This window comes from Schistocerca gregaria, chromosome 7, assembly GCF_023897955.1.
Source record: "Schistocerca gregaria isolate iqSchGreg1 chromosome 7, iqSchGreg1.2, whole genome shotgun sequence".
In the NCBI taxonomy this organism is placed as follows: Eukaryota; Metazoa; Arthropoda; class Insecta; order Orthoptera; family Acrididae; genus Schistocerca; species Schistocerca gregaria.
In genome coordinates this window covers 263,308,713-263,380,801 of record NC_064926.1, presented here as the reverse complement: position 1 = coordinate 263,380,801, position 72,089 = coordinate 263,308,713, and the positions used below count along the sequence as shown (strand labels likewise).

Genomic DNA, 72,089 nt, shown 5'->3' with positions numbered 1-72,089 from the left:
TGTGGACCCCATGGAGTAGGATCCTCCTGCTTCTCTGCCCTGTAGTAGCACAGCAGTTGCCAAAGTTACACCCCCACGGCTCTTTCTCATGACGCTCCTCCAATGGAACATTCACAGCCTTCGGTCCCACAAAGAGGATTTGCGGCTGCTTCTAGCGTCGCAGCGTCCCCTTGTACTCTGCCTTCAGGAAACAAAATTGCGCCCTCACGACTGCTTTGAGCTTTCACATTTCTTACCGATTCATTTTGACCTCCCCCCTGAGGTCGGCATTCCCTCTCATGAGGGCGTCATGCTGCTCATACGGGATAACATTCATAGTCAACCCATCTCGCTGACTATCAATCTTCAAGCTTTGGCAGTTCGCCTTTTCCTTCCCCACCTTTTGCCCTCTGTACTATATATGTCCCTCCATCATTCGCTGTCACCAGGGCAGACTTCCTTCAACTTATAGGGCAGCTGCCTCCCCCATTTTTGCTACTCGGTAACTTTAATGCACATCATCCCCTTTGGGGTTCTCCCAGGACCTGTCAGCGAGGTGCCCTCTTGGCTGACCTTCTTATCCAATTTAAACTCTTGTGCCTTAACACTGGAGCACCCAATTTCCTTTCCAACTCGTCGCCCACCTATTCCCAATTGGACCTCTCCTTGCGCACTGCCCAGCTTGCCCATCGTCTTCATTGGTCCGTTCTTTCTGACACCTACTCGGGCGACCATTTCCCGTGTGCTATCCGTTTGCTGACCGCTACCCCGCGTGCACGCCTAAATGGCAGCTTCCTAGGACTGACTGGCAGCTTTACTCCTTCCACCTTAAGAACAAGCTTTTCCCACTTGTGATTTCCAGATCAAATATCTCGCAAACGTTATCCTCACTGCTGCAGAACGTTCCATCCCCCGCACTTCCGCTTTACCATGTCGTGTCCCATTCCCTTGGTGGACTGAGGCATGCCGCTACGAAATTCGCTCACATAGATGTGCTCTCCGCGTTTTTTTAACCGCCCCCCGGCGCTGGAAAACTGCGTTCATTATAAACAGTTGCGTACAAAGTGTCATCGCGTTCTTCGGGATTGCAAAAGAGCTAGCTGAATTTCATTCACTAATTCTTTTAACAATTCCACTCCTTCCTCTGTCGTGTGGGCCAACCTCCGACGGCTCTCTGGGACCAAGATCCATTCCCCAGTTTCCAGCTTGACAGTCGCTGTCGATGTCATTGTGGACCCTATTGCTATCTCCAACAACTTGGGCCGCCATTCTGCGGAAATTTCGAGCTCTTCCCACTATCACCCTGCCTTCCTCCATCGGAAACGAGCGGATACCCTTCTCTTCTCCGAATCGTGAGTGCTGCAATGCCGTCTTCATTATGAGGGAGCTCGATCATACTCTCAGTTCATCCCAGTCCTCCGTCCCAGGGCCAGATGCTATCCACATTCAGTTGTTTCAGCACCTTTCTCTTGCGAGCAAGCACTTTCTATTTAACGTGTACAACCGCATTTTGGCAGCGCGCACATTTCTCGGACGCTGGCGTGAAGACACCGTCATACCTATACCTATACCTAAGGACAAAAATCTTCCTTCTAGCTACCGCCCCATCTCTCTTACCAGCTGCTTGTACAAGGTGGTGGAACATATGATTCATGCCCAGCTGGTATGGTGGCTCGAGTCTCGACATTTACTAACGAATGCGCAGTGTGGATTTCGAGTGCGGCGTTCTGCAGTGGCCCACTCATTAATTTGTCCACCCATGTCATGAATGGTCTTCTGCGGAAATCCCAGACTGTGGTCGTGTTTTTCGATTTAGAGAAGGCCTACGACACCTGCTGGAGAACTGATATCTTCTGTACTCTTTACAGGTGGGGCTTCCATGGACGCCAACCCTGTTATCTTTGGGCATTTTTGCAAGACCGAGTTTTCAAGGTGCGTGTGGGTTCTGCCTTGTTGGACACCTTGATCCAGGAAAATGGTGTGCCTCAGGTTTCCGCCCTGAGCGTCGTCGTCTTTGCTGTCGCCATTAACCCTACAATGACCTGTCTCCTGCTGGGCATCTCCAGCTCTCTTCTTGTTGACGATTTTGCTATATATTGCAGTTCTCCACGGACCTGTCTTACTGAGCGGCGTCTTCAGCGCTGTCGTGATCGTCTTTACTCCTGGAGCATCGACAATAGCTTTCGCTTTTTCCCTCACAAAACCGTCTGTGTGAATTTCTGACGGCGCAAATGGTTTCTCCCAGCGTCTCTACATCTTAGGCTGTGGCCCTTCCGTTCGTTGAAACTACGAAATTTCTGGGCCTCATGTTGGATAGGACTGTTCAACTGTGTGTGAAATCTTATGGGACTTAACTGCTAAGGTCATCAGTCCCTAAGCTTACACACTACGTAACGTACATTATCCTAAGGACAAACACACACACTTATGTCCGAGGGAGGACTCGAACCTCCGCCGGGACCAGCCGCTCGCTAGGAAACTCTCTTGGTTCTCCCATGTATCTTACCTGGCAGCCTGGTCTACGCCGTCCCGCAATCTCTTACGTGTCCTCTTTGGTACTTCCTGGGGTGACAATCGAACCACTCTCCTTCGTTTGTGCCGGCCCCTTGTCCATTCGAAACTCGACTATGGATGCTTTATTTATGCGTCTGCACGCCCATCCCTCTTACGCCATCTCAACACTATCCACCATCATGGCATCTGTTCAGCCACGGGCGCCTTTTACACCAGCCCAGTTGAGAGTCTGTATGCTGAAGCTGCTGAACTACCGCTGTCCTACCGCCGTGACTTTCTCCTCAGCAGGTATGCATGCCATTTGTCTGCCATGCGTGGCCACCCCTCCTATGCCTCCTTCTTTGACGATTCCTCTAGTTGTCAGTCTGGGGCTCGTTCCTCTTCTCTGTTACCTCCTGGAGTCTGCTTTCGCCACTCGCTACAGCGGCTTAACTTCACACTATCTGCAACTTTCCCGGTGGGTGTGAACTCTTCACCACCTTGGCTTCGTGAAGCGGCCCATGTTAACCTTGGCCATCATTCGCTTCCTAAGGACACTGCTCCAGCCTCAGTCCGTTGCCTCCAGTTTCACGACCTTCACATGGTACTTCGCGATAGTACCTTTGTCTACACTGATAGCTCTCGGACTGACCATGGACTCGGGTGTACCTTCGTCATTGGCACCCATGTCTTTCGATATCGACTTGCAGTCACACTCCTTATTATTTACAGCCGAGCTTTTCGCCTTGTATTAGGTCACAGATAAATGCAGCGACACAGCCTTTCTAGTTGTGTCCTCCGCTCAGACTCAATCAGTGCCCTCCTAAGTCTATGTGCGCTATATACTGCTCATCCCTTAGCGCAGCAAGTCCGGGAAAACGGGTACTTGCTCACTCTTCGTGAAGCCAGTGTCATGTTTCTGTGGGTCACTGACGCTGCTATCAAGGCTACAGTCCTCGTATTTTAGACCGCGAGTACCTATATTCCCTTTGATGATCTCTGCGTTGCCGTCTGTCAGGAGGTGCTGTTCCTTTGGGATCGCCAATGGTCCTCCCTTCAAGGGAATAAGAGTCGGCTCATTAAGCCTCTCCCAGCGCCTTCGACGACCTCCTCTCGGCCCTCCCGCTGGGAGGAGATTACTTCAACTGCGTTTTTAGCCATAGTCGTTTGCTAAGTGGCGATACCTCACCACTTCCTACACGTTGTTGTTGTTGTTTTTGTTGTTGTGGTCTTCTGTCCTGAGGCTGGTTTGATGCAGCTCTCCATGCCATACAGTAAAGCTGCATGCCCTCAGGAAAAATTACGGCTGTAGTTTCCCCTTGCTTTCAGCCGTTCGCAGTACCACAGCAGCAAGGCCGTCTTGGTTAGTGTTACAGGGCCAGATCAGTCAATCATCCTGACTGTTGCCCCTGCAACTATTGAAAAGGCTGCTGCCCCTCTTCAGGAACCACACGTTTGTCTGGCCTCTCAACAGATACCCCTTCTTTGTGGTTCACCTACGGTACGGCTATCTGTATCGTTGAGGCACGCAAGCCTCCCCACCAACGGCAAGGCCCATGGTTCATGAGGGGGGACTTCCTACACATTGCGCCCAAATTTTAACTGTCCACCACTTCCTGCTTAAATGCCTTTTTCTTTAACAATTTACGTTCCAGCTTGTGTTTGCCGTTTGATTTATCAGCGCGAATGACGCGCGGGCTGTCGACCGCGTTTTACTTTTTATCCGCCGAAGCAATATGGCGAAGGCTATTTGATTTTTAGCTTTTGGACCATTTCTGCATGGTGGTATTTAGTCCTTTATCCACGTGCCTGTTTTTAGCTGTCTCCTAATCTGTCCATTAGGACTGACGTATAGTCGTTTAACTTTTCTCTGTGTTCGTGTTCTATAGTTTTGACTTGGCCACGTACGACCCCAGTTGTTTTTGCGCCCTAAAGCAAAACAAAACCCAAACAGTACAGTAGCCCTGTGGGCAGCCGTGTGTTTGTTTTCTCTGGAAACTTCCATCCGATCTTATCAGTAATCGCAAAAGGGACGAGAGCAAATGAAGTCAAAGCATCCACATTTGCCAGTTAGCAGAGCATGTTAATATAATTGGAAAATCAACAAAATAAATGAAACATTATAGTAGCGAATACGAAATCACACAAAAAATTTAAACTTAAACGCAAAATTAATACGTTCCCCAAAGTTTTCGAACTTCCGGTACAGGTATCTTACCATCGTAATTGCCCGGTTTTTTAACTGATCTTTAATTTCCTCCAGGAAAGGAGAGGTCGGACTCTTTTAGTTCTTTTGAGCCACGTCAGCCTACCCGGAATTGGGGCAAGGGGAACCCAATTCAAAATAATAACTTTTTTCAAGGCACGAATGTTCGAAATTGTACAAGAGTGTAGTCGCAGCAACAAGAGCTTCACTTGGACCCACAGTGAATGCCGACGTATAGTCTTCAGTGGTTCATGTATTCTACAGTTCGTACCTTGTGAGAGTGGGCTTCATCAGTCACCTCATTACATATGTGCCGACGCCGCCCTGAAGTGAAGGGTTTGCGGCCCGGCGGTACTAGCAAGTTTGTACACCGCTGGTTTAGAGTCAATTGCCAGTTTTCGCACCTTACATACATAAATCATTTTTTAGTTCGTTCTGATCTTTTGATGATTTTACTAGACGACAAACGACAGCATTATCAGCGAACAATCTAAAAGGGCTGCTCAGTTTCTCTCTTAGATTAAGAACACAAAAGGGCCTCTAACACTTCCTTGGCGAACCTCAGCTATCGTTTCGGTTTCACTAGATACTTCATATCAGTTAGTAACTCGTTAATTCGTGTGAAAAAAGAGCCAGTTGTGTTTCCCAAGAACGATATTTTCTGAATTCGTGCTAGTCAATAAACCTTTTTCTTAGATACATTTCATAATGTTTCAGTATCCTGTTGCAGATCGGTGTGAATGTTATGGATCTACAATTCAGCGGATTACATCCTTTTTTTCCTTTCTTGTGTATAGGTGTGAGCTGTTCAACTTCCCTGTCTTTAGATACAGAATTTTCGATTAGGCATCGGTTGTATACGATTGCTACAAGTAGCGTCATTTCCTCATCATTCTGCGAAAGGTAAATACGTTCATATTCAGTATCGTAAGAGTATGTGCGACTGTTCTGAAGACAACCCACCAGCTGGAATGGAGCACGTTATCCTAGACGGAGGTCTGAGTGTCACCCATAGAGACAGAAATAATTCAATACGTCCCCTATGCACTATGATAGTGCCTTACTGTTGTCATTTACAGGCCTTTGTCCCACGTAATGTGTTTATCTATGGGAGAGAGCTATCCGACATAGAATTTAGTAGTTAAAACAAGATGTTGGCAAGAGATTGTCCTATTATGAAGACTAATACTTAACCCTAAACGAAGATAAGTAACGTCTGTCTACAGTAACCTTCAAGCATACCATTAATGAATCAGCTGAAGTCAATGTTTTCGTAAAATGTGTTTGGGAATAGAAATTTGTGAGGATATGAAACGGAACTATCACATCAGTCCAGTCGTGGCTAAAGCAAATGGGCTACGATTCGTTGGTGAAATATTAAGAAATCGCTTCATGTTTGCCGTAGAAACTGTTTATTATGTGTTCATACAACTTGTAATTAAATGCTCAAAATACACACCGTATTTCACAACTTCTAGGGGTTGTGTAGCTGACTTAGTAGATCAAGTTTTGATAAGGAATCTGTGTACCGTTTGGATGTAAAATAAGTTTGAAGATCGGATCACTGTCAAATCTCCCGCTTCACGGTACGCACACAAATTTAGAAGAGGGCGCCGTCATCAGTCCCTGTTGTAATTATACCGTAATTACCATTTTCAACCGATTGCAACAACGGTTGCGAGAAACTGGCACGTTCGCAGCTAGGAGGATTGACTGTGGTGCTCCAAGGACACGACACATTCTCTAGTTTGAAGGGGACGTCCTACATCAGGTCAGGTAGAGGAGAACCCGACGACGAGCACTCGTAACACTGCCCATGCCATGGACTCCTGCAGCGCACACATGTTGGAGCTCGTTGTCTCCGCCGTGTGCGTACCGTGAAGTGGGAGACTTGAAAGTGATCCGACCTTCAAATGTACTTTACATCCGAACGGTACATTTCGGGCCAGGGGTTCCTTATCAAAACTTTATCTACTAAGTCCCCTCCATAACCCCTAGAAGCCTATAACAGGAATTGCGAAACCCTAGCATATCACAAAACCATCAAAACACGTACAGGAAAGGATACGTAAATAGTTGTAGGCCTGTTAGGCTAGCGGAAGCTTCAGTTGTGCTGGAAGACAACTGGTCCACGCTTAAGAAACCATGTCTAATATCTAAAGTCTCACGAAAGTCTACTTCGAAAATCCCTTGGAGCAGTGTCCCAGGAGTAATGTGCACTTCATTCCTCTAGCGTACGACTGCTTTGGGGATAGTATAGGTAAACTTGACGAACAATAACTCGTAGTTTTATGAGCAGTCATTCTTCCTAAGCGCCATCGGTGAATAACAGGAACACCTTTTAATTCACTGCACAGTCTACCACGCACTCTGAAGTGATTTTCGTAAGAGCGTAGATGCAGCAATCTAAATGGCTCGCGGAGTACGATAATTCCTCCGTATTTTTTTCCCGACTACTTGATCTGATTCATCCATAATGAGGCTGTGTACCACAGTACTCTCTGTTGTTAAAAATGTCGGGGCTTTTGGCGCAGTGTGAGCAAATGTTTCACGGTTTTTTCGCTGTTAATCTCCAAAGACAAATTAAGGGCAAACAGTGTGTGGATATTTTAAGTGGTCAAGTACATCATTAGCACAGACCTTTCCTCCCCTCTCCACTTTCCTGTTACGACATAGACTATGATGACAATATCCCCTTTTGTCAAAGGATTGGCGCTAGATATGATCTGACCATCACCTGAATGAATCGTTACTCCTTATCTGATACCTCTAGTCACCCGACTTAAATTATCGAGCATCTGTAGCCGGCCTTGGAGCAGAAAACTGCAAAAAATTCCCCGAAAACAGTTCACGAATTGTGTACGTCTATCCCTGCGAAGAATCGCAAAGATACGGTAGAATAAGTGCGAGTCAGGTTTGCATTACGCATTTTATATTATTTATTACACTGATAATGGTTTGTGATTGCACATGTAATCTTAAAGTTTGACTGTTTCTATTTATCAGTTTCACTAATTGTTCGGACTAACCTTCGGCGCTCAGTTAGGTTCACCTGTGATCTAGAGTTTCCGGAAGAGTTTTGCATCGATTTCTAATCGAAAGAATTTGTGATCTTCGACGTCGTTCATTGCTTGCCTATCATTTCTGAATATAAAGATAATGTTCTGACTGACTGACTCATCATGCCAAGTCCAAACCGCTAAGGATAGAAACTTGACGTTTGGAGAGGGTGTGGATCTTATACTGCAGGCATTTAGGAAGGGATGGTCCGAATTTCCACTCATGGCGGGGGTGAAATAGGGGACGGAAGGCTTTTTAAAAGTATGCCGTTATTAAGGGAATTTTGAAGCTAGAACTACGAAAACTGGTATTTGGTTTCTGAGTCAGAGAATAAAAAATACGTGTTTCAGCATTTTTGGAAATTCAAACACTGATGGGGTAAAATGATGGGTAAAAGTTCTTTTGACAATAAATAGTTACGAAAGGATTTTTAAGGCCACATCTATGACAATTGGTATTTGACTTCTTGATTGGAAATTTAAAAAACATGTGTTTCAGCGTTTCTGGAAATTCAGCTTCTAAGGGAGTGCAATAGGGGATGAAATTTTTTTAAATGCTTCGTTACATTAAAAAATTTTAAAGCTACATCTATAAAGTTGGTATTTCACTTCTCGGTTAGATATAAATAAATATTTGTTAGGGAATAAAAATCGCTAAGGAAATATTCCATGAACCCAAAACACATGATTAACGTAAACTTTGGACTCTAACTACCAGAATCGCTTTTTGCTCAGAAGTACATTCGAAAAAGATCATGTTATATGATCTTAATTAGCGTGAAAAGCTTAGAAGGTGTTGCAGTTTGTGAACAATATACACTTCTATTAAATAAAAATTTAAAATACCATACAGTCTAAGCGAGCGAAGCAACGGCCGCTAAGCTAAAATAAGAAAACACTTCCTTCTTAACTGAACTATGGGTCAAAATTGCTGCAAGCAATATGCCCCGTTTTGTGAATGATCTACAATACATTAAAGTGTCTCTGTTATGTTTGAGTACTCTGGGAACGAAATGTTTCTTAATTACGTGGAACGTGGGTCATAACAGACATCATTCAATAAATTTACCGTTCACTAGTCTCATCAGTTTCGGGAGACGTAATAACCAAATTTCCATTGTAAATAACGCAGCACCAAGCAACATTTGCACACACTATCTACACATGTGCTGCGTAAAGTTAACGGTTCAGTGTGTTTGCAGAGGGGGCGATTTTGAAATTCTGTCCTTCAAGATTTCACGAGTAGCGCGTACAAACAGAGCAAGATAAGAACTGCGTGAAGAGCAAAACTGGAAGATGTGCCCAAAACACAAATCACGCAATGCAGAGCTATTAAAGTTGATTGTCTTACAGAAAGCAACAACCTCAAAGCCTCGGACGTCAAACTAGTTGCGCCATGTCGATAATTTTTGGCAGTGACAGCGTCGATTAGCATCGCCAAAACAAGGGTCTAGAAAAAAGTGGTGTGTAACAACGCATAACTAGATTATTTGTTGTGCGTATTAAATACTGAGTAGTCCGGCCAAGTACCGAAAAGCTAGCTTTAGAGTGATGGAGGCTTACCACTACCTTTCTGTACGTGAAAATACATGGTGACAATTATTGAACTACACTCCTGGAAATTGAAATAAGAACACCTTGAATTCATTGTCCCAAGAAGGAGAAACTTTATTGACACATTCCTGGGGTTAGATACATCACATGATCACACTGACAGAACCACAGGCACATACACACAGGCAACAGAGCATGCACAATGTCGGCACTACTACAGTGTATATCCACCTTTCGCAGCAATGCAGGCTGCTATTCTCCCATGGAAACGATCGTAGAGATGCTGGATGTAGTCCTGTGGAACGGCTTGCCACGCCATTTCCACCTGGCGCCTCAGTTGGACCAGCGTTCGTGCTGGACGTGCAGACCGCGTGAGACGACGCTTCATCCAGTCCCAAACATGCTCAATGGGGGACAGATCCGGAGATCTTGGTGGCCAGGGTAGTTGACTTACACCTTCTACAGCACGTTGGGTGGCACGGGATACATGCGGACGTGCATTGTCCTGTTGGAACAGCAAGTTCCCTTGCCCGTCTAGGAATGGTAGAACGATGGGTTCGATGACGGTTTGGATGTACCGTGCACTATTCAGTGTCCCCTCGACGATCACCAGAGGTGTACGGCCAGTGTAGGAGATCGCTCCCCACACCATGATACCGGGTGTTGGCCCTGTGTGCCCCGGTCGTATGCAGTCCTGATTGTGGCGCTCACCTGCACGGCACCAAACACGCATACGACCATCATTGGCACCAAGGCAGAAGCGACTCTCATCGCTGAAGACGACACGTCTCCATTCGTCCCTCCATTCACGCCTGTCGCGACACCACTGGAGGCGGGCTGCACGATGTTGGGGCGTGAGCGGAAGACGGCCTAACGGTGTGCGGGACTGTAGCCCAGCTTCATGGAGACGGTTGCGAATGGTCCTCGCCGATACCCCAGGAGCAACAGTGTCCCTAATTTGCTGGGAAGTGGCGGTGCGGTCCCCTACGGCACTGCGTAGGATCCTACGGTCTTGGCGTGCATCCGTGCGTCGCTGCGGTCCGGTCCCAGGTCGACGGGCACGTGCACCTTCCGCCGACCACTGGCGACAACATCGATGTACTGTGGAGACCTCACGCCCCACGTGTTGAGCAATTCGGCGGTTACGTCCACCCGGCCTCCCGCATGCCCACTATACGCCCTCGCTCAAAGTCCGTCAACTGCACATACGGTTCACGTCCACGCTGTCGCGGCATGCTACCAGTGTTAAAGACTGCGATGGATCTCCGTATGCCACGCAAACTGGCTGACACTGACGGCGGCGGTGCACAAATGCTGCGCAGCTAGCGCCATTCGACGGCCAACACCGCGGTTCCTGGTGTGTCCGCTGTGCCGTGCGTGTGATCATTGCTTGTACAGCCCTCTCGCAGTGTCCGGAGCAAGTATGGTGGGTCTGACACACCGGTGTCAATGTGTTCTTTTTTCCATTTCCAGGAGTGTACATGAAAAAAATTTAAATTAGTTACAAACTACGGCGTGCATAGACTTTATTCGACATGTGAATGTCACTATAGATATTCGGATTTAGGTTATGACATGTTCGATATGCCTGCCATCGTTGGCGAAGATGTTGCGCAAACGAGTAGCGAAATTCTGCATGCCCTGCTGAAGTGTCGGAACATCGATGCTGTCGATGACCTCCTGAATAGCTGTTTTCAGCTCAGCAATGGTTTTGGGGTTATTGCTATACACCTTGCCTTTAATATAGCCCCACAAAAAGTAGTCGCATGTGTTCACATCCGGAGAATATGGCGGCCAATGTAAGTGGCCTCTGGACATCTCGATGCCAAAATGCGCTTCCCAAAGTGCTCCTTTAGGGCATCAGACTCTCTCAGACTTCGATGGGGCACAGCTCCGTCTTGTATGAACCACACCTTGTCAAAATCAGAGTCATTTTCGATAATGGGGATGAAGTCCTCTTCCAAAACCTTCACGCACCGTGCCATCAAGAAATATCGCACCGATTATTTCGTGACTGGACACTGCACACCACACAGTCACCCGTTGAGGGTGAAGAGACTTCTCGATCGAGAAATGCGGATTTTCAGTCCCCCAAATGCGTCAGTTTTGCTTGTTAACGAATCCATCCAAATGAAAGTGGATACACATACTAATTCCCATCACGCCCCGCGGCCAACCGTGCAGTTTGGACGTCCTAACGCAAACCGTTCAGAATTTATTACGATTTTATTTCATATCGTTGAATAATTGTTACTCTGTAAGTGCCAAACGTTTAATTTCACTGTATGATTGGTGAAAGCTCGTATGAGGGATGTTCAAAAGAAAAAGTGCAAAACAGCACTGTAGGTGTAACTGAAATCTGTATTCAAAAGCAATCACTAGAAGCCTAAGTTCCACTATACCACTGTTTCACAAATTAAAGGAGTCCTTGTTCCCAGGATTCCTGTGGCTGTGAAAGGAGCCAGTCCTGCACTGTGTCCTTTAGTTTGTCGCCCGATTTGAAATACTTCCTTTGTTTCAGCGAACCAGACACATGGAAGTCTCAGGGCGACATGTTCGATCTGTAGAGCGGATGCTCAGGCTGTTCCGACTTGTATTTGGCCGTTACGCTTTGTGTGACCTTAGAGACGTGTGGACGTGCGTTACGTGTAGCAGGAGCACTCCCTCCATGAGCAGACCAGGCCGTTTACTCTTGATGGACTTCGGTAGGCTACGGAGTGTCTCACAGTATACGACACTGTTACCTGTTTATCTGTGCTCCAGGAATTCCATGATAATCGGACCTCGGGCGTTGAGAAAGGCTGTGAACTTCACCTTGTCTGCTGAGGGCACAGCTGTGAATTTTTTTAAGGGGAGGTGACGACGTAACATCCGCGGCCCTAGACGTCTCACTACATTACATCAAAGTGGCATAAGCAGATTTCAACCCGTTTGCTTGTTACAACGTTTCGTACCTTCTCATTCGACCACTCCTTATAAACAGGATAAGCGGTTGGTATTTAATGTCCCGTCCACGTCGTTGTCGTCTGAGGCAGAGTACTAAGACCGGATTGGATAAGGATGGTGCGATGAATCCGTCCACGGTCTTTTTGAAGAAACCGTCTTGGCGTTCGCCTGACGTGTTTTACGGAAACCCCGGGCTCTTACTCGGCATGCCCCAAACACACGTTCAGTGCTCTAACTTGGGATCCCCCAGGCATACGTTCCGTATCACTCTGCCGCGTGACTCGAAAATAGCAAAAGTACACCCAAAAACCATCGGGCTAGGATCGACTTTGAGTGCCAGATCATTGAACTTCAATAGAAAAATTTAGGGTTGTCATGTATAAATTTTAGAAAAGAATGGAAAGAAAAGCACTTAGTCTGCTACTCCAAAAGAACATCGGCGGTGTAGCTGAGTTCAACGTCCCTATTCGCCAAATACCTCACAATTATGGATTCCTGTGCCCCCCATTGTATTCGCATGTGGAATTTAAGTAGTCACTTGCGGACAGTTTGGAGATCAAGAATGGTATTTTGCGCACTTCTCCTGCAGCCAACTAAATCGTGACATGAAAACTACTTCCACCACCATCAACGTCCGGCTGGCTGTTCATTCCATTAAATGTGCTTCAGGTAGATTGAAATAAAGATGGGTGCAAATTAAGTATCAAGTTATTAAACAGGAGGTCTAAAGCAGGTCTTCTCTTTCGCCTGAGCATGAGACACCAATGACAGATGAGATTTTATAGTCGAAGCACACGGAACGAAATAGCGCAGTGGTTAGCACACAGGACTCGCATTCGGGAGGACGACGGTTCAAACACGCGTCCGGCCATTCTGGTTTAGGTTTTCCGTGATTTCCCTGAATCGTTTAAGACAAATGCCGGCTTGGTTCCTTCGAAAAGCCACAGCCGACTTCCTCCTCCGTCCTTCCCTAACCCGAGCTTGTGCTCCGTCTCTAATGACCCCGTTGTCGACGAAACGTTAAAAAAAAAAAGAAAGAAAAAAAGAAACGCGCTAGTCGAAGAATTCTAACAACTAAAAAAAAGGAAGAAAGCTCCTGTTGAATATCAACGAAAGCTATCACCTATAGGTGCCACATGAATACATTTCGAAGTGGAGAAACAGGGAAGACACTTTAAGAAACTATTATGCAACTTTGATGCCATCTACATCACTGCTTGTTTACAAACCTCCACATCTGATCACATTAATGTATTTTCCACATTGTTTTCACGGCACCGTTTCTTTTATTTAAATGTTGATCGGCACAGTAAAGCTGAACAAAATGCGTTTTGAATGATGCGTTTTTTTGGATTGGCTAGGTGACGTACAGCCTAGGACCGATATACGATTCTCAGGCTGACGGGCATAATGACCTTCTATAATTTAACAGCCTATGCCTGAACCAAAGCTTTCCTCGTTCCTCCAATCTCTCATATTGTTGTGGATCCATGTCAACTGGACTGCAGAATTCACAGCTCTATGACTACATGTGGCACTGTTATACATCTCATAGGGTTAAGATTGACACAGTTCCCAGTATGGACATCGTTGGAAACTTGAAATTATTCTTATTTTTCCTTTCTTCTAGTTATTTTTGTTTTCCGACTGATGAATTTGAACCTCAACCTTAAGTTTGGTTGTACACACCTACACGGTCGTGTTCTTCACAGTCTACTACAGTAGCTCTGACGTGTAAAGCTGACGTTAAAATTAGCAAACCATCACGCGTCTTCCCCGATCGTTCACAGAAAACTGGATGTCACACATACTGTGAGGTCAACGTGACTATAGCATCCCACAACACGAGTCAATGGAAGGAACGGAAAAAGACTGTTGTCAATTAGCAAGCAGTTCACAGAGCACTGAGGTGGTGTTCTTCGTTACAACATAGCTCGGAGGCATTTGGATGATTTCACTCGGGAAGAATCATCGGGAAACTGAAAGAAAGACGAAGTGTTACAGATGGAGCGGATGGGAGCAGATTCAGTCTGAGTAGTGATTCAGGACGTACCCTCATATGGTGAAAGGTGGCAATACGTAATGTATACAGGATCACTGTCGCACATTATCGCTTTGGTGGTGCTAGTGTTATGGTGTGCGGAGACATAGACCTAATGTTGCATGAGCGTACTAGCCTCCAAATCTTTGACCACGGTACGCTTACTCGTAAACGTCACTGTGACACTGTACTCCTACCCCACACGCGTATTTTCAGGGATGCATACGGCCCTGACTTCATTTTTACGGGTGGCAATGCGCGACCGCATAGATCAGCGGAGGTAATAGAGCTCTTGGGACGAGAGGATATTCGCCAAATGGACTGGCATGTCCGTTTCCCCGTCTTAAAGCTCATCAAGCTTGTGTGAGCGGTGTTAGGAAGACGTATTGCAGCACTTCTTCGTGCAGTCGTCAACTGCGCTGGTGGATGAGTGGAACGCCCTACCACAAGAACATCCTAACGAAGATGCGGCCAGCAAGGGGGCACGTTGCAGAAGATGCATTTCCGTTCGTGATGATCACACACGATAAGACCCGAGTCCAGCCTTTTGTAATGTTCAGGCGACCATCATTAATCGCGGTGACTTCACTGTAAGTTGTTGCCTGTGTATAAAAGTATATTTCAGTTCGTCTTACTGGGTATTTTTTTCAGTTACCTTCTGCACTATACTACAGCAGTTCTTTCTAAATATGGTCCACGCTTTATCGAGCTATATTACTAGCCAGTGTCACTATGCTAAAGTTACTTTCGTCCTCAAGTTTTGCACACCAGTATGTTGTTGTTGTGGTCTTCAGTTCTGAGACTGGTTCGATGCAACTCTCCATGCTACCCTATCCTGTGCAAGCTCCTTCATCTCCCAGTACTTACTGCAACCTACATCCTTCTGAATCTGCTTAGTGTATTCATCTCTTGGTTTCCCTCTACGATTTTTACCCTCCGCGCTGCCCCCCTATGCTAAATTTGTAATCCCTTGATGACTCAGAACATGTCCTACAAACCGGACCCGTCTTCTTGTCAAGTTGTGCACAAACTCCTCCCTAATTCTATTCAACACCTCGTCATAAGTTATGTGATCTACCCATCTAATCTACAGCATTCTTCTGTAGCACCACGTTTCGAAAGCTTCTATTCTCTTCTTGTCCAAACTATTTATCGTCTATGTTTCATTTCCATACATGGCTACACTCCATACAAATACTTTCAGAAAGGACTTCCCGACACTTAAATCTATACTCGCTGTTAACAAATTTCTCTTCTTCAGAAACGCTTTCCTTGCCATTGCCAGTCGCCGTTTTATATCCTCTCTACTTCGACCATCATCAGTTATTTTGCTCCCCAAATAGCAAAACTCCTTTACTACTTTAAGCATCTCATTTCCTAATTTAATTCCCTCAGCACCACCCGATTTAATTGGACTCCATTCCATTATCCTCGTCTTGCTTTTGTTGATGTTCATCCTATAAGCTTTCTCTAAGTCTACAAATGCTAGAAACATAGGTTTGCCTTTCCTTAATCTTTCTTCTAAGATAAGTCGTAAGGTCAGTATTGCCTCACGTGTTCCAATATTTCTACGGAACTGATCTTCCCCGAGGTCGGCTTCTACCAGTTTTTCCATACACCAGTATATCATGGTGGAAATCCGAGCGCCACGATGTTGGAGCGGTCTTTGTTACAGTTCGAAAAGAGCTGTCGAGGAAGAGATAAAGTGGCACTGAAATCGCCGCCGCACAAAGGAATCTGCACAACTTCCCCGTATACAGCATGAAAAAAGGGAAGATAAAGTGATTTAGAAGTCTCAGTATTTCTAGTCTCGCTCGACAATGTTAAATCTGCAGTTTCGTGCAGTTGCAGACAAACATAGCTAGACAATTGTGATAACTGTGTAACGAATGAAAATCCTGTACCAAAATTACTTGAGAAGCAATGATCTTGAACTGAATTATCTCCCTTTAAGCTGCGATTCCTCTGTTGTATACAGAGAACTAAAGAGTTGCTAAGAAATAATGCAACGACCAACTCCTACTCAGTCTTAGCCAGCTGAACTGATACATTGTATAGTGATCTAATTGTGACCGAGACGCTCAATCTTCCTTTCTTCCAACAACCTGAACACCAGTCAGTCTGTGAGGTATTCGATCTAAATTGGACGGACGTTCATTGGTGATGGTAGGCAGAGTGAAATATTCTATGGTTAAGATATTGGACTATTTCTGGAAAAGCAGGTTTCGAAGCTTTATCCAGCCATCATGAAAAACGTTCTCTATATAACTTTGTTTCTTTCAATAAGATTATTGCCATATTTTACAAAACTGTGCAGCGATAATGACTCAATCAGTCCTTGTCTGACAGCAGAAGTCTTCCATGTCTTTTTGGAGCGTCTTCGAGTACGATAAAGCTGAAGATCGAGATCCTAATTTATAAGAGCACTGATGTGACTCGCATTTGTGCTTTTCTCCGTTTTTTTGGAATTTTCCCTCGTGATCGCAGTCGCTTCATTTACCAGACGTCACTTCCGGCGTTTATTTCGCAAAAGATTTATGCTTAAGTAGACTTATTGGAATGTGCAGTTCATACTAGTACATCAGATTATTGCAACTAATAATCCTTTAGGTTTGCCTTTAGGCATACAACCCCTCCCATGATGGTTTGCCTGGCTTTCAACCTCGCTCTCCACAGGCACATAGCAGACGGAGGCATTGAGCGACATGCGGACCTATATTTCATAATACAATACGAATTTTTTTTTCTCCTTTTGTATTCGAAAGGAACGTTGGAGGGACTGATTAATAGTTGCATGTATCCCCCGCCCATAAGGAACCGTACGGTGGCGTTCAAAGTGTATTTGCAAATGTAGATTTCAATATATTCAATTTCCCGAAAGGTTCTAGTGTCAATGTAAATAGTGACTGTATTCTTAAACCACATAATATCTATGGTGCGTATGTATGTAGGTATTCACCATAGATGACATTTACTCCAGATACGATTATGTCATCATGTTCAAGTAAATATAGGAAGAGATATATAGTTTAATCTCTGAAAAACAGAGTGAATGGAAAAACATTTCGCTTTCAAACAATTGCTCATTTATGTGTTTGCATGTCTTATTAGAAATTAATTCAGGCTGAGTTAGTACGAAGCATAATATTTGAAGTGATTCCGGTCTATTATCCGACGACGAATATCATTACCAGATATACATGAAAAGCATACATAAGCCAACGACCGACACTTTTTCTGTCGTACACTCTATCTTGAAGTTGAGGTTTCACATAGCTTTTACTGATTTCGCTTTGGCCTTGAGAAGTTAAGCACTTGTCACTTGACGGATACCTCAACATCAGCCTTATCTCGCACTTACAGCTATCACTTGATCTGCAAACACAACTCGTCATTGTCCCTCAACGTAGTGACAGTCCATTGCACGCATCAGCTCGCATTGTTACAAGAAACCCCATGCATGGCAACGTCCGATTAATCTTACGAGAACGTAAGCCTCATAGATACGAGAACGTAACATGAATGTCCAAAACAGAACTATTTTGTTATTGCTGGACAGACACACAACAGCAAGACAACTGCTCCACACAGAACCAAGTAGCTACAAGAGCGCACAGCCACGACCTCTGCTGGCAACATTCTGTACATCACGATAACAGAAGGCGGAGCCTTGACCACACCACTGCGCGTCGACCAATGAAGGCAAGCTACGTCACGCTGACGCGCCGTTCCTTTTTCCCCTCGCACCACAGCAGTCTGCGCTCCTTTGTGACGGAAGCAACAAAACCAGTAGTACGCGCGTGAGAGACGGTAGTCCCGTGCAAGCAGGCAGCTGGGGACATACATACATACATACTAGTTTGGCAGCTGGCGTAATACACAACTCCCTGGGTAGACAGCAAACAAGACGCACGGGGTCTTAGTGTTTAGCAGCACCATGGCTTCGGCTTCGAAAATGAATTTGTCGTTTGCTGGCTGCGGCTTCCTTGGAATATATCATATCGGAGTCGCCGTGTGTTTTAAGAAGTTCGTACCTCACGTGCTGTTGAACAAGATTTCTGGAGCGTCTGCTGGAGCCATCGCTGCCTGTGCTCTCCTCTGCGAGTTGCCAATTGGTGAGTAACAGCTTGCTTTATTTCCACATAAAATAGTATATGATACTGACAATATGCATCAGTTTACAGTTTAATCAGAAAATTTGAATCATTGCAGAGCAACAGTGGAAGCCCTCAACAAACATATCGCCTTTTGAAACTATTAGTTTGCTTTCTTGTGTACCTAGCTGCGAAATTTGTTTGTTGTTATGCAGTGAACCTTGCGCGCAATTTCGTTAGTGCTTAATGACAGTTACTTAGTTTTACACTACGATTTTACTAGAAAACTTGTTAATTCAACACAACGAACAATAGCCAACGGTGTCATATTTATCAGTGCAGCTTTGTTTACAGTAGGCCGTATAATTATTATATGATGGCCTATGATGCCGTTCAGAAAGAAGAGAGTGTAGAAAGCGAAATAAAGACAGCATTGTAGATAGGTGATTATTTTTTCTTAGACTCCCTATTGTGAATTTTCTCCGCAAACAACCGCAGCTGGTGGAAAGCAAGAGATTGCTGTTGACATGTTCGCTATCATATTACTATTTCACGAGAGCGTAATGCATAAACGCTGTTGAGTGAAATGAACGCGCTGATTCGAGAGAGCTCTTCAGTTTGCTTTTTGTGTAAGATTGCAACTACTAACATATTGTTCATGGCTATCGTGACTGTTTCCCCAATGACAGTTATATTTCAAAGGTATTGTAAAACAAACGAGTACTATCTATTACTGACAGGGCATACCATGAGAATTCTGTCACAGCCGTATTTGCAGGAAAACTGAGTAAATTTGAATGGAAAAAAGATAAGGCCTACCTGACAAATTTTAGGTCATCTGTGCAGCCACGATTAAAAGGTTTGCTAGCGCGCAACCCATACGAAAGGTGTTGTAGAAACTTACAACCGATAAACTCCAATAAGCTTGGACAGAAAAGTGTTATGGCACCATTACTGAAAGCAAGAACTCTTGATAAGTCTTACATTTGGGAAACTTCAATAGCAAAAGACTGAAATTGGCGATAATGGAAGATGTATTTCCTGTATTCCTGCTCTGGGGAGATACTATAGAACACATCAAAAATTTAACTATGAGATTTCTAGGTATAACATTTCAGTTAGTGTCTTAATTTAAAAATATGTGGGGAATGGATTTTATTTATATGGAATTTATTAACGTCCTGTTCACGAAAAGATACTACTCGTAGCTTTATTCCGCCTGCAGTTCAGTACATAAAATAATTATTAAATGGGTTATGACTGAAAGTCTAGTTTAACGTGCATTCAAATAATCATTTCTGCAGTAGTAATTGCCCAAAACAGCTTCCCAGTGTTTCAAAATATTTTGCTAAAATCAAATCAAGGAATTTTGCGGTAGCACCACATCCTTCTTAACCGACAATGTGGTTACGCCGTGTGCTCCTGTCATCTCCAATTTTGACCATTAATGCTTTTAAATCCGGATAATATAAAATGGTTCTCCAACCGAATGTATTTTGTCGGTGTTTTGTCTTAGAGATGCTTCAGAGGTATTAAGAGTGAAATACCACAGTTTACCAAATAATTGTCAACTTCTTATACCGATATCGAACTTAAACGGCTCTATTGTGGACGCCTGTATTGCAGCAGATGTCAGACTGAAATTGTTTATCGTACTAACATTTGTATGAAACCATGTGTCATGGTGGAAACTGTTAGGACTCTGTCATTGAATTATGAGAAGTTACCTCTTTGCATTAGGTCTGTGATGAGAGTTCCAATGGCTGTGGGTCGGCATCTTTCATCTCTAAATCTTCTACGGGAATAAGTACAGCCCATATTTATTGAGGATTATGAATCTGTCACGTGCTTCAGTATTTCTGCAGATGCTCTCAACGTTCGTACATTAAAATTTCAAAAATACCGAGGAAGACAAAACGCATTGGCTTTCCTCGCACAACCTTTCACGTTTGTGGTGCATTGTTAAGAGGAATGAAACTGAAATAGGCAGACGAATATTAGTCTGTTCACTATAAATTTATGATTGAATTTACGCGTTAGATCAGTAATTAGAGCACTGTGCACTCAGTGTTGTTTATTCTATCACCCATTTCATTGTATACTGCAAGTAAAGTAAACACATTTAATTAATTCGAAAGGGCATTTACTTACTGTGTTCTAGATCAGTAGCTGCACGAGTAGTTGTGTTCGAGTTGCTATCGTGCTTGCGCGTCGCCCGCTGCTGCTTCAGCTGCTCAGCTGATGTTACGATACAGCCGCCTGATGCGGTGACGTCATTTCTCCCGGCCGGACCACGTGTAACTGTCGTTCCGCCATGTAGGTCATATAAGTTTTCAATGTCAGGCGCACTTGACAGAGCATCTTAAAACTTCGCAGCAAGAGCGCGTGCGCCGTGAGTTCAGTATCACGCGACCGGCGAGGTGTCATCTCAGATCACTCCTTACCCCGTCGGTATAAGATCACGTAACCGGCTCAGCGAAACTTTACCAAATAAAAGCATCCATGTCGATGAACTGGATTCTGGATTATCAAGTGTTGCGCAACCAATAACGGAAGCTCCTGTTTAACTTACGATGGAGGTGGAAATAACTAAGCTTAAAACAAAAATACGGTTCAAAACCTAGTTACGGATATTCTTTCACAAAGCTCACCCCACATCTCTTCCACCAAGCAAGGTACAATCGACGAAACAATTGCATATAAGGTACAAAGGAGTATGTGCCTAATTAATACATTTTCGGGTGAGATTTACACCATCGCATTAGTTAATACTGTTGTAATAGTAGGCGTCTGTCAGTAGCTATAAAGGAAGTTAAAATGTGGTCAAAATCAGCTGTAGCGTAGGTTTGTAACAGTCTTCATCATTCTGACACAGCGAAAGTTTGCGCAATGGTTAAAATAATGAACTCTCATCCGAGGGAGCCTGTTCGAAATTCCCGTCCAACCATCTAAATTTAGGCCTATATAAGTCACTTTAGGCAAATACTGACATGATACCTTCGAATAAGGCCAGACTGTACTCCCTCCCCAATCTGTTTTTGTGCATCATGTAACTCGTCTACGATACGTTAAGCCATAGTTTTCGTTCCTTCCATAATTCTGCAAGTTGGGACATTAATAAATAAGATTGATTAATGAGATGACTCTTCCACCTACATTCACCGTTTCGCACATGGAACCATTGCTTAAAACCCACGCCTTGGACGGTGTAACTTTTTAGTTCTCGATCGCCCGAAAGGTTACGAGTGGGATGCTTCGTGAAATTTGGTTTATGCCTTGAAAAATAAAATTATATACACAATGATTCAGTTGCTCCTACTGATATCGTTTCATGCAACCTGCAATGTTAACGGGCCTCCAAAATCCGGGATTTTAATATTCTCTCTCTGAACGGGACCTTTGTAGGAAATTTAATTTAGTTAAACTTTGTATCGGGACAAGTTTTGGCTAGAGACCGTAGTTAAAGAAAAAACGTACTAAAGTGACGGAACGCACCCCGATTCCCACTCTCAACTTCCACCGGTCAAGATTTCTAGTATGTTATTTATCGCGTCAATGTACAAAAATTTGCGACTGCACGAATCATTTCCCACATTTGGCTGTGTTTGGTCTTTATTGCCTGCCCTTGTTATGCCACCGGCTTAGTCGAGCACTTAAAAATTGTAAAACTGACGTTTGTGTACATTTTACTTAACTATTTTGAGAATTTTAACAGCATAAAATAATCAGTTACATGGTTGTATTTGTCAGGCCTTCTGACTCGCTGTTTTAACTACTGCGGTGTGGTGCACAAGTCGACCTGGGCGGGGTCTTCAACGAAATATTACACACAAACCATTAATATACAGAGGAGTCCAAAAAATGTATCCACTGTTTAAAAGTCCATAACTGGCAAACTAACTGACGGAGTTGTCTCATTTTTGGTAGTGTAATAGTTTGTAGTTCCGGCAATCGCCACAAGCATTGTATTGCGTTGTTTTGTTTTGTCAGATGACAGTCGCCAGATAGTCAGTGTTTTGTTCTTAGTTGCACCTAGTTACTCGAGTAAGCATGGCTGGCGCAAGGCTTACAATCGATGAGCTTCAGGAGCTTCGGACATCCATTTTACCTGCCATCCGAGACTTGTATGGAGACGCAAGAGTTTACCTTCAACAAGATGGTGCCCCATCCCACTACCAAAATCGTGTTAGGGGGTATCTCGACGAAAATCTACCAGGAAGATAGATAGGCCGTGGAGGTGCTGTGGAGTATCCACCGTGTTCCCTGGACATAACTCCTCTGGGCTTTTACCTGTGGGGAACACTAAAGGTCGTCGTTTATTGACAAAAGCCACGCACATTGGATGAACTTCGAGTATCCATCGTACATTCGTGTGCAAATGATCAACTGAACACGTTGCAGTCAGCAGTTCGTGCGACAGTTCGGCGGTATCGTTTGTGTATAGATGTAGTTTGATTTTAAGCGACACTTTAACCAAAAAATGAGACAACTCCATCTGTTTACAAGTTATGGACTTTTAAACAGTGGATACATTTTTTGGACCCCTCTGTATAAAACATATTTTTCACGAATCGCATATATAGCCTGTTGACATTCTGAAATAACGTAGTTTCATACTATCAGAAATTACAGTGCAGAACCTAGTGCAAATCCACTATTAGCTAAGCAATTTCATCTGTAGGTTATGTTGTGACAGTTGATTGTCGCATGTGAATGAGTGATGGCTAACAGACGACGCGTGTTGTTTTATGTGCCGAAAACTGGCAGGTTCTGGCGCACCTTTCTATCAACTCACATTGTGTCGTTGATGTAGTTCCACGGAACTTCTTACTATTGTGCCACAGAGGAATATAGCCCAGGTATTCTCTCCTACAGCAGTTAATAGGGAATATCATTGGGCAAACAATAAAAGACAAACACCGTCAGAACAAGTCTTGAAGGCCCAACGGTCCGACCGGCCGCCGTGTCATCCTCAGCCTTCAGCCGTCACCAGTTGCGGATACAGAGGGTCATGTGGTCAGCGCACCGTTCTCCTGGCCGTTGTCATTTTTCGTGACAGGTGTCGCTACTGCTTAATCAAACAGCTTCTCAACTGACCACATAAGGGCTGAGTGCACTCCGCTTCCCAACAGCCCTCGGCAGACGCGCACAAGTGCAATCCAAGTCCAACAGCGCTTAACTTCGGTGATCTGAGGGGAAGCAGTAGTACCACTGCGGCAAGGCCGTAAATAGTACACAAAAATATAGAATAGTCTGGCTGAAAGCAGTATCAGCAACTAGTGTGAATAAATCATGTTGTTGTTATTGTTGTCTTCAGTCCTGAGACTGGTTTGAAGCAGCTCTCCATGCTACTCTATCCTGTGCAAGCTTCTTCATCTCCCAGTACCCACTGCAAGCTACATCCTTCTGCATCTGCTTAGTTTATTCATCTCCTAAACTCCCTCTAAGATTTTTACCCTCCACGCTGCCCTCCAATACTAAATTCGTGATCCCTTGATTCCTGCCGGCCGCGGTGGTCTCGCGGTTCTAGGCGCGCAGTCTGGAACCGTGCGACTGCTACGGTCGCAGGTTCGAATCCTGCCTCGGGCATGGATGTGTGTGATGTTCTTAGGTTAGTTAGGTTTAAGTAGTTCTAAGTGCTAGGGGACAGCAGTTGAGTCCCATAGTGTCTGACATTTGAACCATTTTTTTATTTTTTTTTATTTCTAAGAACGTGTCCTACCAACGGTACCCTTCTTCTATTAAAGTTGTACCACAAGCTCCTCTTCTCCCCAATTCTATTCAGTACCTCCTCATTAGTCATGTGATCTACCCATCTAATTTTCAGCATTCTTCTGTAGCACCACATTTAGAAAGCTTCTATTCTCTTCTTGTCCAAACTATTTATCGTCAATGTTTCACTTCCATACATGGCCACACTCCATACAAATACTTTCAGAAACGACTTCCTGACACTTCAATCTATACTCGATGTTAACAAATTTCTCTTCTTCGGAAACGCTTTCCTTGCCATTGCCAGTCTACATTTTATATCCTCTCTACTTCGACCATAATCACTTATTTTGCTCCCCAAATAGCAAAACTCCTTTACTACTTTAAGTGTCTCATTACCTAATCTAATACCCTCAGCATCACCCGACTTAATTCGACTACATTCCATTATCCTCGTCTTGCTTTTGTTGATGTTCATCTTATATCCTCCTTTCAAGACACTGTCAATCCCGTTCAACTGCTCTTCCAAATCCTTTGCTGTCGCTGACAGAGTTACAATGTCATCAAAGTTTTTATTTCTTCTCCATGGATTTTAATACCTACTCCGAATTTTTCTTTTTGTTTCCTGTACTGCTTGCTCAATATACAGATTGAATAACATCGGGTATATGCTACAACCCTATCCCACTCCCTTCCCAAACACTGCTTCCCTTTCATGCCTCTCGACTCTTATAACTGCCATCTAGTTTCTGTACAAATTGTAAATTGCCTTTCGCTCTCTGTATTTTACCCCTGCCACCTTTAGAATTCGAAAAAGAGTATTCCAGTCAACATTGTCAAAAGCTTTCTCTAAGTCTACAAATGCTAGAAACGTAGATTTTCCTTAATCTTTCTTCTAAGATAAGTAGTAGGGTCAGTATTGCCTCACGTGTTCCAAAATTTCTACGGAATCAAAACTGATCTTCCCCGAGGTCGGCTTCTGCCAGTTTTTCCATTCGTCTGTAAAGAATTTGCATTAGTATTTTGCAGCTGTGACTTATTAAACTGATAGTTCGGTAATTTGCATATCTGTCAACACCTCCTTTCTTTGGCTACTACGGTTTAAATGAAACTATAATATTGTATTAAACAGCGAAATTTCAATAGCAACCTATTTGGAAACTAACAACAACGTACGTGCGCGTGCTAGCTGTCTAAACGCCGGTTACGATAATTCTATTACGTTGTGTTAATGTTATAGGTGTCTTTGCACGATACTGTCATTGACGACAGAAAATAACCAAGGAACGAAGGTGAAATTATATTATTGTCGGATAACATTTAGGCCAAGCATTGCAGCATCACTCTCGGAGAGAGCTGCTCGAGTATTATTCACCGTGACATCACTGCAGTGCAGAGAAACCAGTAGCCGCGGCCAAGGTTACCCTCTGTTACATAGCAGGAAGCTCTTCGAGCGTCCCATCTGCGCCAACCCACTGCGTAGCGCAATTGACGCGCCACTGTCCTTATGGAAAAACTTTGCTATTCTCTGTCTCGGCGGTTTTCTAACAAAATGCAAAAACTTTGTGTTCAAAGTCAGCAAAGAACTAGGCTGAGCCATTACTTAAGACAGAGAACAGTAGACTTTGGCCGCATTAGTTCCCCAGTCCACGCTTTCGGTCGGTTCCTTATGACTTAATCGTCGACTAAAGAACCTTCCTTCCTGCCTTGTTTTTCCAGTAGACGTTGGAGCGCAGAACCGCCACTACAACAGGCAAAGGTCTGTCCGTAACTGTCTCTCTCTGTAAACATTTAGGTAAAATTTAGGGAGCATTCTTAAACCTAGTTTCCACAGTATCAGGACACAACTTTGTTTTTCCTCGCAAGTTTTGTGCTTTTTGATAATCGCTAAGTAACTCGATAAAATGATGGTATCCTTCTCTTCGACTTAACATTCTTCTTTATACCAAGACTCTAACAAGACTGCAGCACCGTTACAGACGTATCTTTTAAGTAGCACGTTTAGAGAAATTTTTTAGTTTGAGATTCAAGGCTTCGTTAGGAACAACCTCGCGTACCTCCGTCGTACTGAAAGACGGAAAATACAATAAATCGTTTTGACCGTCTGTTTTCATTTTATGATAAATGATCCAGACGAAAAACGTACGAAATAATTCAGGGGTGTTTCATGCAGCTATTCCTTTCAAAAAATCGTACGCATAATAAAATTTCGATAGCAAAAGCTCCTAAAGTCATAGCAACAACTGTACGCGCCTTTGGCTAGACATTATAATTATCTGAATGTACCATTAGAACTGTTTTGACTACAAAAATAATTCAGCAATGTATAGTAAAAATGAAACAACTAAAGCAAATGTCTAGAATGCAGCTAGATAGGCATACCAAACTTCGTGCAGAACTTAGAGTATTATTAAAGTAAGAAAACGGTCTTAGCTGGGGTTTTGTAAAACACGATGTATGCGACTAGTCATTGCGTAAGCTCAAATGTACAGCTAGCAGGTCAGTAGCTGAAACAAGGAAATCTCACATACATTTTGAACAGCCACGTGAGATGAAAAACAGTAGCGCCTGTTAATGAAACTAGCCACAGTTGGAACTGTACTTCCCACTGAGTAGATTACTACTGCATTGTCAAGCTGTTGCCTGGGTCCTGTGACCCATGACATTCGCTTAGGATCGTCTCTCAGAAACAAAATGCACCTATGATGGAAATACAGCTCGTTGGGTGCATTAATTCCGACTGGGAAAAAGAATTTTGTTTCTTAACAGTAAATCTAGAACAGGGAAACGATTACCTAGAATGTAATCAGATGTTCAACTTGGTGTGTAAATTAGCCAGTAAGCACGCGAATGTAACATAGATAATGAAAGCCCAAGAGGGCTAGTAAACGGCTAACCTTCTTAAATTTTGTCAGTACTGGTGCCAACAGGGGCAAACTAACGAACAGAATTACTGAACAGGGCGACAAAATTTTAAAGGAAAATTAACGTCCCATCGAGAAGAAAGACCGCCTAAGTTGAACGAGGAGAGGAAAGGAGATGGACATGTGAATGCTGGAATGTTACCTTCGAAAAGGATAGGCCTATTTTCTTCCCCACTCTTATTCAAATACCGAGTTTGTACTAAGTGTCCAAGGACCTACGCTGATATGAGTCTGTAGACGCTTGTCAACCCTTCTTAACCTGTTGTTGTTGCACTCCCCCCCCCCCCCCCCCCCCCCCCCAAGCGATGCTTATACACATATCAAAAAAAGTTTTGTATCATCTCGGTTCCGATACCCAGTAGCACGTCCTCTTGTATCGATGCATGCCTGTATTCGTCGTGGTATAGTATCCACAAGCTCATCAAGGCATTTTTGGTCCAGATTATACCACTCGTCAACGGCGATTCGGCGTAGATCCCTCAGTGGTAGGTGGGTCACGTCGTCCATAAACTGCCCTTTTCAATCTATACCAGGCATGTTCGTAAGGGATTATGTGTGGAGAACTCGCTGGCCACTCTAGTCGAGCGATGTCGTTATCCTGAAGGAAGTCATTCACAAGACGTGCACGATGGAGGCGCGAATTGTCGTCCATGAAGACGAACGCCTCGCCAATATGCTGCCGATATGGTTGCACTGTCGGTCGGAGGATGGCATTCACGTATCGTACAGCCGTTAGCGCACCTTCCATGACCACCAGCGGCGTACGTCGTCCCCACGTAATGCCACCCAAAAATATTAGGGAACGTCCACCATGCTGCACTCGCTGGACAACGTGTCTAAGGCTTTCAGCCTGACCGGGTTGCCTCCAACCACGTCTCCGACGATTGTATAGTTAAAGGCATATGCGACACTCATCGTTGAAGAGAACTTGATGCCAATTCTGAGCGGTCCGTTCTGCATTTTGTTTGGCCCAACTGCACCGCGCTGCATGGTGTCGTGGTTGCGTAGATGGTCCTCGCCATGAACGTCGGGAGTGAAGTTGCGCAACATGCAGCCTGTTGCGCACATTTTGAGTCGTTGTAACACGACGTCATGTGGCTGCACGGAAAGCATTATTCAACATGGTGGCGTTGCTGTCAGGGTTCCTCCGAGCCATAATGCGAAGGTATCGGTCATCCTCTGGAATACTAGCCCTTCGGCGGTCTGATCGGGGCATGTCATCGACGGTTCCTGTCTCTCCTCCATGTCCGAACAACATCGCTTTGGTTCACACAGAGACGCTTGGACACTTCGCTTGTTGAGAGCCCTTCCTGGCACAAAGTAACAGTGCGGACGCGATCGAACCTTGATATTGACCGTCTAGGCATGGTTGAACTACAGACAACACTAGCTGATGGAATAACTGGAACTGATCTGCTGTCGAACCCCCTCCGTGTAATAGGCGCTACTCATGTATAGTTGTTTACATCTTTGAACAGTCAAATGGGCTGTGTCTGTGATACAATACCCACAGTCAACGTCTATCGTCAGGAGTTCTGGGAACTGGGGTGATGCAAAACTTTTTCGATGTGTGTATCTTTCGATAATGCGCCTAGCCACAGAACTCTCCGAACACACATGGAATACATAATGGGCGTCCCACTTTAAGAGGTCAACCCTAATAGGCCACAAACGGTGCAGAAAGACACGAATATTTTGCAGCTATGGTTTTCTGTTAATGTAGTTACATGTGTATTTCAATAGCATTTCATAGATCTTGAAAAGAGGAATGCAATGGTATATCGATATTTCACCTCGCTGGCACACAAACGTTGCACGATATGGCAAATAATTTGTGGCGTCTGCAGATTTAGAGTTCAAATTTAGCACTTCACACCTGACACCAGCGCACCAGGAAAACTACGACGAAATATTAATGCTTTATGAGATATCAGCCTCTTCCTACTGGTGCACAGTTGGCTAACTCGCTTAAGGACATAACTTACTAGAAAATGGATATAAAATCCTACAAAACTGTTGTATTTTGATTCTTTCGGTCGCTGGTTAGGAATCCGATGTCGGAACTACGAAATTCAAAATGGCGAATTCAGTATTGTGGATCAACAATTACATATTTAGCGCATAAGTCTAAATTGCCGTGTTGAAAAGTTTTATTCGATATTTTACATTTTTCAGTCGAGATTTTAGTCACATTTGTTACGTGTAATTATTGACTGCCTTCAAAAAGGTTGCAATCAGGTTGAGTGAGCACCGGGAGAAGGCCCGAAAAGCACATATTTTACCTCAGGTAGTATGTTTTCTTCAGTTGTTATTTTCTGGACTCTGGAGTGGATGGGTCCGAAGATGTCAGAAGGCGATGGAATAAGACATCCATCGTTTTCACACTGGAGTATTTTCGTGTAAAATCTTCTCGGTAATGCTGTGTATGCTTATTATGAGCTCACTGCTCATACCCAGATAGCAGACCAATCGGCAACGAAGGAGCTTTCATTATGGTATATCCGTCCATCTATGTAGGCTGATGTCGGCATTGGGCATTATTACAGAATATTGTGAGTGAAATTCACGTTTATTTCAGTTCGTGTTAGATACATTTAGTTAGTTTTGTTAGGTATATTTAGTTCTAGAGTTCTCTGTACAAAATTTGAAAAGTTCAGCATTACGGGAAAAAGAGACAAATTACTCGCAGAAATTTTAATCTTGAAAAAAAAAATGGCTATTTGCGAAAATAAATCACAATTCCGAATAGCTCCCCAAAAATTTTATTGAAAACCCTGATGACATTTTTGTGCACGTAATAGTTTGAGATAGTTGCAGTAATAAAGGAACACACATTTACCATGTACACTGCCGCACCCGCGAAAAATCACAGCCCACTAAAAACGTGCAAATATATGCATGCTAATACATTCGAACTCTTCAGCTGTACTATTAATGTACTACGAAAGCCATTTACAAAAGTGAAGCAACGCAGAGGAAATTTGGTAGCCAACTATTTCGGATAATATCGGTAGTTTAGTTTTAAGGTGATTTGTCATTACACCGGTTGAAAATGACAAACAAACCTTTCGGTGTGCTGCCCGTCGTATTTTATACTGACAACTGAGCAGGATCGCTGTCTTATATTAAACAGGTCACACAAACAGTAAACTGAGAAAATATATCGTCCAACTCACTTTTTATCGACAACTGTAGCGTATCGACTTGCGACAGCAACGACACGGCAGTATTGGGCAAGTCTGCACCAGTACACAAAATTTCACTGGTCTAAAGTCAGAACGCAGTCCTTTTTTTTTCTATTCTATCCTGGATTAGAAGCGAGTTAGCCCGTTGTGCAGTGTCGTCTCGTTGCTCCAGATGCAGTATCATTTAACTGCCTATAGGAGTGCTATTAAAGGGATTCTACTTAATAAGGATCCATTCATACACCTTTGCTTACCACACAGCAGAAGACAAGCATTTAAGAAATACATTCACTGGCGAAAGAACTTTGACATATTACTCAGAAAAATGCAACAGCTTAATTTCTCTGATAGTGCAATGAGATGGTTTGAAAGCTACTTAAAAGACAGACAGCAATGTGTTGTCTGCGCAAATGAAAAATCTTCCTGGAAACATGTTTCTTCGGGAGTGCCACAAGGATCAGTCTTAGGACCACTTTTGTTTTCTTTATATGTCAACGATATTTCGTCGGTTTTGTCCTCCTGTAAACATCATTTCTATGCCGACGACCTCCAGCTCTATCTCAGCGTCAGACCTGAAGACGTAAACACTGCAATCGCTCTGATGAATGATGATCTGTCTTCAGTAGTGACATGGGCGAAAAACCTGGGGCTTAAATTAAATGAAAAAAAGACGCAAGTAATCTTAATAGCCCATCAGAAATTAATAAGTTCAGATTTCCGCGAACGGCTACCTCCTATTCTGCTCGAAGGTACTCCAATACCATATCAGAAAACAGTGAAGAACTTGGGTGTAACTTTGGACGAGCATCTCAACTGGGCGGAGAATACAGTCGCAGTGTGCCGAAAAACGTCTGCTTGTCTCTATGCTCTCAAAAAGTTTCGGAACATATTCCCACAGGACTTGAAACGCCAGCTCGTGCAAGCACTCGTTCTACCGAACCTCCACTATTGTGATGTGATTCAACAAGGCATGAGTAGCGAAAACAAAAGACGGCTAGAGCTAACCATGAATGCCTGTGTGCGTTACACCTGCAACATTCGCCGATATGATCATGTTAGTGCTTCATACTCCGAGCTAGGGTGGCTGCGGCCGGACAAACTGCGTGACTACCACACTCTATGTCTACTTCACCGACTCCTCATCGCGCAAGCACCCCAGTACCTAGCTTCAGAGATTAAAATCCTGTCATACCATCATAATCGAAACACGAGGTCACTCTTATCTGGTATCCTAACTGTGCCCACTCACAAAACAAAAACTTTTGCAAACTCCTTCTCAGTTGCCGCTGTCCGCCTCTGGAACAAACTGCCCCTTACCTTGAGGAAAATTCAATCTCCTGTTGCTTTTAAGAAGAAGTTGAAGCATTTCCTACTATCATCCGCATAAAATTCTCCACAAAATTAATGTGCAAGGCAAATCCTCTCATCTGTCAAATAGCAAAGCTAGTGTCTCCTATCTTGCTCCTGAGATGCCTTCCTCTTCATCTATCTCTATTAGACACGCAGTCTCCTTTTCCTTTATATTTTCCTTAATTATGTTTCATCATGTCTCTCTATTCTTCTCCTCGCTTCACCATGAGTCTCCCTCATACTCCCTGCTGCCAGCACTCCTATCTTAAATCTTTCTCTTCAATAATGTATTTTTCGAGGTGTACCTTTCTAATTGTTTATCTCACTTTTGTATTAGATGTAGTTTAACATGCCTACTGAAACATATGACTGTAAAATAAGTAGAATGCCTGGTTAGATGTAAGAGAGGGCCTGATGGCCCTAATCTTGCCAGGTTAAATAAATAAATAAATAAATAAAATAAATAAATAAATACTCAACTCTCGCCGTACATACCGAGCACATGCTACGGTTAATATTTTTTAGACTGAACGCCATTAGCTCAGGTCTGACAAAAGGCAACAGAAGAGAAATATTTTTACTCATTCAGTCGTGTGTATACGCGCTATTGAAAAAAAAAAAAAAAAAAAACTTTGGTCAGCTCTCCAGCTTTACCGTTTACCTATTCGAAACTGTCTTTATCCCTTTCCGAAATACAAAGACGCCGCTACCGAACGTGTTTCGTAGTAAACCCCAGATTATGATTTGAGACGTGTTAGTCCTCGTAGAAATTTACAAACCAGGTGCAATTCGGACGTTGTTGATCTGATCGGGAGGTTTGGCCTGGTGTTAAAAGTTGTCATTTTCTTTGTCACCTAAAGATAATTTTATTCACCCCTCCCCGATTCGACTCTTAACACGGGAAATGCAGCAGTTCTTGTAAACGCTTTCGCATAAAAAAGACGATAGAAATTGATCTCCGAAAGTATGAAACAACGAGGATAAAACTAGTGGATTCCCCTGGGCCTGTTCTCAGAGTGGCGTTATTCATATTTTTGTTATCACCGCTTACTCAAATGTTGGCTACAACATCTTCAAAGTTTCGGCACAACGCAGTTGGCCGAACATTATGTTGGCGTTGTTCATTTCAGTAGTTAGCAGTTGAAGCGTTAAGATAGTGATATCAGTCACTTGCTGCATAGTGAATAACTCACCAGACCACTGAACAGTTATACATTTGGTCACAAACAAGCGTACACGTGGTATTGACGTTCTGCGCAGCAGACTGCGAACAACGCTCGCGACCTGCTGGTCTGTCAGTGTCCAGCTATTTTTGGAGACAAACCAACATGTCAATCGATAACCCTAGCATGTGTGTTTGCGCAGCGATTCGATGGCCTCGTTTACCATTCTCGTGGATTCGTTCATAACAGCTGTAGGTCAGCAACTGATGTTTCGAAGGTCCTAAAGCTTTTTCATCTAAGAAAACAATGCGAATTATAGCTTTTAAAGTAAAGTTTGGTGGTCCCTAGGCGTGAGTAGTAGTTCAGCCAGTAACATCAGAAACCATAGTTATCGTATCGCAAAACTCTTACATCTGTAGTCTTCATAAGCATTCGCGCACGCTAAAATTTTATACAGTTTTTTCAGGTCTACAAATTGTACGTACATATTCAGCCGTCAAACATCATAGGGAACACAAGTGATTTCGGGAGAAATTGCGCAGTGGTGAAGCCATAAAACTCACCTTTCCGCCCGACCACCCCGATTCGTATTTACGGTGGGCATCTCTAAGTCACTTTAAGATGGATACTGAAATGTTTGCTTTCACAAGTTCACTGCCGATTTCTTTACCCTTGCCTAGCCACCAGTCTTGTCTCGGCGACGATATTGTCGACCAGCGTTAAGCGTAACCGGGACGCTGCTTCGATAACACATTAGTATGTTGCATGTAGTGTGAGATTATAGTGTATGACCTCAATTCAAGTGCGATGAACTGGTCTGATTTATAGGACATTCTCATAGAAAAATAAAAATATTTTATTGAAAACGAAAAAAAAAACAGCTGTTGTCGCGTTGAGTGCGCAGATGCGTTTTAACAAAACAACTTAAATCTAACGTTTTCAGGCGCTTTGGTTGAAACCAAATCAAGCAAGATATTGACGTTATTCACACCACTACAGTTTAATAAGAAGACTGGATAACCAGTAGAACATGATTATTCTAATTGATTGATTGGCTAGCATTTATCGAAAACAGAGCTTAGATTGGGCATTCCGTGTATTATACATCCAAAATGATGTCTAAGGGTATTTTTATTTTTTTCCCCTAGCTATAAGAGTTGACTCATTCGTTCATTCATCAAGCAGTCGTGTGTTTCTTTGATTCCATCAAACAGGAGAACCTTCAGTGATGCGGAAAGTGTTTAGGTGTTTACTAACAAAAGAGAAGCAACTGTTAGAAAGTGAAGTATACGTCATACTAACAAACTATCACCAAACTGCTTAATACTATTCCGGTCTAAAACAGCCAAATATGAAATAGTAAAATAACAGGGAAACCGGAACTCTGAAAAAAAGCTGCTTCTTTCTCAGTTATGTTAATGTGGTATATATTTGTCTCCTGCTGGTACGGAAGCTTAGGACTTACGTGAATTCATAGGGGTTTTCCAAAGAAAATAGCAACTGAAATGTATAACAGATGTCAATTTGCAATACGCTCTGAACGTAGCCACTTGACACGCAGCTTACAGGTTTTTTTCAATCCTTAATTGTAGATAATATATTTTGTTCAAAAAGTGGCTGAGGTATGATTTTACTTTTCTTTTCAGTTGGTAGAGGTTCCCAATTTATTGCTTACGTTAGAGGAGAGCTTGTTGAAGACTTCAGTACCAGATTATGTAATTGCAGTCTACTCTGCACAAAGAGGCACAGTCGAGCTACATGACAATTGTTTTTATAGCTGTCATTGTGATTATGCAAATCAGTTCTATCAGCATCTGTACTCAGCAGTTCACAGCCAAAGGTGTGTAGGTTGTGGACTGTTCAGCGAGAGAGCTTCGGCTCTGGATACGAGATATAAAGCAATATTCATCTTCTACTTGTAACACCAGCTGTAGACTGCGAATGCGGTTTGCTCTGCCTTTGAGCACGAAATTCTCCGTACCTTCTGCTGATGACCCATCCATCCGCATTTACCGTCCCCCCCACTTGTGCGCAATAGGTTCATTTCCTTTTTCAAGCACGTGATGTTCTCGCGTGCGCTCGAGTAATGTAATGGTGATAACACCCCTGCATCGTGGATTGTGCTCGCGACGAATATTGGTGCAACGACTAACATATCGCCAGTCTCGAAAATATTTATGCTTTGCGATCATCATAAGCTAGAAGTATCGACATCGAGTGGGATAAATTATGTACACGAGTAGAAAGCTGAATACAGCCGACAAAATTGCCATAGTCAGCCGTCTGTAAGTAATGGAAGATTTAGAAATATTTGATACGCTCTAAAAACAATTGCGAGAAACTAAAAATCCTATAAACGAGAGAAAATGTTGCTAGAGCGATAATTAATAATTACACAAATTTTTATTTGCTATTTGTCATATCTGCTTGAACTATTAAAAAGAAGTACTTCGCAAACTTGTCTTTTTCACACCCACGGGAGCAGAACTCAGTGACATAATTCTCATGTACTCGTATTCTGAATTGAATTTCAAAGGTCTTACAAGATTTCCATGAGCCTTCAGCTTCTTTCTTTTCACTGCTTCAGAGATGTGACTGCAGTCTTTTTCGGCTGTACATTTTGAACCGTCCTGTATGCTGTCTAACTAAATTTGTGTCGTCTTATATTTGCGTGGTAATAATGTCACTTAATTAGTCAACCATTATTCGCTAGTCGATTTTCCCTTTTCATGTAGAGCTTTCATATTCAAAATTTAATACCTCTGCCGGTAGTGTCACTTTCCGCGGGGAATTCATTTTTGATGTCTGCATATTGGAATTTGGTCCCAGCACTTGAAGCATTAAGCCATATTCTTGTCTTTTTTGCGACAGTCCACCAATTTCCTATTTTTATCAACCCGATCTATTTTATATGACTTCCTTCTAGTTATTACGAATGAAATAAAAATGAAACGGCGAACAAGTTTTTGATTTTTGTTTTTCTCCTTTTTGGCTGAGTAACAGGTGATAAATCAGAAAACAGGTACTTCTCAGTCTCGCTGGCGACAAAAGAAAACTGTGTCGAAGGGGGACATTTTCAGTACGTTCAGATTACTATTCAGCTAGGTACTACGCAGAAACTGCTCAATGAAGGAGAAAGGTGGAAGCTAGACAGCGGCCACGGGTATAAATGAGATAATGAAAATATCCGATACGAGAGCAGACGCACATTTGCAGTCATTTGAGGTCGACAGCCTTACGATTATCAGCTGTGACCCTGCCACCCATAGATTTTGAGGTCAGAGCAAAAGTGTCAGGAGAGATGTTGAAAATGACGGACAGTGCGCAAACCGCGGAAACACAGACTTCGTCACGAAACAAGTTTCATGGACTGGACGAAACTGCACAAATACCCACCAATTTACTATGGCTCGCGAACAATATTTGGCATTGAGAGCAGATTCCTACTCCAAAAGATTTAGTTGTGTAAATCTTGATCAGTGCCCAATGTTGTTTTATAGTATTCCTTACAACAAAACTGTTCTGTTCAAATTCAGTGAGAAATAATGAAGGCAAAGGCGCCTTTACGATAGTTTATAGGAGAGAGAGGGTGGGGACTCCTAGACTACGGGAATGGAGTATTTTTGTTATTTCAGAAGACGAATGGCGACTTGTGTAGGTATCCCGTAAAAAAAGGCCCAGTTCCGAAGATGTAAAAAAACCTGCATAGTACCGACTTTTAAATCATTTTCTCGAAGGAAAACCATGTAACTACACTGTATTTTTTTTTCTTGTCCCTGAGAACTGGACTGGGGAAGGTCGTGCACGCCCCCCCCCCCCCCCTCCTCCCCTAACAGGCTCTCAACAGCCTTTTTCTCCCTGGGAAGGATCACGATGTAATATTTTAAACCAGTGTTAAGTGATTGCTAGGAATAAAATCATTTTGTTCTTGCATTCATCAAATCAAACCTGGATACTTCTAGTACACTTTTGAAGACGTGATTGGTTAGAATCAATGCCTATGCAGTCCAGTGAGCATAGTCACCTAAAATGATTTAATATACCTTTTTCATGACCCCGGAATGAAATTTTCACTCTTTAGTGGAGTGTGTGCTGATATGAAACTTCCTGGCAGATTAAAACTGTGTGCAAGACTGAGACCCGAACTTTGGATCTTTGCCTTCCGTGCGCCAGTGCTCTACCGTGTGAAGCACCCAAGCACGACACACGACCCATTCTCACTGCTGCTCACTGCTGCTCACTGCTCTCATTCTGCCAGTACCTGGTCTTCTACCTACCAAATTTCACAGAAGCTCTCCTGCAGACCTCGAAGAACTAGCGCTCCTGGAAGAAGGTACTGGTGGAACTTATGCTGTGAGAACAGGTAGTGAGTCGTCCTTGGATAGCTCAGATGGTAGAGCACTTGCCCGTGAAAGGCAAAGGTCCTGAGTTCAAGTCTCGGTCCGGCACACAGTTTTAATCTGCAAGGAAGTTTCTTTTTCATGGTGTTCACAGGAAACAGTAATCTGGCAGGCCACTAAACACCAAAAATATGTATCACAGCTGGATGGGAAGAAGCCAGTTTGTATTTGTTTCTCCAAGTGCTCCCTGTAGGTAAAACACTTTCTATAATAGCATGCATCTTTTGTAATACATGGAAAAGTTATTTCACAGAAGTTTATGGAAACTTTTCAGGTGTACTCCTGTACGAAGAACCTCTATAGGAAAAAATTATGAAAGTGAAAAGGTTTCTATGGGGTATAAGTAATTTCTGGAGTGTGGTGAAAATATTTGGAAATTTGATTTAGCAAATTGATTAATTTAGACCCTGAAGCATAGAATGATCTCAGCACCAGTGATCATTATCCAGTACAATAGGGAAGAAAAGAAAATACCACATACCACAATCACATGAGTTGTTCCTTTATTTATACATTTAAATTTCTTTATAAATAGGGGAATGTGCTATAGTGATGTTAGTATCTGGCATTCTGACCTTCAGCATGTAGATGCCTAGGGAATTTTATTGTTATTGGAGATGCGCTAGTCTAGACTCCGCAGAAATATTCCATTTAAAAGAACTTAATATTTCGTTTTTCCTGTTTTGAAAATTATTTTCCACTTTGAGCTGCACTCTTTATCTCATGAAACTTGCTGCAGTGTTTAATAGTTTTTAATTTTTTTAAGATGTATTTGGAACATTCTGTTAACTTCTAGGATTAGTTTAAGGAGTTACATACAACTAGTCAATTGCAGCATGACATTGTGTTTTGCAGGTGAAATCACAACAGATGTTTTACGTGTTGTACAAGAAGCTAGAAAGAAGACACTGGGACCATTTAACCCATCCTTTAATGTCCAGAATCTTTTGCTTGAAGGCCTCGATAAGGTTAGTAATAATTTTAAATACAACACTAGCTTTTTAGAATTTGTTGAGCTGTCCGTCTAACAGTGAAATAGCAAAATCTCTGAAACCACAAATGAATGTTCTCCATGATTTTGTGTTTAGTCCTGTCCTTTGCCCCATAATAATTTGCCCTAAGTAACTCCCTTATTTCACATCACTATTTATTACCTTGCTCTTTCTCCCATTGCCTAAACCATATAGAAAACCTTCAGTGCACTTAATTCACTCACCGCTTTTATGTGATATATCGGTGTTGTTCAATTTCAGCTTCCTTTGTGTGGGCGCTATGTATTGTATGAGTAAGAGAGAACTATTGTATCTTAACTACATCTCAGGTATTCATATTGCTGTGTACCTTGCTTAATGTTCTGTCGTTTTTGTAATTTTTAATTTTTTCTGACTGTCATAAGAACAGATTTTTTCCCTGCACCCTTTCATTAATAGCTACAGTAATAATTATTTTATGGATTTGCCTCACATGAAGTGAACAGTTTAATTTCTGTGTTTACAGGTACTTCCTGAAGATGCTCACCTAAGAGTGAATGGAAAACTGCATATATCACTGACAAGGGTATATGATAGGAAAAATGTAATTGTGTCACAGTTCAACAGCAAGGAAGACTTAATGCAGGTAAGCCCTCTGACAAAAATTTAATGCTTGTGATTGTGATTAACCTTGGACCTAAGCAGACAATACAGACAGTTTCTTTTTGGGGACCTATAAAAATGAAAACATGTTGTACTAAGTATAATTTTGTTTAAAATATAGCAAGTTTTACACTTTTTAAATGTAGACTTCAAATGTAAGGCTCATATCTTACAAAGATTAGCAGTGATATTTTATCATAATTTCAAAATGTATGTACTAGCTCCTGTCACAATATTCTGAGCAAATATTTCACAGGTGTGTTCCAGTGAGGCTTATAATCGGATCTCAGAATAATCAATTGCCCTTCTGTTCCCCAATAAAGAGCACTGAGTATCTATCACAATTTTTTCTGACTGTGGTTTAAAGTTAATATTGACTAAAACCAAGTGATATTCTTATTTCTGTTTCATTGAATTGAATTTACTCAGCCTGATATATTGTAAAATAGGCTGCTGCATAATTTCCTTCACTGTAGCCTTACAAAAGATATCCCCAACAACTTTCAGAGTTATTGTGTGTATTATACAGACTATCAGCTTTCATTTTCATGAAAACGTTGTAAAAAAAAAAAAAGTGCAATAGTCAATGTAAGTGCAGTAATAATATATTGACAATGTGACAAAGAAAGCAGCATGAGGGTGAGGTCTACAGTAGTTTCAGTCAAGGAGGCAAATGAGGCACTTTGATACTGGAAGAATACTCTACAAAAGTAGAGAACATTTGAAATACTTGATGTGAAGGAACTGCTGGCTTTGAAAATGGATTTGCTAAAGTTGCTACTAAGTATACATTTACCTTGACATAGTGCTACGCCTACACAGTCAACAGATCCTTACGGGTTTACGGTTGTGGCTCAGTTACATAAGCATTCTGTTACTGCTTTTGACCTTGTTTATTATGGTATCATTATTGTCATTTGCAGGCTCTACTAGCAAGCAGTTTTGTTCCAGTCTTTTCTGGGCTTTTACCACCTAGGTTCCACGGTATTCGGTACATGGATGGTGGTTTTAGTGACAATCTTCCAACTCTAGATGAGGACACAGTTACTGTTAGCCCTTTCTGTGGCGAATCTGACATATGTCCACGTGATACTTCGTCACAGCTTTTCCATGTGAGTATTTACAATCACAGTTCTATTTTACTAATATTTCACCATAAAAGATATGAAATTATTTAAGTTAACATGTAAGTTAATAGCTGTTTTACCGAGACATTTCTCTTTTCGTAGATAAACCTTGCCAACACCAGTATTGAACTTTCACGTCAAAACGTATATAGATTTACAAGGATTCTTTTCCCTCCTAAACCTGAGGTGAGTTTTGAAATAAAATGTTTGCTCCTATGAAATACAGTAAAACTCTTCCATGCAAAATGAATGGAGCTTCTTTAACAGTATAATAGTTATTTGTCCCGTATTCTATTCTGTTGTATAATTCATTTGCAGACTTTAGCAAAAATGTGCCACCAAGGATTTGATGATGCAATGGCATTCTTGGCAAGAAGAAATATGATAAACTGTAACCGCTGTTTAACTATCCATGCATCATATGAGATTAAAGATCCTCTCAATTTCAGCACAGAGTCAGAATCAAATTGTGAAGAGTGCATTGCACACCAAAGGGTAGGTAAATGTACCTGGAAATTTTTAAGCTGTACTCACATTGTTTTGTTCTGAATTTGTTGTTTATAATTATTTTTTGTTACAGGCTGCAAAAATTGCTAAGTTACCAGAAGCTGTTGTCTCAATTTTTCAAGATGCAATAGCTTCAACTAATAATGGTTTCACTAACTGGATTTTCCAATACAAAGGAATGAAGCTGTTATCAATATTGAGTTTGCCATATGTACTGCCAGTTGACATCATGTATGCCACATTCACAAAGTGAGTCGACATCTTGTGTTGTAGTTATGTTCAACCTATTAAGCTTACAACATCCTGTTAGGATGTAATACACTTTAAGTCTCACAAATAACAAGCAATTCTCTTTATTTCCTCTTCAAAGTTACATATGTATGAAAACATAATTTTTGAAATTAGTGTGATCGGCAACAAAATGGAGAAGCGTTCCCATCAAATGCGTGTAGTTGGAAACGCAATCATTCAGCCAGAATTGCATGTATGTGGCTATAATGGTGTAATTCCGTCACATGCCCACTCACTATTGGAAGCTGACAGGTAAGCAGTTCAGTGTACTTATGCAACAGCTACAAAACATGACATTGTCAATGTGTTTTGTCAGCTTCTGTGATTACAAATCTGCCTACCTGTGATGCTTCCTAAGTGACATGGGCTTTGTGTGAAATGTCTCCAAGCATTTTGTAGCATTTTGTCCAACTTATTTAAGTGAGGTGTGCTTCTGTTATGGTGTTGAAAATTCAATCTAGGCGTTAAACTTAGTCCTTGTTGTTCATTTTGATGTTGAAGATGGTTTACCTGTTACCCAATATAGTATTTTGTCCAAGTTTTGAACATCTATTGTTTTGCTCCATAGTTCCTTTGTGGAATGTTATATATGCTTACAAAAAAAAGGTGTTTCAAAATGTCATATTGTGACCAAGCTTTCCATGTCAGAATCTGTTTATGATCAATGTAGTTCAGCACGTAAAATTCTGAAGTCTTATGTGGACTATGTATGCTAGTACCCACTCTATTCACCAAATCAACCATTCTCTAACTGTCCCCTATTCCATAATCTAAAATATTTGTGACTCAAAAAACCTTTGTAATCTTATCTGGGGCATCACTATGATGGTACCACAGCTTTCTAAAATCATGAAAATTTTCTTTGTAGTACTTAGATTTTGTTGATCTTGTTCCAACGGGTGTTGGGTCTAAAGTATGAGTTTTTTTCTATATTGTTTTTGTATTAAATTAACTTCCACTGTTAATATTATTGGTCCATCATATTTCGGGATTGCAGCCGGATCACGTTGATATCTTGGCATGATATTTCGGCTAACAAACATGCAGCCATATTATTTCTTAAAAAAGATAGTGTAAAACTAGATCAAAGTTAAAAAGAAAATGTTTGTGTGTGTAGACCTTACCTTAGTTTTCAAGTATTATCAAAGTCTTGAGGTTATTTCACAATTGTGATGTTGATATGATTTAAGAACCAGTCTTGTCTCATAAGTAGGGACCTGAAAAATTCATGCAAATCCTGGCTCAAAATGCAAAAATTATACAATAAATTGAATTTCTGAGCAAATTGTATCCAGTTGAACAGTTTTATCAGAGATGGTCAGAAATAGCTTTTTTCTGTATATAAATATTGAAAAAGTACTGTTTTCATGTAATGGAATTGCAAATTATCTATTGAAGCCCGATTTCTAAAGATAATATGCGTAAGAAGTGTTTTCAAAATAAAAAGTGCACAAATGCAACACTGTATCAGTGCATTAGAGGATCTGATGTCACATCAATTTGGGGCATGATAATTTGGTGTGAAGCCAGTCGTGAACAGCTGATCGGTCTCTATAAAATACACGTTGTGTGACGCAACATAGAACTCAATCACGGGACCTAGCAGCTTAGAAAAAAAGAAATGAATATGTTTGACTGCTGGCTAAAGTTCAAAAGTTGGTGTAATGCAGTCAGTTTAACATGGTAGTTTTATGTGGTGGATGTTTGGAAGTGTGGTTGCATCGAATACAAGTAGGGCCTAAATTACCCTCTTTGCAATATTATCTACGTCAGCAAGCAGTTGCACATAGCTGTTACCTAATGTTTTACATTTTGTGTTTCTCGTTGCTTTCTTTTGTGATTTTGATAACTCTCATTTGCTCACACATACAGCCAACTGCCTGTTTATAATGTCTGCACTCCGCACTACAGGGCAGTCAGAAAGCGAAGCCTGATTCGCTCTCTCATAAAGGCTTACCTTAACCTGCAAACAGTTATTTTTGGTACCACTGCTACCCAGAATACCTTGTTGGTTCTACCTGCAGTGTTTTCAAGTATAAGTCGCGTGGCTATGAATGTCCACGATAGGTCAAAATCAATACTCAGCAGATTTTGTGGTTATTGAATAAGATGGGAAAAGAAAAAAATTGAGAAACACCTTAAATTAGAGGCCTGAAAGCGACGTTGCTCTTGACAGAAGTGGCCATTTGTTGAAAGCTTAAATAGTGCCAAAAGGTGAATTCGCGAAAAGATCGTTAGAGGGAAAGAAATGAAGTAGTTGCAAAAGATAACATTCCAGTCAAGAAGATCCCAAATGGCCACTATTCCTATTTTGATGCAAGTGAAGAACATGAATTCAAATGTTCATGCACTAATTTATTGAGAATTTCAGAAAAAAATTGTGTATAACATTAGAAAATATTACTATAATCTGTTTCTACCACTTGTGATAATTAAAAACAAAGTCAGTAAAACGCCTGTTCATTAATAATAGCTTGTAATATTATTGTTATTAGTAGTTTCCAAACTTCTGGTTTTATCATCTCAGGTTCGTGGCTGCAGCACCACACATTGGTAATAACTTATGGAATATCAGCAAATTTCTGATTCAGCAGGTGTCAGAACTCTTTGAAAACATAAGTAAAACACAAAAATTAGCAGCATCAATAAACTGCCAACTAGCAATCACAAACTTTGGAGGCTGTAAGTATTACTACTGAAAATAATTATCTGGAAATAGCTTATAAAGATATGCAGATTGTAACTATTTCATTTCATATTTCAGCTAAATATGACATTGACACTGGAGTTGATGCTCCCTTGAAGTCAAAAATGAATTTAAACTTCACACTGAATATGGCAAGCAGGTATGTCTACACTTTTAATGGCAGTGTAATGTTACCACTTCCCTCCACCTATCATTTTTTATCATTATATGGATGATTCCTCTTTAATTTATTATTATGGCAGAAAGTTAGTACTGCATTTTATTGATCATATGAGTAGTATAGGTTACGTTAATTTTAGGGTGGATGTGAAGTAAGAGATACAGCAGCCCTTTCTTGCAAGGGGATGCTCCAATATGAAATGTAAAAATTTTAGCTGCTGAGAGAGATTGAAGGATTTTAATAAAAATTTTGCAGTTTACTTTTGTTGCACGTAGAACCACTTTTAATAGCAGTTTGTACAGGTCAACCTAAAAGTCTACTTACCTAGCATTCAAATCAACAAATGGCAGAAGTAACTGTGACACAGCAAATTGTCGCATAGAGTGAAAATCCAAGACTACTGAGATGAAAATTTAATGGTACCAGAAAGGTCACATATCATTCATTTTTGGATAACTTCCAGTTCACATCAACAATTGAACTTTCACAGATTTAATTTTTACAAAGGCAACTAGCAGAGAAGGGAAAATTATTACAGAGTTTGACATCACATTACATTATCTTCCATCACTTCAGTCAATAGTTGCTTTTTTGAAATGGTATAGCAGTATTGTTGCAAGTTCTCATAACTTTTGAAATAGATGCATTTTACCTATAATGTGATAGTTCTTTAGTTTATTCCTTGTTGTTGCTTCAAAAATGTGAATTGCTATTGAGCACCTGGGAGCAGTACAGTGTTTCCTTGAAGATATCTATGTCACATATCAACACAAGATGATCACCGCATAATGTTTCTTTTTTCTGTGTAGCAATACTGAGTAAAACTACACAGATCTTAGATGGGGGGGATTAAAACCATTTTCAGTAACAAATAAAATTGGAGATACTGAATCTTATGAAGGATATTCATTACCTCGGAGTTAGAGATTTGTGGTACCATATGAATGTGGCAGTAGTCTAATAGAATAGACCAGTAAAACCATTTCTCAGCACTCTACTCAATGCTAGGGGCTAGTGGCTCATCAGATACAGCAATCTAGGTAAAATATTATTGGCTGAACATAGTTAAATTTATTTATTCCATGCAAGTGGGGCCTCAGTGGAGTAGATTCTGAATTTTACATTCTGATAGGAACAGTGATACTGTAGATGACATACACCTCATTGGCACTGATGTAATCACTGATTGTAGACAGGAAGGCAATCATTTAAATCTGTGCGTTTCTATCAACTCTTTGACAGTCATTTGTTTCCCTGATACTTGACAGTGGACGATAATGTAACACTCAGAATGTTATACTGATTTGATGTAGCAAGTCCATAATACATTATGTTTGTATGCTACATTTTGGTTATGAATGTTTGCCCATTTCTTCATTTTTGACTGTATCTTTTTCTTGTAAGTGGTGAGTTTACAGTTACTGGATTTAAGGGATATACAGTTTATTATGTTTTGTTGCTGCTAAGTTAATACGTAAAACTTGAAAATAAAAATTCAGGTGGATTCTGTCATCTTCACTGTATTATATAGGCTGATTCTTAGTAACATTTAAATACCCCTGAAGTGATGCAGATGTTGTTGAGGTAAGTAATGTAATGTAAGACACATGGGGTCACAAATGTTCGGAAATCACTAAAAGTGGATCACAATGTTGAACATATGTCGTCATGTATCTTGCTGCACATGTAACAGTTGGGCTCGTCGATCCTATCACCTCTAGTAGGAGGCAGTGTTTTACGTCACCCCACTGAGGTACTCTATTTCCATTCTTGCATTATGCAGTGTGATATGGTAGTACTTGCAGTAGTGGTACAACAATACAATTTTTGAAACTACCTGACAGATGAAAACTGTCTAAGGACCCATCCTCACAGCTTTACTTCCACTAGTACATCTCCCACCTTCCATACTTCACAAAAGTTCTCCTGCAAAACTTGCCAGAGTAGCGTATGTGGAAGAATGGAGTGCCACCTGAGTAGGAGGCAACAGGGTGCTATATATGGTTGTGATAAATATGATAGTTATCGCAAAATGCTTAATAAGATGAAAATAAAGATTACGTTGATGACCAAGGCAAATGGAAGTCCACTCAGTGCTAAAGGTGGTTGCAAATGTCCGAAGTGACTTCTTGTCTAAAAGGATAAGATATGCTACTTTATTGAATAGAACAAACAGCCTATGGATAAAGTTACAAGTATTCACATGGGAACAGTTCTTGTCGTAATAGTGGCAAGTCATGTAGAGTTGTGCAAAACATTTCTTTCTAGTGACAACTAAATAGTTCATGGGAACATTCAAATCAGTTTACTACCACAGATACCATATTTTTCATTCATGTAATGTGATGACTGAAAACTTAATGCCAGATCAGGCAGCGAAAGTAGACCAATATAGCAGGAATAGTCAGACTGTTGTTATAATTCTCATGTATTGTCTCAAGACTGTGGTTGCAAAAACTCCACAGTATTTCTAAATTACAGTTGCTTTAAAGTCAGGCAGGATGGTAAGAGTGCTGGGAGTGTGCTCATAGAAATTCTCTTCGTAGTCACATTGTGGATAGTTGGCATGATTCACTCATGCTGCAACTCGAGAGTGGAAGCAAATTGGTTCTGTAGTCTCATCACGTCACTTAGTGTTTTTGCATGTTACAGAATCTGAGAACTATGACAGCAAGCACTTTCATCAGAAAGCCTCAAACACCACCAATAAAAGTAACTTCCACATAGTTTACAAATTATTATCTTAGTTCTGGTGTTGCACAATTATCTGATCTCCATTAGTTTCTCTACATTATATTGACTTTGGATCTAAAATGTTACAACCACTCTTTAATGCCAAAGATTACTGCTCTGCTCTTTGTGCCTCTATAACAATGAACATTTCATTCTCCCAGTGACCTCACTTAGACACTGAGTACAAATAAGAAACTTTTAAAGTAACCATTGATAGATCTGCTTTACAATCATTATTAATTATATTTCACAAAAGATTGATGAATTTCTCTTTCAGGGAACGAAAGAATGTAGTCAGAGCTATAGAACAAAGGAGATGTAGTTCAGCTATGAGTGAGATGCCACTTGATGATGACACTTTCGAGCAGATACTTAGAGTGACATCCGAGCATGAAACAGTCATAGGATTTTATTACCAAGACAAAAATAACAGGGTAAGTTCACTGCTACTCCTATTATAATAAAAATGTTTTATCCTAAGAACTTAAAAGTGTAATTCAGTTGTACAGTAGTGCTGGACATTTTATCTGGGTTCTGTTTATTCAGGTAACAATGACTGAAATATATGATGTGACTGATGTTGATTTACCTGGAGCACTGTCACCTGAAGAGCAGGAAAACAACACTTACCTGCAATTTGATGAAGACTTTGATGACCCTACCTCAAGTACATGGCCATCTCAGCTTACTCTTAATGGGCCATGTAAGTAAATAATCTTTTTTGTTTTTGTACTTTGTTGGAACTGTTAGAAATAAAAACTTTCACTTTGCACTTTAGTTTTCAATGAAGTTACACAAATGACTACTGGATGAAGTCACGCGAACAAACTTTTTTTAAGGAACATTGATCTTTTAAACAAGCAATTTGTAGTAGGGGTTGAAAGAAATGGCGAGGAGAAGTTATGAACAGCAGTATCATGCTGTATTATTGAGGCTGTATTGTAAGTTTATTATGAAAGAAATACATGTGCCTTACCACAAATCTCAAATAAGTTCACCAGTGAACACATTACACAGTCTTATGTGGGAGGAACTCATTCTGTACCTTTAAGTTTAAAATCAGTCAGAAAAAAATTTAATTACCATAGTCAGTCATTGGAAGACAAATTTAGTAAATATGGAAATGTTAAAATAACATTCGTCATTACTCAGAGCAAAACAACAAAACGTGGTTTTGAGACACTAAATATCTGCCACTCGTGATATAGTAATTTGAATTGGTAAGGCACAAAATAGTGAATGGTTCCCATATTGTTATATGTGAGTCAAGTGATTGGTATTGAAACTTCAGGAGGACAGACAGCAATGTTGCCGAACATGACTTACAGCATTCCACCCCAGTCTCTATTTTTATGTGTTCTCTAGCAGGAGAAACAAAACCATCGACAACATGCAGGTCATATTTGTACACGCGAATTTATTTATAGTTGCTACTTGTAATATTTTATCTTGAAAACTTTAAAAGAGCTATTTAGTATCTAATATGCTGAAACATCATGAAGTTATGTCAAATTTCACAATATAAATGAAAACTATTTTCTCACTTCATTGTCCATGCACAGTTTTTATTTCCATTGTTAAATATTAGCAACATTAATTATTTCTAGAACGGGTAGCTGAAAATTTTGCAGTATATTCTAAAGATGGTACAATATAGTAATAAGTCAATGGCCTGCTCACTCCTCACATTCTTTAGTTTGTCGTAGTTGTTCTAATCGAAAAACACCATTCTCATTACTCTCATAATCTGATTTAAAATATCATTACTCTCATAATCTGATTTAAAATAGTCATCTTCAGCACTGCTCAAACTATCACTGCTCCCTCCAGTTCTGTAATTGAATTTTCTATGTATTCTTCCACAATGCCTTCATTTTTTGCTGCCTCTGTGATGACACTTGTACGTGAACAATTTCATGCGTGTGCCTTTTAGCGATCACATCAATTACATATGTCGGAAATCGTGGTCTATTTTGTGCCACAATTTTGAGTAATTGTGCCTTCTTCAAAACTTCTCTGAGATCCACTTTCTGTTATTTCAGCCACTGAATAATATCTTCTTTTTTTCATTGTCAAAGTTGGTGTCTGATCATGAAAAATGCAATTGATAAGGGGCATTGCCCATCATAACGCCACTACGGCGACTTGCAAGTGAATGAGGATGAAATGATGACGAAAGACACACAACACCCAGTCATCTCAGGGCAGAGAAAATCCCTGATCCCGCCGAGAATTGAACCCGAGACCCCATGTGCAGGAAGCGAGAACGCTACCGCAAGGCCACCAGCCACGGAAGTCATGGTAATCACATCTCTTTCTTGAACGAAACATTAACAAGCAGTTTGGCACAAAACTGTCAAATATGCCTGCATGTTAAAGAATAATTCGCCCTCCTTTTCCAACAGGCACTGCCATGGTCCCCTTGGGTGTTCCATCACTCCAGCCTCTACATAATGAATGGCTGGTATTAACCCCGTTTCTCCTACCCATACTACACTTTAGAGTCTTGCACCCATGATTATTTGCAGAAATCTGCACCATAATGGTTCTACATGTGTTCTTTCCATCAATATTTTCTGTCTGTTAAACACTGGATAGCTGAAGCCTATGTCTTTCAGCACTGTACGTAATGAAAATTTGCTTTCTTTAAAAGATAATTTTTCTGAAGTGATGCGAGTAATATAGATAGTGGGATGTTCCCTTCTCTTACAATAGCCATATATATGATGAACATAGCGTCTTCCTTGTAATCTTCAAAGCTGTCACTTGCTCCCTCCCCAGCTCCTCCTTTCTGGTGTGTGCAGCCTTGTGCCACTCTTGCCACACTCTATGCTGTACTGTTCTTTCCCTGTTGTTACAACAGTGTTCTTGCTTATTTTCAATGCTGCTGCAGCCCTCATAACAACCTGAGCATCAGGAAATAAGGGCTTACCATTTTCCTTTCCTTTTTCAAAGTCAGTTCTTACCAAACACACCAATTTGCAGGCCTGCCTGTCTAGTGCACTTTACTTCGTCCATTTCACTCACATGTTGGGCTAGCACTATTTGTTGCAACTAATATTGTTTAAAAAGAAACAGAAGCCAATAAATAGTAACAACATCAAAAATGAAATAAACCATGAACTGAACTATTAACACACGCGACAAAACAGCAGCACTGGTTGCACATGACACTTGCTGGTATGCTCGTGACACACGCGTGTCAGGTTTGCAGAGCGTTGACGTGGCTTGTGTTACCTGCTCAAATGCAGTCCATTGTTGGCTGGCTACCTGTGGTCACCAAGCAATGGAATGATGCTACTGAGCTGTCAGTACCAAAGACTTCTCCCCGACTATAGCTGGGTATGTGGTTGTCATGAGACTATAGGGTTCAATAGTCTTCAGGCCTCAACCCTTGGTATTTGTGGAATACTAGTAGTCCTGTGTGACTAAGCACATTTATTATTATGCTGCTGTTTTGGTATTTCCTTCATTTCCCTGCAACTGTGTTTAATAGCGCCGTACACATCGCTCTTTCCATCTTATATTTGAGACCTACGCAGTAGGTTTAACGTAATAAATGAGATAGTATTATCATTATTTATGCTCAACCTCTCGTATGAAAAATAGTGTATTGTTTTGTGTATACTACTTTATTCTTGTATCACAACTCAGTTCCATTAATTTTCTTTCACAGACTCTCCCTATAACAACAGCATGGCTAGTATTTCTGATTTATCACTGGATGATGCTGACCATATTGCTGCAGAATCAGCCAATGTGTTTTCGGATCCAGAAAGTGAGTGGAACGGTATGCACAGTAATGGCTCATTCTATGCCGACACATCACCAGACAATGGTGAACAGTCATTACCAGAGTCGGAGCAACAGACACCAGAAACTGAGAGACTATTGACAAGGAAACCATCCTATTTGGTGTTGACAGATTAAATGAGTCTACAAATTATATAAAATGACTGATATACTGCACAACACTCAAAATGTACTGTTGTGAATTACACCGTGAAGATATTCTGCCAATACAAAGTAGAATTTCTATTAAAAACAGTGTATTTTTAAATATTAACTTGTTCAGTGGAGTCACTGCATAATGACAATAAACCTTGCTGCAAGGACCTGATATTTACATGCCAGTGTTCTTACCAATAAGTCAGTTGAACAGTTATTCATTAATTAGACTCCTAAATCAGCAGTACTACATTGTATTATATAACTGGTCAGGAAGTTAAGTACACCAACTATCAAGTGACCTTTCTCTGTTGTGAAATGTACAGTCCTTCAAAAAAGACAGAGAAACCAAGTTTTAAGAACATTGTAAAAGTGTACTTAGTAAGTGGAAGAGTTATTTATTATTTAATTTATTTATTTATAAATAAAGTTATTATTAATATGCGAATTTTGTAAAAATGTTTGTAAATAGAAGTTAAAGCCTCCCAATACCGTAGAAACGTAAATTAATTTTGCCTCTAATCAGCTTTTATGAATGTCTCAATGTTAAAACACCTAGAAAAATGTTTTCAATGTAAATTTTATAATAATGACATAATTGTGGACATTCTTCTTCATATTATTATTATTTTTATTATTATTCCTAACCAATGGACTGTGATAACTGTATATATGTATTATAATGTAAATATATGCCTTGTTTTGTAATTAAACCATCATCTTTGATAAAAGGTTTGTGCACAATTAATTACTCTCAGGCCCCTTAACTCCCATTGACAAATAACCTGAGAGTTCTGATAAAGAACCTGAATGGTTCGGTTATACTGTCAAAAACAATCTGTTAATGGGTACTGGATTCTGATCAGAATATGTATACAACACCGAATTGTATTGACATTTATGAACAAATAAACTTGCATACTCAAAAATACCTTAACTTGCACAAAAATTGAGTTGAGACATGAGTAGCAACTTAAAACTTAGATGAAGTACAAGCAGAATAATAAAGTTACTTTATTTTCCATGGGCAATAAGTTACTTTATCGCTAGCTAAAGGAATTCTATATTAGATTTAATTGCATCCATTATTTCAGTCATACACGGTGTTTCCATAATTACCATTATGGAGATAGGATGTGAGTCTAGTTAGCCAGTAACAGGCAGAAGCAGCCACTGCAGGCTTCTTTTGAAATGTACATTAACAACAGATTATGGTTAGTGCTACGCTACTCGTACAGATATCTGAGAGAATTACCTTGTATTTAAATATCATGTAACCATAGCCATTTTTCAGGTGCTTTTATTACAGCTGTATATTATTATTATTATTGTTAGTAGTAGTAGTAGTAGTAGTAGTAGTAGTAGAAGACCACTAAGCCTCGATCATCTAAAAAATTGTAGGAGAGGTTACCAGGTTTTCTTTTGCTTTGTTTTTGAATATACTGGAATTTCCTGTGTCTGCCAGTAACCTTTTGCCCTAGAATAAAAATAAAATAAACGCTATTCTGAAGTAGGGATGCATAGTTATATTGCTATTTCTTTTACTTCTAGCATTGTGGTTGCGAATTCTATAGTTCCTCTAAATTCACTCTTGTTATTAGACACATATAACAGAGAATGTGTACTGGAAAAGAAAAAAGATGTAAGAATTCCTAAGTTCCTGAAGAGGCTTTTGTACGAGTCAGTTGTGAACTTCACAAAATTGTCTTACTGAACACGTCTGCAGAATTGTACTTTTCTGACCTTAGCTGCATTGCTCCAGAAGATTATCCCACAGGACAGTAAACTAGCTATCCCATCTGCACGTCAACACACTGAGATGTACAGGCAAAGCAGACAGAACTGAGCTTTTTGGTTGGCTTACCCATGAGTTGGTGCCACCTGAGTTTATTGGTCATGTGGATGCTTAACAGCACAATATCAGAATGGAAATGAACCTTTGTATGCCATAAAACGGGAAATAAACACTGCCATGCACCTCACAGTGGTTTGCAGATTAAGGATGTAGTTGTACCAATGTACGCAATTAGTTTTATTGAAAGAACTACCACACTTCAGCAAGTAGCATGAAATATAAGACAATGAGATAATCTGTACATAGCAACAACAGTAGGGACAGTAGTCCTGTTGCTAAAACAACAAAGGAGGAATTTAGACCCACTAATTGAACTGTACAAAGCTCTCCTTTGATCTCATTGCAGTTGTGTGATGACCAGTAACACCTGCTTAGTACTGCATCGACATCTATTGACCACATTTTGCATGAAAAGAGGATGAAAATCACAGCAGTAATTTGTAGTTAAGATTCAACTATTTGTAAGGACACTTACAGTGGAACTGCCAGTAAGGAAAGCTAGTGAATCTAGGTTGCACGATGTAGAGGCAAGAACTACCCTGCCAGCAAATAAACATGCAGCACATATACCAAGAAGCTACTGCTGCATCCAGGTATTTTTGCCTCCTACTATTGACCTTAAGTTTCACAGTGCAATGGCACAAAGTACACTCATAAAATTGTTGTTTCTTATTACTTCCAAAACAACAGTATTCTGTCATTATTTTGTTAACATGGTGACTACCCTGGACAATCCTTGTATTTGAAATTTGAATGTAACTTACATAGGTGAGAGTGTGGTGAACAAAGCTGTAGTAACAGATCAAAAAAGGTATGAAAAGAGATACTTTGCAATAGTTGATTAGTGTTGCAGAAACCTAAACCTGGACACAACTGCACTTACTAGTTCATGAAATTATTATTGTTCATAGTTGTGTTTTGCATGAATTGAGCAACTACATACTTTAACAGGTTTTTAATGGAACATCTAATTTCAATGCAGGTATTTCTTAAAAAAATACAAACCATATTCTCTCTCTCTCTCTCTCTCTCTCTCTCTCTCTCTCTCTCTCTCTCTCTCTGATTAGTCAGCACTTATCTTTAGAATGTCCAATTCTCAATAATACCAATAGGCACATCAAAATGTTCCTACTTCAGCCAGGAAACATAATTTGTTTGGCCTACACAGTGCTAACCAACACTACCAGATCCTTCTCCACAAGATGTGTTTCAGTGTCACTTACACAGTTATTATAATCACAGAAATTGGCTTACATTAGAAAAATTCCACATGAGATTGTATGAAACCAAATTTTTGAAGGCTGCAATTCATCATTGCTGCTGGAATATGAGTCATATTTATGTAACAACTCTCAGTATGGTATTGCCGGTGTGTAATGGTTAGTGCATTAACTTTTCGTGCTGAAAGTCGCAGGATCGACAGTGACATTTTTCTATTTCAAAATCTAATCAAAAGACTTTCATTACTATTTTTATGTAATTAATTGTTTTAAATGTATTTTTTCTAATTTGCAATACTTTGCTGTGGCATTTTCATTACCATATTGACTTTTTATTTGCCCTTATTCTTCTTCTTACTATCATTTTCTTTTTTTCATTTGGAATCTGCCTGTATCATCTATAACCTACAGCCATGAGCCAAACAGGACTGCTCATCACTTGGTAAAGCAGCAGTTCGTGTAGGCAGTGTAAGGATGGTTTCAGGTAATCAATGAATGATAGCAAGAAATTACAGTCCATTCTTTAGCGCTGAAACAGAAATTTTTCTGTCTTGAGTTTGCTCGCAGTGGTTACCTTTAATCACCGAGAACAAAGCAATTGTGATTCTAGTTCTACTGCAGTTTGCTGACCACCGTTTGCTTGGATACATTGCACATCACAAGGTTGTGGTTAGGTTAGGACACGAGTTTAAATTCGGGGCTACAATATGTGTCATCTGTTGCAGTTGATTCATTGGTCACTTAAAATTAGCTGTTAACATAGCATCTCACATTTCCATCATACCTCAGGGGCGGCCACTTCCAACATTGCTCCACATCACACATTTACAGAATTTGTGAAGTTACCCGCCATGTTTAATGTGTTACCTATAATTGAGCCGTAGCTGGCAGCTGATGTGGCAACACTGCAGCAGCAAGTGACAGACAACTATCAAGTAATTTTAATCAGGCTATAATTTCATATGTTACCCAGCCTTTAATGGTTATATACCTTGTCCTTGCTACACAAGGGGCCCTCTCATCCTGGGGTCTGAGTGACCTGCCTTCCCTTTCTGACCTTATTCACTTTATCCTCTTTTCCCCCAGAAAGGAACTTACAGTCTTGAAATGTAGAATAATGTCATCATTTTATCTGCTATATGTGTTTTTCAGCAGCAGTTAACATTTTACCTCCTGAGGGGTAAGTAATGGCCAGCAATTGGATCCTGTATTTATTCAATATAATATGTGTACACTTATATTTGAAAACTTGTTTATCAATGCGGTCACATACACAAAAACTACACTTGGCTACATGATAATAAATACTGTACAGTATACCAACAGAAAAATGTTCCACTCAGAGCATACGAAAAGTGACAATGTTCTTCTTTAAACAACTCTTGACAGAAAACTGGGGAACTGGCTGCCTCAAATCTCTCAAAAAATTTTGGCATGCGCACATATATATGCACTCTTTTAACATGGAATATTCCAATTCATTTTACCCACTCCCTCTTGGTAATTAAACCTCCTTCATACTCAATGTCTGGAGTCTGAGTGATCTGCCCTTCCTTTCTAACCTTCCCCAATGTTTCCTTATCTTCTCCGCAAGAGAGGAACTAGCAGTTTCAAAAATAAGAGCAGTTTATGTACTTTTATGTGTGTATTGGTTGAACTGATTTTTCTCCTGGAGGTAACTCATGATCACCAAATCCATCTCATAATTTTACCACATTGAAAAATGCTCCTCTCATAGCACAAAGACCCCACCCAGGAATCAAAAAATTAGTCAGCCCTCCACCTCCAGAACGAATCCACGCCCAGTAAAACATATTAAGTTATTACATGTATTTATCAGCCATATGATATTACATATTGTTTACTACGACTAGCAACTCTTCTGGTTTTTCCGCACAGTATCACGGACTTGATCCTGTAAATTGCTTAACTCACAAAAAAGAGCAAGTATGCCAACATATTTTGATTTAAATGTTTTAGAAGCTTCCAGATAAGTTGATAAGCTAGTTCCGTTCTTTCACATACCCAACTCTGCCCAGGGTATACTTGCCTTTTTTCTTTTTTTGCTATGTTAGGAGCATTTTCCATTCTGGTTCCCAAATGTCACTCTACCGTAATTTTGTCATTACACCGCTACACTGTTATTGCGTGATAACCAATAGGGATTTTTGTTGTTTGGGCGATGACTGATCTGGTATCGCCTGTTTCACTGTTTTTCAAACCATGTTGCTGGCTTTGGGCATCATTAGTGTGGCTCCTCTACAGTTTCCTGCCTCGTATGTTTGAACCTATCTAGTATAGCCTCAGAGAACACAAGCCTAACCGGCACGTCAGGGTGGCACGCCCCCTCTCCCCCCCCCCCCCCTTCCTCCTGGCGGACTATTTTGTTTTATTTTTAATTTTTTATTTTCCCAATTTTTGTCTTAAAGTTAAACACATGTTGTTCACATGCGTATGTGGCTGTAAAAGCAAACACATGAAAAATAACAATAAATGCTCAAAACAATGCACTAAATCACAGTAAAAATGAACATGGCAATGAAACGAAATATTGAAAACTTTGTGACGCTTATTATAATAATGTATGTAAATAGTTTGCATTAAATACTTGAACTTACGATGCTACTAATATAGGTAAACTTACTTAAAAGCTTAGTATAACGCAAGCTGATTGATTCACGCAACAAATAATAGACTGCTGAAAAGCATACGTCTTGATATCTTACCTCCAAATTCTTGTCATTGTTTATAAAAATTATGCAAAAATTAAAAATTAAGAAACCGCCACTATAAAAACCCATGTGTATAATTTTGGCATGAAATGTTGCAAAATCCAATCCAAATTAAACATGAGAATGATTGGCTGAAATAAGCAGAATAACTTTGAAGCAATATACACGCACGACAAAAATAGTGTCAGTTTTTCAATCCTGTACGAAAGTTGACGAACTCTTAACTTGTTTTCTCCGGAACTAGCAAGACAGCATAGTAGTTAGTGAGGAATATACAGTATAGGCTTTTTATGATAATTATTTTGTAGGAATTTTCGGGTTAGTTTAATGTTCTGTGTGGCCATCGATCAAGCTTTAAATGCTCGATAAAGGCAACCCCACACGTAACAGGATACTTCGCACACAGGCTTGCGCATGCATTGTTTTGCACATCCAAAGACTTTTCATTGATTTTTAGCCACTGGTGAATAAAATCTTTAACGTATAAACAATGAAACGATAATCAACTGTAATAAATTAACAACGACTCAGTAAACTACTGATAACAAACAGACCCGAACTTCTCGAATCAGTGATCATAAGGGCGTTGCAGCATCACTGAGTATGGATATTAATAGGAATATAAAAAAAGGGAGGAAGGTTTATCTGTTTAGCAAGAGTAATAGAACGCAGATTTCAGACTACCTAACAGATCGAAACGAAAATTTATGTTCCGGCACTGACAATGTTGAGTGTTTATGGAAAAAGTTCAAGGCAATCGTAAAACGCGTTTTAGAAAGGTACGTGCCGAGTAAAACTGTGAGGGACGAAGAAACCCCACCGTGGTTCAACAACAAAATTAGGACACTACTGCGAAAGCAAAGAGAGCTTCGAGGTTCCAACGACCTATATATACCTCCTTGAGAGCTTCACTCCAGGTGTAAGCGCAGCCAAAACCTCTCAGGAAAACAGAAGCTAAACGATGTCAAAGTTAGCGTAAGGAGGGCTATGCGTGAAGCGTTCAGTGAATTCGAAAGTAAAATTCTATGTACCGACTTGACAGAAAATCCTAGGAAGTTCTGGTCTTACGTTAAATCAGTAAGTGGCTCGAAACCCCATATCCAGACACTCCGGGATGATGATGGCATTGAAACAGAGGATGACACATGTAAAGCTGAAATACTAAATAACTTTTTCCAAAGCTGTTTCACAGAGGAAGACCGCACTGCAGTTCCTTCTCTAAATCCTCGCACAAACGAAAAAATGGCTGACATCGAAATAAGTGTCCAAGGAATAGATAAGCAACTGGAATCACTCAACCTGATGGGATACCAATTAGATTCTACACAGAGAACGTAAAAGAACTTGCCCCTCTTTTAACAGCCGTGTACCTCAAGTCTCTAGAGGAACGGAAGGTTCCAAATGACTGGAAAATAGCACAGGTAGTCCCAGTCTTCAAGAAGGGTCGTCGAGCAGATTCGCAAAACTATAGACCTATATCTCTGACGTCGATCTGTTGTAGAATTTTAGAACATGTTTTTTGCTCGCGTATCATGTCGTTTTCGGAAACCCAGAATCTACTCTGTAGGAATCAACGTGGATTCCGGAAACAGCGATTGTGTGAGAACCAACTCGCTTTATTTTTTCATGAGACCCAGAAAATATTACATACAGTCTCCCAGGTAGATGCTATTTTTCTTGACTTCTGGAAGGCGTTCGATACAGTTCCGCACTGTCGCCTGATAAACAAAGTAAGAGCCTACGGAATATCAAACTAGCTGTGTGGCTGGATTGAAGAGTTTTTAGCAAACAGAACACAGCATGTTGTTATCAATGGAGAGATGTCTACAGACGTTAAAGTAACCTCTGGCGTGCCACAGGGGAGTGTTATGGGACCATTGCTTTTCACAATATATATCAATGACCTAGTAGATAGTGTCGGAAGTTCCATGCGGCTTTTCGCGGATGATGGTGTAATGTACAGAGAAGTTGCAGCATTAGAAAATTGCAGCGAAATGCAGAAAGATCTGCAGCTGATAGACACTTAGTGCAGGGAGTGGCAACTGACCCTTAACATAGACAAAAGTAATGTATTGCGAATACATAGAAAGAAGGATGCCTTATTGTATGATTATATGATAGCGGAACAAACACTGGTAGCAGTTACTTCTGTAAAATATCTGGGAGTATGCGTGTGGAACGATTTGAAGTGGAATGATGATATAAAATTAATTGTTGCTAAGGTGGGTACCAGGTTGAGATTCATTGGGAGAGTCCTTAGAAAATATAGTCCATCAACAAAGGAGCTGGCTTAAAAAACACTCGTTCGACCTATACTTGAGTACTGCTCATCAATGTGCGATCTGTACCAGATCGGGTTGACAGAGGAGATAGAGAAGATCCAATGAAGAGCGGCGCGTTTCGTCACAGGGTTATTTGGTAACCGTGATAGCGTTATGGAGATGTTAAGCAAACTGAAGTGATAGACTCTGCAAGAGAGGTGCTCTGCATCGCGGTGTAGCTTGCTCGCCAGGTTTCGAGAGGGTGCGTTTCTGGATGAGATATCGAATATATTGCTTCCTCCTACTTATACCTCTCGACGAGATCATGAATGTAAAACTAGAGAGAGTCGAGCGCGCACGGAGGCTTTCAGACAGTCGTCCTTCCCGCGAACCATACGCGACTGGAACAGAAAAGGGAGGTAATGACAGTGGCACGTAAAGTGTCCTCCGCCACACACCACTGGGTGGCTTGCGAAGTATAAATGTAGATGTAGATGAACGTTTATGGACTTAATCCAAAAATTTGGTTTCAAGGTAAACTTTATGGAAATCGCAAGAGAAAACGAAAATACAGGAAGCTATACTGATAACATTTTAACAAATTATAAACTTGATGATACAAAGAAGTTATGTGTGAAATTAGGACTTTCAGACCACTCTGCTCTGTTCATGCAAATGAACCAAGCACTAAAAATACTTATAGCAAAAGACATTTCACTGCTGAAAATTTAAAGCTGTTCTACTCTAAATTAGAAGTAGTGGAGTGGCAAGTTGAAGATAATACTCCAATCTCTATACAATTTAACAGGTTTCTTCAAAGTTTCATACATGTATTTAATGAGATATTTCCACTTAGAGTATTCCACACAGAGGTGTCAAATAAGCTAAATTGGATCACTGCTGGAATAAAAATATCCAGTTGGAAGAAAAGACACCTGCACAAGGAGATGAAATACAACAACGATCCTGTTTTCACAAATTATGTCAAATGGTATAAACGCTTATTTAAAAGGGTAGTGAAAGCTGCAAAAGAAATGGTAAATAATCTTGGCTCGTGAAAACAAATCAAAGGGAGTCTGGTCTGTTGTGTAATCAGAACTGGGGATGAGAACTAATAGCAAAGTTAACTCCAAAATTAAGGTGGGAAATAAAAGTACAACCAATCCTGCTCCGATTTCAGAATCTTTTAACAATATTTTTAGAAATGTATGGAAATCAGCTGCAGATGTAGATGGTTATACTGAAAAAGTGCATATAGATCAGACAAGCAAAAGAATTCATTAACATTTTTTTTTAAATCAGCCAAAGATGTAGAGAACACTATGCTACAGCTCAAAAACAAAAATTCCGCCGGGTGGAATGACATAGCTACCAAAGTAGTTAAATCAACTGCCAGGATAATAGCTCACTCCCTTTGCTCAATTATCAATAAATCACTCAAGGAAGGCCACTTTCCAGACGCCCTGAAGCATGCAGAGGTAAAACCTTTGTTCAAAAAAGGCTCAAGAGAAGATATTGTACATCTATGAACTGGTTATTTTTGTACACAATAACCCTACATTATTCACAGACAACAATTTTAATCATCAATACAGTACTATGAATAAGACAAACTTCATGCCTCCCACTCACAGGTTAAAGTTATATGCACAAACCCTAGAATATATGGGTATGAAAATCTACAACATGCCAAAACAGAAACAAATAAACAGCATGGAGCTAGAGCAACTGAAAGCAAAGCTGCACAAGTTATTAGCAGAGAAATGGTATTACTCCACAGAAGAATTTATGAATGATGCTGTGGAAGTCTGAGCAAGAAAACATCACCTCTAAATTAAGCTTGGCAGTCTTGTGTCAAATAAATGATTGTAAAAATATGTTCACTACATAAACGCTGTTGTAATATATTACTTTGTAATACATGTAAACTGGAATGTTGATATATTGTTTTGTAATACTGTATATACAAATTTTAAATGTAATGTAAATGTAATATTGACGAGATCCCAGAACATCAGATCTGTGATTTGACTTTGTATGTTATGGGATAATAAAAATTCTGATTCTGATAAACAGTTATTTTTAACTTATCCAAATGCAGCGCTTAAAGTGCAACGCATTTCTGGTTTAATGTGGAAAACCTTGATTTTTTTCACTTGTAAAACCTGAACGATGGAAGATTTTTGCAGATGCTTCTTGCAACTAAAATAGAAATGTGTTTTATCATCATCTGTATCACTTTAAACTATTTCAGCGCGGGCGACTCGTGTAAAACTGGATTTACGTTGCACTTTATGTGCATCCTTAGACCGCTATTTCCTGGCACAGGAAAGCTTTCACAAAATAACGGTACTACCATTAATTACATGTATATCTTCTTACAAAATCTGAAACATAGAAATGACCTGTATAGTAAAATACTCACAAAAAACCGTTTTTTACATATAACACCCGAATGAAGCTAGATTTTTGAAAGCTAGTTTTTTCAATTTTATCGTAAGAATGCATTCTCTATTTACGTTTTTCACTTTAAACCGTTTCTGTGCATTCAATTTACGTAAGAACTAATTTTAAGTGCTGCAATTAGGTCGGCTTCAAACCTTCGTATGTTGAATAAAGATTATTGGATGAGAAAAAAATTACTTTATTTATCTAGCTTTCCGCTAAGATTGAACCAACAGTTAATCCTAGTTTACATGACGACACTAGGTTACACGCAACTGCACTACCGGCCATTGCGCATGCGCGCCGCGCGTTTTCGCAACTCGTCGGTGAAACTAAATAGTTTCGGCGTGTTCCAACTTTGGCAACACTAGTTGCGTGGGTTTTGAGGTTATATGTGTTTGTAGAGTGTTGTTGTTGTTGTTGTCTTCAGTCCTGAGACTGGTTTGATGCAGCTCTCCATGCTACTCTATCCTGTGCAAGCTGCTTCATCTCCCAGTATCTACTGCAACCTACATCCTTCTGAATCTGCTTAGTGTACTCATCTCTCGGTCTCCCTCTACGATTTTTACCCTCCACGCTGCCCTCCAATGCTAAATTTGTGATCCCTTGATGCCTCAAAACATGTCCTACCAACCGATCCCTTCTTCTAGTCAAGTTGTGCCACAAACTTCTCTTCTCCCCAATCCTATTCAATACCTCCTCATTAGTTACGTGATCTATCCACCTTATCTTCAGTATTCTTCTGTAGCACCACATTTCGAAAGCTTCTATTCTCTTCTTGTCCAAACTAGTTATCGTCCATATTTCACTTCCATACATGGCTACACTCCAAACAAATACTTTCAGAAACGACTTCCTGATACATAAATCTATATTCGATGTTAACAAATTTCTCTTCTTCAGAAACGCTTTCCTTGCCATTACCAGTCTACATTTTATATCCTCTCTACTTCGACCATCATCAGTTATTTTACTTCCTAAATAGCAAAACTCCTTTACTACTTTAAGTGTCTCATTTCCTAATCTAATTCCCTCAGCATCACCCGATTTAATTTGAGTACATTCCATTATCCTCGTTTTGCTTTTGTTAATGTTCATCTTATATCCTTCTTTCAAGACACTGTCCATTCCGTTCAACTGCTCTTCCAGGTCCTTTGCTGTCTCTGACAGAATTACAATGTCATCGGCGAACCTCAAAGTTTTTACTTCTTCTCCATGAATTTTAATACCTACTCCGAATTTTTCTTTTGTTTCCTTTACTGCTTGCTCAATATACAGATTGAATAACATCGGGGAGAGGCTACAACCCTGTCTCACTCCTTTCCCAACCACTGCTTCCCTTTCATGCCCCTCGACTCTTATTACTGCCATCTGGTTTCTGTACAAATTATAAATAGCCTTTCGCTCCCTGTATTTTACCCCTGCCACCTTTAGAATTTGAAAGAGAGTATTCCAGTCAACATTGTCAAAAGCTTTCTCTAAGTCTACAAATGCTAGAAACGTAGGTTTGCCTTTTCTTAATCTTTCTTCTAAGATAAGTCGTAAGGTCAGTATTGCCTCACGTGTTCCAACATTTCGACGGAATCCAAACTGATCCTCCCCGAGGTCTGCATCTACCAGTTTTTCCATTCGTCTGTAAAGAATTCGCGTTAGTATTTTGCAGCCGTGGCTTATTAAACTGATAGTACGGTAATTTTCACATCTGTCAGCACCTGCTTTCTTTGGGATTGGAATTATTATATTCTTCTTGAAGTCTGAGGGTATTTCGCCTGTCTCATACATCTTGCTCACCAGCTGGTAGAGTTTTGTCATGACTGGCTCTCCCAAGGCCGTCAGTAGTTCTAATGGAATGTTGTCTACTCCGGGGGCCTTGTTTCGACTCAGGTCTTTCAGTGCTCTGTCAAACTCTTCACGCAGTATCGTATCTCCCATTTCATCTTCATCTACATCCTCTTCTATTTCCATAATATTGTCCTCAAGTACATCGCCCTTGTATAAACCTTCTATATACTCCTTCCACCTTTCTGCCTTCCCTTCTTTGCTTAGAACTGGGCTGCCATCTGAGCTCTTGATATTCATACACGTGGTTCTCTTCTCTCCAAAGGTCTCTTTAATTTTCCTGTAGGCAGTATCTATTTTACCCCTAGTGAGATAAGCTTCTACATCCTTACATTTGTCCTGTAGCCATCCCTGTTTAGCCATTTTGCACTTCCTGTCGATCTCATTTTTGAGACGTTTGTATTCCTTTTTGCCTGCTTCATTTACTGCATTTTTATATTTTCTCCTTTCATCAATTAAATTCATTATTTCTTCTGTTACCCAAGGATTTCTAGCAGCCCTCGTCTTTGTACCTACTTTATCCTCTGCTGCCTTCACTACTACATCCCTCAGAGCTACCCATTCTTCTTCTACTGTATTTCTTTCCCCTATTCCTGTCAATTGTTCCCTTATGCTCTCTCTGAAACTCTGTACAACCTCTGGTTCTTTCAGTTTATCCAGGTCCCATCTCCTTAATTTCCCACATTTTTGCAGTTTCTTCAGTTTTAATCTACAGGTCATAACCAATAGATTGTGGTCAGAGTTCACATCTGCCCCTGGAAATGTCTTACAACTTAAAACCTGGTTCCTAAATCTCTGTCTTACCATTATATAATCTATCTGATACCTTTTAGTATCTCCAGGGTTCTTCCACGTATACAACCTTCTTTCATGATTCTTAAACCAAGTGTTAGCTATGATTAAATTGTGCTCTGTGCAAAATTCTACTAGGCGGCTTCCTCTTTCATTTCTTAGCCCCAATCCATATTCACCTACTATGTTTCCTTCTCTCCCTTTTCCTACACTCGAATTCCAGTCACCCATTACTATTAAATTTTCGTCTCCCTTCACTATCTGAATAATTTCTTTTATTTCATCGTACATTTCTTCAATTTCTTCATCATCTGCAGAGCTAGTTGGCATATAAACTTGTACTACTGTAGTAGGTGTGGGCTTTGTATCTATCTTGGCCACAATAATGCGTTCACTATGCTGTTTGTAGTAGCTTACCCGCATTCCTATTTTCCTATTCATTATTAAACCTACTCCTGCATTACCCCTGTTTGATTTTGTGTTTATAACCCTGTAGTCACCTGACCAGAAGTCTTGTTCCTCCTGCCACCGAACTTCACTAATTCCCACTATATCTAACTTTAATCTATCCATTTCCCTTTTTAAATTTTCTAACCTACCTGCCCGATTAAGGGATCTGACATTCCACGCTCCGATCCGTAGAACGCCAGTTTTCTTTCTCCTGATAACGACATCCTCCTGAGTAGTCCCCGCCCGGAGATCCGAATGGGGGACTATTTTACCTCCGGAATATTTTACCCAAGAGGATGCCATCATCGTTTAATCATACAGTAAAGCTGCATGTCCTCGGGAAAAATTACGGCTGTAGTTTCCCCTTGCTTTCAGCCGTTCGCAGTACCAGCACAGCAAGGCCGTTTTGGTTAATGTTGCAAGGCCAGATCAGTCAATCATCCAGACTGTTGCCCCTGCAACTACTGAAAAGGCTGCTGCCCCTCTTCAGGAACCACACGTTTGTCTGGCCTCTCAACAGATACCCCTCCGTTGTGGCTGCACCTACGGTACGGCCATCTGTATCGCTGAGGCACGCAAGCCTCCCCACCAACGGCAAGGTCCATGGTTCATGGGGGGAGGTTGTAGAGTGTAGGCAAACTGAAATGTGAAGTGGGGAACGGAGAAAAAATGTTCGCTTTTTGGATATCTATGCTTTGCATAGGTGTTTGTGGGATTTCAGTGATGCTGATTATAAAAATAAGCAACATATTACTGCTTCTGAGACTGTCACATTGATCAGAACATATATATTTTGAAAATATCTGAGCTGCTGGGCAAAATTTATTGAATTTGGAGCACATATACAACTGAACGAAGAAAAATATAAGCAAATGTAATTCTAGCTGTAGAAATGCTTTTGTCTACAGGACTAAGATCCCGTCGTTCGAAATGGCTGACTTTTTTAAGGAGTAATGTTGACAAGAAGGAAAGCTACAGATTTCAAGAAGCTACATTCTTTATTCAATATTCATCTATTTAAAACGTCGCACAGCACTCCCCATTCACATATGTTTGAATTTTGAAATATTGCCACAGTACATATCTATCTTTCAGACAGTAGTTTGCAAACCATTCTCTTCTTAATGCAGCCTGTTAGAATAATTACTGCCGTTAATGTTAATAATTAATACTGTTAATAATTATTAGCGTAAATGAAAAAGCATCATTACCAACTAAAACTGCATCTTATAGCATGCAGAGTGTTCTCGATTGTAATGCATGCAATATGATATGTAATTTTAGTTCTGGCGAAGTACTTCATGCATTACAATATCTTTAGTCCTTATCGCATAATTAACTCTATTCAGAAGACATGTTAACAGTTCTGGTGATAATCTAAGATAATTAAAAGAACTTCTCTGGCCTTCCATTACAAATTATTTCAGCAAGGATGCTGAGCAATCGAGATGGCGTCTTTTCTTCATCGAGTCACGAGTCGAAAATATGTTTCTTTTCTTTTCTTATGCAGCGATTCCACGCAACAAGCTTTAACTCCATCACAGCTCATGTGATGTGCAGATGCCAAAGCTTTCGTTTCAGACACGATCCAGGAAACAACAAAACGACGAAACTGGAGCATATATTGGTTTTGTCGCCTCTACAGTCAAATATGAAACTATTTGCGTGCAAATCATTCCACGCAACGAGTGGCGCAACCCAATGTCGTCGTGTAAACTAGGCTTTACATGTTTAAAGCGTAGGAGTGGCAATCTTCAAATACCTCCAAAAAATATGGTGTTCGCACGTAAAATCCAAATGAAGGAGATCTTTAACGGTTAAAGCTTGTAGATCAAGGTCTGATACTCCGTTGGATCAGATCTGAACCATCAGTCTCGCCCTAGTTCAGTATTATTTTGCATGTAAATTCCAAATGTGGGTGACCTGTATTTAAAATCGAAACGGTGCATGTATAAATGGTCCAAGAGCTGAGCATTAATTTCAGCCGAATTAAAATCTTTTGCAAAAGGAATTAATCTATTTGCACAATTTGGCTGTGCACCAGCCTGGTTCGTTGTTCAAACATTGCTTAATATACTGTAACATAGCTATAGTAATGCGTATGTTCAAATGCCTATGTAGGTGGCCACTGGGCCAGGCTATACTGAAAGTTTTTAACCCATGTTCGTAGTTCAAAAGAAAACCAAGCATTAAGACACGCCCCTCCCCCCTCCAAACCGGAATTCTGTGAGCGACTTTTCATACATATTCGTTACAATGCTTCTGTAATATAACAACATTTTTCTCAGAAGAATATTCCTTTTGATACCAAATTAATTTTAAGCATAGATACTTTGAGTAATGAAACTTATTTACAAAAATGTAATGAAAATTTTGAAAGGTAATGTTGACACCATTTGTTGGAGTAATTTGTTCGACAGTGAAGGTGGTGGTGCAGGTGGTAGTGGAGGTGGTGCAATTAGGAGCTGAACAAATAATCCCTTTTGCCACATGCATAATTATTCTGGTGTTGTCTCATGACTGTCATATACATCCACATGACTAGAGTACAGTTCATACTTGGGTATGTGGCAGAGAGTTCATAGAACTACTTTCTGTCTACTTCTCTATGGTTCCACTCTAAAAAATGTGAACACCTAAATATTTCTCTGCGAGCTCCAATTTCTTTTCTTTCATCACATTGGTCATTCTTCCCTAAGTCAAAAAAATATTTTGGCATTCTGAAGTGGAAATTGGTGATTGTAATTTCATGAAATGATCTCACATCAACAAAAAAGTCACCCCAGCTCACTTGCCATACCTGTCTCCTGTTCTGTGATAATAAAAAATAAGATTCCCTTCTTTGAATTTTCTTGATGTCCTCCATCAGTCTGTGTGGTAAGGTTACTATAAAATAGCAGCTATACTTTAAAGAGGATAGATGAGCATCATGTAGGCAATCTCTCTACTAAATTTGTTGCATGTCCTAAGTGTTCTACCAATAAGACACAGTCGGCAGTTTGCCTTTCTCACAACATTTCTGTGATTGTTCCAATATACGTAGTTCGAAATTGTAATCCCTAGATATAAAGTTGAGTCAAAAACCTTCACATCTGTATAATAGAAATTTAAAGGAATTGTTTAAAGTCTCATGTGGCAGACATCACACTATTAGTAGACTATTTTGCTCTAAGTGCAAGGAGAGTAATAGTTTTGGACCAAAACTACAGGGACAGTTGATCCCCACCATAACCTTTTCTGAAGTTTGCCCAGTTTAATTTTAATTAATGGCAATTGTTTGACAGAGGATAGCGTTTATTTTTGCAAAAATGAAATTTAAGTGCAACCGGGAGCATTACATAAACAAAAAAACTATGTGGTAATATGTTTTACGTGCATTATCTTCAATTTCAACTGTGGTTCAGAGTCCACATAAAAAAGGTCTCTCCATAACTGACTGGTAAGATGGTTCAAATTTCAGAGTAAGGGGCATTCTACTACCTCCAACAGGGTCGGACCTTGTTAAGCACAGTGGTGTTGAAACAAATCTTTGGATTGAGACAAGTTTATCTGATAGACAATAGGTAATAGGTTATTTTCCTATGTTTAATATACACTTCAAATTGTTAAAATCCAGCTTGGACTTGTCTGAGCTGCCAGAGATGGTGGTCCAGTGTGTGTGAGTTGTGCTTGCTTGTATGGATGAACTTGTGTAAGTACCCTTTTCCAACGAAGACTGTGGCTGAAACATAATGTATAAGTGTCTTTTTGTTGTGCCCATCTGCAACTTAATGTGTCATCTTTATGGCAAGTAGTAATCTATATTTTCCTCTTATTGCTGGTTCCAACTGTTGTCATTCTGAATCATTGTAACATTCAGGTAGCATTTCAGTTAATATTCTCACAACAGATCTGTTATTTTTGAAACTTTAAATTCATTGGGTTTCAAGATTTGGTCACATGATTGAAAACATTCTGTTATTGTCCAAAGTTATGATAAGGTCACAGGCTAGGAGTGAGATGTAGCTACATGTGTGTTGTAGGAGTGTTAGCTGAAGTTACTAGTGTTTTCCTGTACTTTTTTCTGCAAACAGTTTCGTTATTTAGTGAAGAAAAAAGTGTTTAGAACGTTTAACTAACAATGGAAACGATTTTTGTCAAGGCCCATAGTGGAAACCTTCTAAGGGCAAAAAGGACACAGATTTTAATGTTCTGAAAATAACGAACATGCCAACTTGTAACTCACTTTATTAATAAATATCAAAAAGTCAAACTGCCATGGTGTAAGCAGTGGTTCTGCTGTAATCGATACAGTTTTTAACACTCTGAGCAGTATTGAGATGATTGGGAGCTACACTAAAATTATGCGTAACCTGTTGTTTTTGTTTGCTACCTCCAACTTGTCGAATTCGTCTTTTGAAATTTGCCTGGTTCTGTATTTGCATGAGGAAACAAATGACCGACTGTCCAAAGCACATCAAGACAAAAAAACTGATATAAAACACTGAGACTGACACGAAAGATTGAGACAATGCAGCACTGCTGCATTTTTTTCTATGGAATTTTAATAATGAATTTCAAAATAACCCATTATTAATTTCGTACATTTTCGATGTCCCAATTAAAATTTACAAAACTGATAATACAGCAGAATATGGTATAAAATACAAAAGTGAATGACATAATTTTTTTAGTATAATCTGTGGTTTTAAATATGAAATTCAATCTGAACTTTAGTTACAATAATGTCCCTCGTATTATTTTAGTTTTAGTTGCAGAATGGATTTTGTTACTGACATTTATTGACGGTACAGAACTCATGCTTTATCTTATTACATATGTAAAACTCACAAATATAACTTTAAATTCTAGAAATCTGGAAGTTGGGTGATGTAAACAATGTATAGTTAATTCTAAACGAAATTACAAAGAATATTAACGTTAAAATTGGACATAAAAATGAATAACGAATGAAAATGACTTGTTTGGCAATTCTTTCTAAGCTGTTTCACAAAAATAATGAGATTTTCTGTTGTTGGACTTATAATGTCATTAATTATAAGTCTTGATTTTTCATGCTAACATTTCTACAGATTCTAGTTAGTTACTGTTATGGAATGATCACTACAAATTTACGAAATGACGACTAATTTGGCTTAGGCACAGGTTCTGATTAATGGTGTCACTCAGTTAACAATTAAGAATGTACATGGTAATGAATCTAGAAAATTCCATTTATTTATATAGAGTTTAGGACATATACAACTATACAAAACCCACTTAACAATACAGACAGTATATGATATTGGGCTGGTATTATAATGTTGACTGGAAATTTTGAGAAGCAGAACCATTATAAACTGCATTGCATGGTCACTGGAATCCAATAATGTGACAAAGCAATAAGTCACAAAATTGTCTTAAAACTGAAGGGACATGGGACTGGATTATCTGCCCAAACCATGCTAAAAGGTTTTGCACCGCAACTTGTGAAACTCTACACTGTAAAAACACAGTGGAAACAGGAACAATACTGTGCAAATGCTGAATATTCCACATAGTAAAGCATCATCATCTGGCGAATGAATAACTTTAATATTACATGTTTTGGCAATCATATACATCTAGATGTACAGGTGAATTGCAGTTATATGTTACATACATAAATGTCAGAAACAGATGTCTTGTGGCATCTCCACTCAGAAGATAATTTTGGTTGTTAATTGCTGAGGTTGTTACAAGAACTGTTCCTGTTTTCCAGGTACCATATCCCTATTCCCAACTTTCAGATTTTCAGATGGTGTAATAACACTCATGGGGAACTGTAGAGCATCATTATTTTTGCCTTCAGCAGATTTACACGTTGCAATTTTTCTGTTCTTCCAGGTCATTAATTTAAACCACCAGAAAATTATGTCTATAAAGCATGCAGTTGACACAGCAGAACCTTAAACTATGTATTGTTTTACAGAATACTTCATTTCTTCTGAAATGCTATGATTTAAAAGTGCTTAAGCAGGAACAACTTCCCTTTTATCGTAATGCATTACTTTTATTACATTTCCTTATAGGTTTGAAGCAATGTTTAGTTTTGCTCCTTGTCAAACCATATAGCTTTACAACAAACTCTATGGAGACAAATAGATATGGCAGATTATTATCTTTAGCGACTTGTTTGTTTTCTTAGGTTCTTCAGAATAAGAGCTGCATCAGGCATTAAATACAGTTTCTTCTTACCATTGTGTAAATCATCTCATACTGATCAGCCGTAAAATGGAGCTAATAAATGAATGTAGATATAAAAATGTAATATGACGTAGAATTTACAGCTCTTACATGATGATTAGTGTTTTAGGGCGCACATCAACGAGGTTATCAGCGCCTGGCAGCTCTTACATAACTGTACTGCAGATAAAGTAAACTTAAGAAGACAGTATGATTAAATAGAGGGAAAAAAACACCAACCAAGTTGCACTGAATGAGGATCGATCTTGCAAACATTGCTGCTCTTACGTCACAAGCGAAGTGTTCTTATGGAGTCTTTATTTATGCCAAAATGATCCTCACAGAAATAAACACATGTAGTGACCAATGTCTCATTTGGATCTCTATAAGTGAGTTTAAACCAAATTTTATGGGTCTTCTCATTCTTTGGAACACAGAAAAGCAACTTTTTAGGCTTTTTTATATATTTGTACAATATGAAACTATACATCATTTGTAACCCATTTTCTGAAACATAAGTTCCAAATCAAGATATACAACAATGGAAACTCCAGGTCGAAGTATCAAACATACATGAAAAAGGATAGTTTGCTATTTACCATAAAGATGGCACACCCAGTTGCAGATAGGCTCAACAAAAAGACTGTTACACATTTAGCTTTTGGCCATAGCCTCCTTCAGAAAAGGAATGCACATTTATTCACACAAGCAAGTACACCTCACGCACACATGACCACCATCTGTGGCAGCTCGGAGCGTAATGCCACTCAGGTTAGAGAATTCCCTCCCTAGGCCCGACAAGATGCCTCCTGAGACATGGCAAGGTAGGAGTAGGCAAAATGCTGCAGGGAATAACAATATTAATGTGCTAATAGTAAACTGCAGGAGCGTCTATAAAAAAGTCCCAGAACTGCTCTCATTAATAAACGGTCACATCGCCCATATAGTACTAGGGACAGAAAGTTGGCTGAAACCAGACGTAAACAGTAATGAAGTCCTAAACTCAGATTGGAATGTATACCGCAGAGACAGGCTGGACAGTGAAGGAGGAGGCGTGTTTATAGCGATAAGAAGTGCAATAGTATCGAAGGAAATTGACGGAGAACCGAAATGTGAAATGATTTGGGTGAAGGTCACGGTTAAGGGGAGCTGGAGGTGGTCAAATCCAAAAAATTACGATTTTTTTTGCTACCGAAAATTAATTGGAACTTTCCTCTTTAGTGTAAACTTTGAATTATTGTTCTACTCGCCCTAGAAGTGGAGTTATTACCATTTTCCCCCCTGCAGAGGAAATGGGCGGCCGCTGAATGCATCTAACACCCTCTCGTGACTTCCTGGCGAACTGCTTGGGATTTTCTCGGCCTGTTACGCATACAGCGCCTTATGTTACGCGAGTGTGCAAGGGTTGGCTACATTGTTTTCTGTGACAAATGAAGTTCTAAGAGCGCGGAACATCGTCTCTTTGCTGTTTACCGTTTCGAATTAGTTCAGTGTTGCGCCTGTTGTTGGTAGTATTATACCTCTTGTATAAAGCGTTGTCCTGGTTACGATGCCACGTTTTAGTAACCGTTTATATAATACCAAGTTGAGATACTACAATTACTGAAACAGTACATTCTTCTGCTAAGCAACACATGGCCAGCCATAGCCCTATGACATTTTCTAGCAAGAAGCTGACTGGTGGAAGTGACAGATTTCGTGAATATGTTTGTGACAGTGATGATATTGACAAAGCACTGAATATTGGATTATTATCTTCTGTGCTGAAAGAAAGTGTTCTGTGCAAAATGTGTTCAAGTGTAGGAGTGGGACTAGAGATAACTTTGGTTTAGCTTGTGAGATGAAGATAATCTGTGCATGTTGCAAGGATCAAGTGACTTGCTACAATTCAAATGCCAGTCTCTTTCGTGAAAATGGACGATCTAGAGTGTTTCATGTGAATGTTCGACTTGTGTATGGTCTTTGGTCCATTGGAAAAGGGTCTGCTGCTGGTAAACTGTTTTGTGGTATTATGAACTTGCCATCGCGTCCAAGCAAATTTGGGTATTACTGTGAACTGGTAGGATCCTCTGTTGAAG

General features: G+C 40.3%; 1 protein-coding gene across 1 annotated transcript; it reads left to right on the top strand.

Annotated features, from left to right (window-relative positions):
• Window positions 1-17,997: 17,997 nt before the first annotated feature.
• LOC126282167 (patatin-like phospholipase domain-containing protein 2) lies at window positions 17,998-51,144 on the top strand. Its single transcript, XM_049981692.1, has 12 exons — window positions 17,998-18,393; window positions 37,962-38,074; window positions 38,604-38,723; window positions 39,664-39,852; window positions 39,970-40,053; window positions 40,186-40,362; window positions 40,448-40,623; window positions 43,193-43,347; window positions 43,430-43,511; window positions 46,543-46,699; window positions 46,812-46,968; window positions 49,942-51,144. Exons 1-12 carry the CDS (start codon window positions 18,216-18,218, stop codon window positions 50,193-50,195), a joined length of 1,842 nt encoding a protein of 613 aa, XP_049837649.1. The 5' UTR covers window positions 17,998-18,215; the 3' UTR covers window positions 50,196-51,144.
• The last annotated feature ends 20,945 nt before the right edge of the window (window positions 51,145-72,089 follow it).

Excerpts from the sequence above, each read along its gene's own strand:
- LOC126282167 (XM_049981692.1), top strand. The coding sequence starts at position 18,216 with ATGGCTTCGGCTTCGAAAATGAATTTGTCGTTTGCTGGCTGCGGCTTC. Across the intron at positions 43,348-43,429 it reads AATCACAAACTTTGGAGGCT|CTAAATATGACATTGACACT; the intron begins GTAAGTATTACT and ends TTCATATTTCAG. Across the intron at positions 43,512-46,542 it reads ACACTGAATATGGCAAGCAG|GGAACGAAAGAATGTAGTCA; the intron begins GTATGTCTACAC and ends TTTCTCTTTCAG.